General features: G+C 39.9%; 3 protein-coding genes across 4 annotated transcripts in view; 2 read left to right on the top strand and 1 right to left on the bottom strand.

Annotated features, from left to right (window-relative positions):
- Positions 1-16,677, top strand: part of LOC143025578 (uncharacterized) — a 71,140-nt gene extending 54,463 nt beyond the window's left edge. Inside the window, exons 4-7 of the mRNA XM_076185467.1 lie at positions 2,005-2,079; positions 10,780-10,848; positions 11,541-11,690; positions 14,007-16,677. Coding sequence (XP_076041582.1) covers positions 2,005-2,079; positions 10,780-10,848; positions 11,541-11,690; positions 14,007-14,207 — 495 coding nt within the window. The 3' untranslated portion in view covers positions 14,208-16,677. The remainder of the gene's footprint in view (positions 1-2,004; positions 2,080-10,779; positions 10,849-11,540; positions 11,691-14,006) is intronic.
- A 7,711-nt stretch (positions 16,678-24,388) lies between these two features.
- Upf1 (Upf1 RNA helicase) lies at positions 24,389-54,844 on the top strand. Of its 2 annotated transcripts, XM_076185465.1 has the most exons (20): positions 24,389-24,684; positions 33,417-33,524; positions 33,799-33,948; positions 34,493-34,665; positions 34,821-35,033; positions 40,093-40,265; positions 41,364-41,571; positions 42,035-42,200; positions 44,311-44,505; positions 45,184-45,272; positions 45,454-45,556; positions 45,794-45,928; positions 46,065-46,299; positions 46,979-47,205; positions 48,527-48,760; positions 49,094-49,382; positions 50,681-51,006; positions 51,536-51,724; positions 52,404-52,459; positions 53,290-54,844. In XM_076185465.1, exons 1-19 carry the CDS (start codon positions 24,508-24,510, stop codon positions 52,413-52,415), a joined length of 3,402 nt encoding a protein of 1,133 aa, XP_076041580.1. In that variant the 5' UTR covers positions 24,389-24,507; the 3' UTR covers positions 52,416-52,459; positions 53,290-54,844. The 2 variants fall into 2 exon arrangements, with proteins under 2 accessions (XP_076041580.1, XP_076041581.1); XM_076185466.1 differs by lacking the exon at positions 52,404-52,459.
- Positions 54,845-68,647: 13,803 nt separating this feature from the next.
- The window catches only part of LOC143025575 (bleomycin hydrolase), a 24,956-nt gene continuing 21,514 nt past the window's right edge, over positions 68,648-72,089 (bottom strand). The window contains exon 10 of the mRNA XM_076185462.1: positions 68,648-72,089. This exon is cut by the window's right edge and continues 2,203 nt beyond it. The gene's annotated coding sequence lies outside the window, so the exon portion shown is untranslated.

The following is a 72,089-nucleotide window of genomic DNA, read 5'->3' as shown; positions in this document are numbered from 1 at the left end:
CCCTTGCAGAAGACCCACATATACAACCTCCACACAAAGATCCTTTGTCCTTCCTTGTGTCTAGACATAACCTCCAGATGCTGTGACGCAGATTCATTTATAGACATCACACAAAGTACCCCGAAGGTGATGGATGTGGTCGCAGCTAAATAAACGTCTGTTGTCATAATTTCATCACTTTCTTTCATACCGCAAAGTTAGATAGTTTTTTTTTTTTTTTACGAGCAGGTCGCTCTCCCCGACTTTGGATTATTTCCTTCCTCCTGTGTTAGGTTTGACTACGTTAGGTTAGTTCGTGGTGAGTTAAGTAAGGTCAGATTATATTGTGGCAGGTTAGGTTTGATTAGGTTGCGTTTTGTTACGTAGGTGCAGATTCCGGGGAAGGGACCCGTGGTCATTGAAGAAGTGAATCGCTGGGAAAGAATTCTACTCTTGATTTTACACCCGGAAGTACATATGTATAGGGAGGAAACACACATCCGCCTCGTTTGGGTCATGTACGTCCCGGTCATCCAGTGATTATCTCCATACTCATCCAGTCCTCATCCTTGTCACTGGTAGCCCATGGATGACCATATCATATCCTCCGTGAAACTGCCCATGTTCATTAGCCACTAGGGCAGTGTTTCCCAACCTTTTCCGACCATAGCACCCCCTGTTGTCATGTCTAAGCAGTCCAGGACCTCTATCTTGTTATTAGAAGGATAAAAGAACGTGAAGTGTCCTGCTTGATGATTTATTATCTTGATTCCTTAGCACTGAAACAAATTGACAATATTGTTTGTAGAAGAAATAAGAACACCCTAGAAAAATAAAATAGCATGGAAAAAGTCAAACATGCACAACTAGGTAATCAATGATATATATATCAATGTGATTTTTGTGTGCATCATTTCCCAGCACCCCCTATAATTGATTTCAGCACCCCAGGTTTGGAAACGCTGCACTAGGGTCACGTCGACGATTTCGTAAACCGGTACAGCACTTCACCGTTGTATATGCAGTATCAGAGTTTTCACAACCAGGTCCTCAGCACAACGTTCAAAGCGTACATCAGTAAAGCGTTTTTGTTTATTCTATATTTTTTATTTCTTGTTTTATCATATTTAATTTTCTTAATTCTAATTGATTTGATTTTGCTAGTTATGGACCGAGAGGTCTCTTATTGGCTTACTTCCATATCGGAACACATTATAATCCTCCATTCGCTATGATGTTTTGAACCCCACTTCATCTTAAACTCACCTCTCAGCTGAACAAAACAAACCTGGAATAACCAAAAAACAAAAATCTAAAAAGTACGGCACCATTGCGAAAAGAGAGTAACACTGACAACTCCCTCCCCTACTCCCACCACTCCCCACCCCCAGGCCACGGGGGGGGAGGGGGGGTTGACCACATCCGCCTGCAAACTGGCGATGGCAGCTTGCAACCAGGTAGGACAGCTTCTGCACTGAGCTGTATGCATTGCAGGGAGCAGAGGTGAAGACACAAATGTAAACGATTATATGAAAACATGCGTAGAGGACGTATGACCATAAAGTATGGAATATATATGTGTGTGTAGTTTTATGGATATTCGTTTCATATTAGCCTATCACACAATATTTCCAAGTATACCAGTTATGTAACCATATAGTTTAAATGAATTTACTTTAGTGAATGCAGCGTTTATATTTTTGTTTCGGGAAGGAGGTACATACGGGGAAGATTCAACTAACTTTGTACTACAACATTTCATTGTTGTTGGTTACACCCTCTTGGTAGGAAAGGTATTTGATGTAAGTGTATGCACATAATTTTGTGTAATTTTTAATTTATTTTCACTTTATCGTAGGTTCAATTACACCTACTAAATTGTGAATTAATTGTTTGTCCATTATAAGACATTTTTTCAGAGATGTGCATGATGACTATAATGCATAGTCCATACCTGATTTTAATATTTTTCACACAGTATTATGAACCAAAATATGATTTATAAGACAATTTTCTCCATTACAGTACCTGACCTTACTCGTCTTCTCCATAGCATTCGAAATTGGAGGGATAATAGCTCTAAACATCTTAGATACCAAGGTATGTACTTAATATTAAAGCTACCCCTGAGGATTGAAACTTGTTTACATTCTCTTTGTTACAAGTGTTTTGTGCTTTCTTATATCTTTTAGGAGTGTCTATTATTTTAATCATTAATTGTTTTATTCAGATATAAACAGGTATTATTATACCTATCGAACTTTAGATATTTATAATACAAATAAATTAAATATGATAGATTTGAGTATATGTAGATATTTACTTCAAACATACATCCCAAAAAGATGCATTTCCACTGGGAACCTTTCCACGGAATTGGTGCTTGTGTGTGACAGTCACAATGGTGGGCAGGGTAAATCTCACAAAGTGCATTCGACGCAGTCGTGAGATTAATCTCGTCCGCCCGTACCCAGAAGGACTGTGAGGGGCGTTCTTTGTGATAAGAGAATCGGGGAGCTTTACCCATGTAATGTGATTTAACCCAGTGTTAATATGCGTGCACGTGTACATGCATGTGTATGTATACATACACACGTATATATACGTGTATGTAAACATGCTGAGTATCTGTAGGCTGACAGTCTTCCTTGCCATCTAACTTTTCCCATGCTGGTAGTCTGGTACAAAACCAGAAATCGGTTAGTATTTTATCTGAGCTAGTATTTTTGTTTACTTTCAAAAATTTTACCGTGTGAAGTGGTATGTAGTGGCGTATAATATAAAACCAACTGCAACTTTGCCTTTTTCACGATTAACATCGATAAAATACACTACATTATGTTACCTAATGGAGATCTCGGTTGAAACACGCCTCAGCTACATAAGCTCCAGCTGTTGCCTCCAATGAAGTTGTATACGATGTACCAGCTTGTTGTAGTGGGGCCACATCCAGCCGTCTTTTGAATACTTCTACTGTGTAGGATGTGGTGTTCTTCAGGTAATTGGGAGAAACTGCTGAAGAGCTAGGAGCCTTCAAATCCCTTAAATGCCTAAGTACCGTCCCAGGGCAAAGTTCTCAGTGACGCCTCTCTCTCTCTCTCTCTCTTTTTTTTTTTTTTTTTTTTTTTTTTTTTTTTTAGTGAAGTATCACTCCCAAACAAAGCCCGTGGGAGTGATACTTCACTCCCCTCCCCCCAAAAAAATCTCCCCCCCTTCCCCCATCACCACTTCCCATCTCCACCATTTCTTACTGCCTATTATGTCTATTGGCTTGCGAAATAATGAAACAGATTTTAAAAATGTCATTTAAGGTCCCTATTGCAGTAAGGACGAGGGAAAATATTTCATAGATTGTTGATTCTAACGCAAAATTCGTATATTACGGTAAAGTATTCAGGACTCCTCTGACCTTTTTTTATTGTAATTATTTTGTCAGCCTTGTGGGGGGTATGTCCAGGCTAGAATTACTGCCCCCCCCCCAAATGTGCCGCCCCCGGGGATATACCTCCCCCCTCCCCCCCCATGTGAGGGCCCTGGGGGCCTCTCTGGTGAAGGAGTTTGCTCGGAGAGATAGAGTACTCCTTGTACTGACGATTCCTTCAACGTAGCAAGACCTCCCTCTCGTCCTTTCTTGGCTGAGTGTCACTCCAATGCTGGGGACATGACCCTCCAGCACTCTCCACTTGTAAACGATCTGCTACCGTTCTCTGTGCCTGTCTCAGTAGTTCGTGCCTTTTACACGCTCAGTCTTCCTGGTAGAGGTTCTTTGGACTCACAGGTTTCCTTGTACTGTCTGGGTTCCACAGTTGGCAACAGTATTCAAGTTTATGCAGTGCCAGGGTTAATCACATTGTAATCATGCAATCTTTGTCTCTTGATGTAAATGTTCCGAGAATCCATCCTGATCATTTTCTGGCACCGTCAACGCCGTTGTCAATGTGCTTGGTAAATTTGCCATCTCGACTCAGCATTATTCCCAAGTCTCTTACATTCGCCTCGTTCATGATCTCTCCGTGAGTTGTGGTGTAGGGTTGGATGTTATTTGTGAGGGTTTTGTCATACTTCGTTAGTTCGAATTTGGTTTCGCTGAATGTCATGTTGTCAACAGCACGGGTTTTCAAAGTCCCTCTGGAAGAGGTTGAAGTCTTCAGTCTCTCTCACTCTCTCTCTCTCTCTCTGTTTTTTTTTTTTTTTTTTTTTTTTTTTTTTTTTTTTTTTTTTTTTTTTTTTCTTTTGGGTTTTGTTGGTTACCTTTTTTTTTTTTTTTTTTTTTTTTTTTTTTTTTTTTTTTTTTTTATATAACTCTGGTGATGTGAGGCTATATATGATTGTCCTACGTGAGGGCCGTCCGAGAGGATCATATCCCGACCACTCGTCCCTAAAGAGTGAAATAAGAATGTGATGAGTGTCAAATCTAGACAGTAAAAGGGCGCCCTTGTTCCAACACAAATTTCTGAAGCAATATCCGAGAAATTGAGTATGATCAGCACGTTTTCGAGATAAAAGATAACACAGTTATCTAAGAGGACAACTTAGGCGAAAATTCAAGCAAATAAAAATGTGATTATCTGTGTGGCGACGCCGTCATGCGTTTGAAGATCGCTTCATGTGACCTTGACTGTCCTCACTAGGCAGGGTGCGTCAGAGACCAATGACAAAGTACGTTAACCCATTAAACTCCGATGACAAGATGTCTTGTCATTTGGTCAAATAAAACAAAAAATCATAAAACACCAAAATGTTTGATCAAACACCAGAAAAGTATGACGTCAGTCCTCGCTTCGCTTGCGAGCGAAGCGAGGACGGACGTCATACTTTTCTGGTGTTTGATCAAACATTTTGGTGTTTTATGATTTTTTGTTTTATTTGACCAAATGACAAGACATCTTGTCATCGGAGTTTAATGGGTTAATCGAGGTACAGTTATAATTCTATTTTTTTTTTTTTTTTTATCGGAGGTAGGGCTGGGTCATAGTCACAGCGGGACGGAATATTTGTGATTGCATTGTTACTGTTTGACAAGAGTGTAATGGATTCTTTCTAGTCTTAGGGGACAGCAGAGGATAACTACTCAGGTAAAAAACTGTTTGCATTCAGTTAAAAAGTGATTAGATCAGCATTTCCTAACCTTTTCCGACCATAGCACCCCTTGTTGTCATGTCTAAGCAGTCCAGCACCCCTATCTTCTTATTAGAAGGATAAAAGAAAGTGAAGTGTACTGCTTGATGATTTATTTTCTTGATTCCTTAGCACTGAAACAAATTGACAATATTGTTTGTAGAAGAAACAAGAACACCCTAGAAAAATAAAATAGCATGGAAAAAGTCAAATATGCACAACTGGGTAATCAATGATACATATATCAATGTGATTTTTGTGTGCATCACTTCCCTGTACCCCCTATATTCTATTTCAGCACCCCCAGGTTGGGAAACGCTGGATTAAATTAATTTATACTCATGGGCACATGTTACGTATACTCATCTGAAGTTACTGAACTGCCGAGGACCGTACACCATGAGTCGCTTATTGGCTGAAGCCATCACCTTTGCTTTGTATGCTCGTTCAGCCGGTTAAGTAGCAGTTACGGCGGCCGTTGGGAATCGTTCCAGGGTTCGCGATGTAAGAACATAAGAGACTGCAAGAGACCATATGACTTACACTAGGCAGTTCCATGTCCTTTATAACCTTTAACCTTCTCTTAAAACAACCAATTGTTTCGGAGCTCACTACATGGGTCATTAAATCTATTTAATTCGTTAACCACTTTATTGGTAAACCAGTTCATGCCTATTTCCTTCTTAAACTTGTCAAGTTTAAACCCGTTACTACGAGTCCTGCCATGTTGTCTTAATATGATGACCTTGTCTGCATCACCCTTGTTAAAACTCTTGACCCATTTGGATACCTCTATTAGATCACCCCGCACTCTTTGTCTTTCCAGAGAGTGTAAGTTAAGGTACATAAACCTGTATTCGCATGGTAAATATGTGGGGGGAGGGGGGAGGGGGGGCAGTAATCAGAAGCGGCACACAAGCGACGAACAGGTTCCTGTCTCAGACTCGACACGACGTGTCAGCGAGATGGACACTCGACGAAAAACGGCGCGGGGTTGTCCACAAGGACAGAAGCGCTGGTGAATGTCGATAACAACAACAACCAGACGAACAAGTTCTAGCCAAGACTTGGTTCACAAGACACACACACACACACACACACACACACACACACACTGCGACACTATGGACATCCAGTACTAAAAAGATTATAAAGAAATTAGAAAGAATCCAAAGAGCAACGACAAAGATGGTACCAACGCTCTCCAAACTGACATACGAACAAAAATTGTCCAAACTCGAACTACCAACTCTGGAACAAAGAAGAGAAAGGTGAGATCTATTGAACATCTACAGAATTATGAAAGAGATGGAAGTCCTCGGTAGAGATGATTTACTATAGTGGGATAAACGAAGAACAAGAGGACACGGAAAGAAACTTAAAAATGATAGTTATAGAAGAGATCCGAAAAAAGAATAGTTTCCCACACAGAGTGGTGGATATCTGGAATAAATTGGATGAGGAAACAGTGAGTGCAAAAACTATACAAGAATTTAAGAACAAACTTGATGCTGAAAGATACAAAGACGGGTCACTACGAACATAGCTCTCTTCCCGTAAAATACAACTAGGTAAACACACACACACACACACACACACACACACACACACACACACACACACACACACACACACACACACACACACACACACACACACACACACCATCACAACTACACAGACCACCTTCTTCCTTTCTTCCCCATCTCTGGCCACTTGAACAAGCCTGACCAATACTTCCAACATCACTCACCTATCTATAACTTTAAATATCTGCTTTTTTCTCACCTTTCTGTCTTGTCAGAACTTCACACCACTTCTCATATCAAGAATGGCCCAGACACTGTCTTATTTAGTCTTACAAAGATACAAAAAACAAACCCATGATATCACCATTTGCCAATTAAAATCACGCCATCCATTTTGATATAACCTAGTTATTTATGATAATGTTATTGAACACTGGTGCGCTATTTTGTGAAAATGGGGAGGACGAAAATATAAAAAAAGACAAGTAATACATTGACTCGTTGAGGGTTGAGAGCTGGTCGAGCGATGGGAGACTTAGCGTTTATGACGTCACTGTATTCATCCTCAAACGGTCTGGCAAACCTGTTTGTTTTTAGGTGAGCTCTGTAAACGAAACACAAGAGAGTTCACTAAAGTAGACCCCGCCGCTGCCACCTTACGTCATTCATGAAACACCCCCTCTAGCCATCCCACACACGATGAAACCCATAATCTACAGACTTCTCAATTATGGCAAAACATACAGACACGACATCAACATGGCTGGCGATGTGGATTTCTGATTAGGTCCTGAGAGGGAGATAGGTTTCCTCAGTAACACCAATAACATTACCCAGTGACGTTGTGTGATAACCAGCAAAACGACAACAACAATTACGATATCAACAACAAGTAAAACTAGAACTAGTCATCTCCTTTCATCGTACAGCTGTCATTCTCAGAATGTCGACGCTTTTCACTCTGAGAGTTTGTGTGGTTCCTCTCTCTCCAACTCTTTCCTTAACCTTGTCTGCTGGGGACTTTCTCTCGGTTACATAAAATCACCTGGCGACAGCCAGAATGAAATTTATATGTCAGCCATGGAAGTCAAAGCGTTGAGTCTAGAGTGACTGAAAAATTAACGTGAGACTCCTTTTCACACGGGTCGACTTTTCGTCGTGCGCCGTACACGACACGACGTCGTGTTCTCAAATAATCATGGGTGTCTATGGACGCTTTCACACGTGGTCATGTTCATGTGAAAGCATCCATAGACACCCATGGTTACTTGAGAACCCGACGTCGTGTCGTGGACGGTGTACGGCGAAAAGTCGATACGTATGAAATGAGCCTGAGAGTTCAGTCTCGAGGAACCATTGCAGGACCTCCGGCCTATTCCTCAGGCGGGACGATACAACCTCTGAACCCTCACCACAGTGGCTTAATTATGGTCTGAGAAATTCAGTATTCCACCTCTTACCATACAACATTGTAACAATCGTTATTTATGTCATTCTCTTGTAGTTCTTTTTTCAGTGCACATTTTCTAAATATAAAACATGTTTGATCATGTCTTCTCTCTTCGTGAGTCCAAATACGTGTGTGTGTGTGTGTGTGCGTGTGTGTGTGTGTACGTGGGAGTGAGATTTGAAGACTAAGTACCTATGTATGCCTGTACATGGATTTGGTGCCTGTGAGGCTACAGGAACGCGACAAAGACTATCTCTTCTTCGCCTTTGAAGTCCCGAATGTCCCAAACTCATCTTGCTGGAGCGAAAGCACATTTCGAGTTTGCGTTTGTTTGTGTTTACCGTGGGGGGTGCACACATGTACACATTTGTACGTTTCTGTGTATGTACACCCAGAGCACTTGGCGAATTCAGTACAAAGAGAATGTTGTTTGAATTAAGCGGAGGGGAAGGAAACTGGTTATTGCTAGACTGGCCTGATCCTGCTGCAATCGAGGAAGTATATATGACTGGTTCAGTACACATATATACACATACACACACATGCATACACGCACACACACATGCATACACGCACACACAAACAAACAAACACTGACTTGCTAGAGCAGTGGTACGACGCTCGACCGGTAATTCAGCGGTCAGAGTTCGATTCCCGCCCAGCACCGCAACCTGGCAACCCCTGCTCTGACGTCATAGTTGTACTAAGAGCTCTCGTTCGGAAGGGTAATAGTTATCGATCACCAGACCAACACTTGATCCAGGACATTGATAAAACTTTCTCCTTCTCTTTGTAGGTCTCTCCATCGTACGTATACGTGCACACACGTGTACACACACACACGTGTACACACACATACACACACACACACACACACACACACATACACACACATGGTATATCAGTGATAAGATAGATAGCTATGCAAAAATATTTGCAGATGGTGCCAAAATAAGGAAAAGAGTGAAATGTAAAGATGAATTTAAATACAACAGCAACTCTTAGATAAGATTTATTTTATTGAACCCAGGAATGGAAGACGAAATTCAATGAAAAAGAAATGCAACATTTTGGAAAGCCGTCGAGGAGATTAAATCAATCCCAAAAGCGAAGGAGGAAAAGGATTTAGGAATTTTAATCAGAGATTATCTGTCGGAGGGAGATCGTATCAACAGAATAAAGGAAGAGACTCGAAAATTGGTAGTGAGCATAAAAGTGGTATTGCGTTACAAGGATTAGGACATGATGACAAAAAATAAAAGTCCGATTGGTCCAGGACCATAAAAATTAATAAATGGGTGAATAGATAAATAAATATATAAATGAGCAAGTAAACAAATAAGATTAGAAAATAAAGAAAAGAAAGAATACAGGTACAAAAAGCAGGAACCAAAACGATTCCAGGGCTGAACAATAAGACATGTGAAGAGAGACCCGAAAAAATAGGTTTTCCAACTTTGGAAAGGCTGGAAGAGGGACGACATGAAAACAATTTGGATCAGAAAAGGAATAAAATAGAAAAAGAATGTATGTATGTATATATATATATATATATATATATATATATATATATATATACATATATATACATATATATATATATATAGATAGTTAGATAGATAGATAAAGAGAGAGAGAGAGAGAGAGAGAGAGAAAGCGAGAAGATCTGAAATGGGACGAAATATCAACAAAAAGTCATAATGAAAAATTATGATTCCTTGGAATATGTTTTAAAGATGCACAACTATGTTCACGTAGATATGTCAATTGTTGGAATAAGTTTGGAAAATGTATAACTCAGGCCAACACCATAAATTGATAAGAGGCATGAAAAAGGCAAAGTTTGGTCAATGGAGATATTAGAAAAGGCTCCCCACGAGCACAGATTTAACCTCGTATAGTGGAAGTATGGAAATACAACTAGGCACACACACACACACACACACACACACACACACACACACACACACACACACACACACACACACACACACACACACTCTCTCTCCCTCTCTCTCTCTCTCGGTGGCGCAGTTGGTAGAGCACTGAACTGCCAAAATAGTGGCCCGCAGTTCTCGGTTCGAATCCTGCGCTGCGTTTCGGGTCGTTACTCTGACTCTTGTGGGCGGGGAGTTGGGTGTGTGTGTGTGTGCAAGGTCATAGCATTACCCATAGATCGGACCTACGAGCTCTGAGCTCTCTTCCAGGAGGGAAATAGCTGTCGATCACGAGTCCAACACGTGATCCAAAGACCAAGTGAATACACACACACACACACACATACTCAAATATACATACACATGCATGTATACGTAAGCATACACATACACACGGCCATACATGTATACGTAAGAATGCACGTACACACGCCCATGCTCACATACACACATTCATATGTACTTATGTATGCACGTATATACATACATATGTGCTTATATATGCACGTACATACATATGTACTTACATATGCTCGTACATACATACATATGTACTTACATATGCACGTACATACATATATATATATATACTTAAATATGCACGTATGTAAACACACATTTGCAACCGTGCACAATCTAACATTCCTGGTCTTGTCTGCGTGATTTCTCAAAGGTCAGAAGGTCGTGAGCTCTCCAAGTATCTACTTCAGCTAATAATTGCGAATAAGCATAACTGAGCATGATTTCTTTTTTTCCCCCTGGCCAGCTGGATGACATTCTAATGCACGGTTGGGCAGAGGTGAACCAAGGAACTCGGAACATCGTACAACGGAGCGTGAGTACTTTTTGAATCTCTGCCTTTGTGCCCTTCTTTCTTGGAAAGGAGGAGCAGTTTCCTGTTCTGAAACGTAGTCACCGACCGATCTAATGTTTTATTCATTTGATTTATCTGTCTGTTCATTAACTTATATTATTGTCATCATTGGTTTAGTTATATTTTTCGAGAGTGTTATATCTGCTTTGGTACGGTTTAGTTGTGATATTTAAATCTTTCTCGTAATGTCGACAGTTTGATTCTAGTCTGAGACGCAGTCGATGACCGAATTTATGAAACTTATTTGATATATATATATATATATATATATATATATATATATATATATATATATATATATATATATATATATACACTTGATAACGCGATGGGCTAAGTCACTGTCACTTGTTACGTGTCAGTGGGGGTTCGAGTCCTTCGCTTGACCACATCAATTTCTGCATGTATGCCTCCATCCAGTTCCTCGACGTTGATGCCTTAGAATTAAAGTGAATTGTGGTTGATAAATTATATATATATATATATATATATATATATATATATATATATATATATATATATATATATATATATATATATATATATAATGTGTGTTAGTGTTAGTCGTACAATCAGTTTATTTATGATGATATCACGACAGTTTTACCACGATTTTCATCATGATGCTTGACCCTTTCTCGTATTGTCGACAGTTTGACTGCTGCGGATTCTACGGTCCGAAAGAATTCGCCTACACCAATTACCCCATCGACGACTCTTGTTACAACGGCGAAGGCGCCTACGTCGATAACCTCGCTTCCATTCCCTCTGCCGACTTCGATACAGCTCAGCAGCTCAAACAGGTGGGTTGAGGTGGAGGGGGGAGGGGGGAGGTGCAACAGATGTGGCTGTGTGTGTGTGTGTATTCACCTCGGATCTGCTGCAGTCTCTGTCGAGACAGCCAGACACCACCCTACGGCAGTGTGTGTGTGTGTGTGTGTGTGTGTGTGTGTGTGTGTGTGTTTGTTTCCTGGTCGTCTGTTACCACGTATGTGTTGGGAGCGGTGACGTGTTGGGTAGATGTTTGCTCCAGCTTTGCCAACTGTTCTCATTCAGCTGGGAAACACAGTCTGTCTCACCCTTTCTCCTACACCGGTTTTTATTTTATTTTGTTTTCTTATCCTTCTTCTTGTTATCCTGTTCCTTCTTATTCATATTGTTATCATCATTATTATTATTATTATTATTATTATTATTATTATTATTATTACTATTATCATCATCATTATCACCACCACCATCATCATCATCATCATCATCATCATCACCATCACCATCACCATGATCATAATCATCATCATCATCATCATCATCATCATCACCATGATCATAATCATCATCATCATCATCATCATCATTATCAACATCATAATCATCATCATCATAATCGTCATCATCACCATCATCAGCATTCTCCTTCTTGTTCCCCTCATTCTTCTTATTCTTATTCTTATTATCATTACTATCATTATCATTCTTCTTTTCTTTTCTTTTATTTTCCTTGTAGTCCTAACTTGTAATGTACTCCTTTGGCCCTGTTCTACCATTTACATTTACTCTAGAATGCCTATAATCTGCAGATGAATTACATAAAGTTAAAAGTGCCATTAAAAATAATAATAATTTTATAGCACCTTCCCGAACAACCCCACTCACCTCATACTGCCCACTCGAAAAATAACAAATAGATAATATATAATAAATGAATAAGTAGAGAAATAAATAGATGAAAGAATGAATAAATACATGACCCCCTACTGGACCTAAAGATCACTGCTTGTCTCTCGCCTCGGGAAGGTCTGTGTCGTCGACCCTAAGGGCCTTGCAAACAGTCCAGATCATGAGTCACTTGTTTATTGCTCTACCTTGAGTGCTCACGACTGCATTTATTTGTTTGTTCAATTTTTCAATCTATCCATTTGTTTATACATTCGTTTTTATTTATTCGTAAATTTCTTTATTGGTTTGTTTGTTTATTATACGTTTATAGATTTATTTGTGTATCTATGTATTTATTTACTTATTTATACATAGATTTGTTCACTATTTTTATTTTGCATCTGTTGACTTATCTGTAGTGTTCACGTCTACAGTCACTCCAATTTCTATTCACTAATTAATCTGTTTATCTTTGTGCATGTTTATTAAGTTATTTATTTGTCTATTTGTTCATTTGTATGTTTATTGTAATTTCCATATTGAGTCAAGAACTCCAATGAAACCTTGGGGTCCATACGAGAGTTAGCCACGTGATCAGCAAAAAAGAGAGCATCTCTGCGGGGTGATGACCTTGAAAATGACCTTGAAAATGACCTTGAAAAGTGGAGATGCCTTTATTCCGACCTTACTTGAATATTTCCTGTGATCGGATTCCAGATATTACCCAGATTTTCACTCCGATATTTATTCTGACCTTAATACTGAACTTTAACTCCCTGACCTTTACCCTGGTACGTACCGTTAATGTTGCCCTGTCCTTTGTCCTGTCCTTTGCCCTGACAACGACTACCACTTTTGTCCTGAACTCTCCTGCCCTGACTTTTGTCCTTATTTCTTTCTGTTCATTAATCTGACCTTTACCGTGACAAGTGTCCAGACTTCTATATTCACATTTTCGCGCTAACCTTTATCTTTGCCCTTCCTCTGACCTTAATATTGAGATTCATCTTCACTTTCCCCTGGACCTTTTCACTGGTACCTCTCCATTTCTTCTGTTTACGGCACAGGAAGACTGACCAAATCAAGGCCAAGGCGAAAATCGCCTCAGGCGTCTTCAGTCGGATACTCATCCGAAGATTGCAGAGAAGGTCACAAGGGGGAGAGAAGATGGGAGGGGGAGGTGGCACAAATATTAGAAGAGGATTAAAACTTGTTTTGCCTTTTTGTTAGAGATAGGTGGGGAAGAGAAAAAACACTGACGAAGATAGAAATCCGTTATACCTTTTTATTGCCTTAAAAGAGAGTGATAGAACCAACACTGGCAAAAAATATAAACCTGTTTTACTTCTTTCGTTGCATTACAAGAGTGAGTGGGGGGAGGGAGGAAGAGGGGGGTGAACAAGCACCAACAAAGCCGGAAACCTGTTTGACTTTTTTCTTCTTCTTTCTCTCCGGCACAGGTGGGTTGTGGCGGAAGGTTGAAGCTTTGGTTCGAGGAGAATCGGGCCATTTGGTGCTCGGTTCTGGCAGTGCTGGGCGGCCTGCAACTCATGTGCGTCATCCTTTGCGCCCACATCATCAACAAACTTCGAGACAAGAGCGAAGCGTCGAGGTGGTCCTCGAGGAGAAGACTCCACGACAAGAATGGGTATTCTCTGTAGATGACCCTCGAGCGAGGTTCCTGGGCTGATCGGCACCAAGGTGTATAAAGACCCTCTTGCGACCTTGATCAAGTCCTTCCATGGAGACCGTGATCAGCATGTCTTCCCCACAAGATTAGTCGCCTTAATACCAACTCATTGTTAGAATATGTAGTATTGTTTTCTTTCTGGCGATCAGGCCAGATTATCTTTTTGTAGTCATTTGTTATCATAGCTGAATCAGTTATCTTATATGTGTAGGTATAGCGCCTGATGAAGGAGAATACAGGAGACTCGTTTAGCCATAGGAAGAAAGTGAAGGACCCTGTTGTCTTCGATGGACTTCGAGAGAAAGAAGTGAAGATCGAACTCGACACCCAATGTCGTCTGGCACCTAATCACCTTCAACACAGTGACGTCATTTCCCGCTGTCGTCAGACGATTTTAATCATATGAAGGGACGAACTCGGAGTGGATTTCGATCGATTAAGTCTCCGTTCTTTCTCGAGCCCTTCCTCTCAGCTGAATAAAATCGCCTGGCGGCAGCTGGTAAAAGAAGGATATTACTGTTAAAAGGACAGGGTCAGTGATGCAATGGTATATTTTGATATGCAGGAGAAAAATATTACTCAATTGTTTTTGGTGCCTCCTGCGGATTATTGTGAGACGTAATCTAGAATAATATGTCTCCTGGACTGCTTCCTTGATCACACGTCGATCAGAAGTCGATCACACATCGATCGGAGGTCGATCACACATCGATCAGAGGTCGATCACACATCGATCAGAGGTCTATCACACATCGATCTGAGGTCGATCACATATCGATCAGAGGTCGATCATACATCGATCAGAGGTCGATCACACATCGATCAGAGGTCGATCACACATCGATCAGAGGTCGATCACACATGTTAGGGTGCCCAATTAGCGATGGCCATCGAAAATGCTCTGTGTGTGGTAGAAAGACTTCAGGATTCAAACAAGAATTGGGATTTAGATGTAAAATTGCGGACAGTCGCACCTGGTCCATTGTACATTATAACTACATTGATGTAATTCCCGTTGTTGTTTTAATCATCTAGTTGAAAAAAACGTGTATTATAAGAGGAACGATGTATATAGAAGCATACCAAACACAACAACGAGACATATATTTGTGTTCTTATGATAAATCATGGGGCAGGATCGACTGTCCGTAGAAAAACAAATTAATCATTAGTCAAGAAAAGAAAATGAAAGTATAAATAGATATGATGCTTCTGTCTATCTACAATGTATCATGCAAAAGAAATTAGAAGTCATTAGTATAGACAATTCCTTTCTCGTATCTCTCTATCTCTCTCAGATCTCTCTCTCTCTCTCACCTCTAGATTTTGAACTTTCCAGTCCGAATATTTGATATTTCACTAAATTAGAAATTCATAATAAAGAAAACTATCTATAGACAAAAAAATCTGACCTCAACGAAATTAGTCGGGGAAAAAATTCCCTGTTATTGCAATTCATTTAAGAAAAAAATCAAAGAAATTAGATGACAATGTCTCCTGCCTTGGCAGAGGGTAATGTTCCTTAAGATTAATTAAATGATTTACGCTCTAAGAACGCACCCATGTCGAATTGATTATACCAAATATATTTTCCAACCCTGTCGTTGTTGTGACGTCAGTAGAGCTGAATAAAATCGCCTGGCGCAAGCCATGGGGAGTACCTAACAGTAGCGAAGGGTTTGTTTATGACAATGTATGGAATTCCGGCTTCAACTGAGACGTCTGGGATTAGCCAGAACAAAATATGTAAAGTGCCTCGTCGTAGTTGTGTTACGTCAGTGGTTCTTAAACGATTTTACCCCCCTTCCCCTCCCCCCCATTGGCTCCTGGCCACCACCACCCCCACTTACACCCTCCTCCTCCACCTCTCCCTCCCTCCTTACCTTCACACGCACACACAATTACACACTTCTTTTGTTGATACTACGTCTACTGTAATTTAAAACAAATAATCTGACTATAACAAACATATTTGACGATTAAAACATAGTAAATCCGTTTATTTTGGCTGTTGTGGTTATGAGAGAATGAAGCTGATATGGATGCATTCGTGGTTTGTATTTGGTAAATACAGATGCTTGGCTCTATTTCCCTCCGTCTTCCCCCTCCCCCTCACCCCCGTCCTCATCGCCCATAATACCCTGCATCAAATTTACTGTTTTTTTTCTTGTTTTTTTTTCGTTTGCGACTGTAGCGAAGGGATTAAAAATATATCGGTTAATATCCTTTAACACGAAGACATCATCATTTGCATATTATATTTCAGCCAACACCAAAATATTATACTCAGCGAGCGATGTCGTCAAGGGTCATACGACTCATATGTTGTTTACACTCAACTGTGACGCTGTTCACAGTTTTTCTTTTCTTTTCGACATTCTGACGTCAAGAAAACTATTTTATATTTTTGTACTTTTATGCCAATAAATTTTTTTACATTTTTTGTAATTTCATTTCGTACCTAATACACACCATGGCGAACTCATTCACGGTATTATTGTACATCTAATTGTACTCTATGCTTGTCACTTGTTTCTCAAGTAATATTTCATATGTCTGTAATCAGTTGAAATTAAAAGTTTCACAAAAATATACTTTATTTTATATTGTATCGAATGCACATCAAGGTAAGTAATCTTTCTCGCTTTTCTGTTTATATTTCGACTTTCTACTTCCTTACGAATGACGAAGGAAAAGTTGGTACAGTACAACAACAGGGTAGAGAATAAATGCGAATGATGATTTTGCTTCACAACTCAACACACACGAATCGGTGAGTGTAGTTTTTAGGAATTTTATAAATAATGGATCTCACTTAATTCTTTATTGGTTTTAACTCGCGTTATGATTTATGAATCCAGTGCTTGTAAGGCGTCGGTCAAAAAATTTGGAGGGACAGTCGATTTGCAATTCAATGCACTAGCCTGTCTTTAGGAAATGCGTCATGATGTAATGAAAGGATTAATCTGTCGCAGTTTACAAATAATCGGTAGTGATACTTGTTGAATTAGTTTCGTGTATAACTTTTCGACTCGGTCATGTGATCGGATTCAAACTGCTAACTTCCCATTTCGCCAAAATGCACTTCGTCAAAACACGTATAGCTAAATTGACATTTCACAAAAGTAATTGGTTTTTCGCTAAAATTACTTAGGTTAATTTATTTTCAGTTAGTATGGCAAACGGGGAATTCTGCAAAACACAATTTGGCGAAATGGGAATTACTCAAGTCGACATGTTTCCTTTCCAGGTCAAACATGGTAAATGCTTATGATATGATCGCTTCCGTTTGGCATCAACAAATATAATACAATATTTACAATATTTATCAACCAATGTGTTATCACCATATTAACTAGTAGTACTTCGAATAGATAAACTAGTTACTTGTCGAAATTCATTTACCTCTCAAAGACAAAGAATCCTTCTCAGGAGGTGGTCCACATAAATATATTTCAACCTAAAAATATCACTGTCCTTATGTCGTAGTTCATATGCACGACTTATAATTAATCTAGCAGTTGTCAAACAGGAATAGTCTTTCCAAAGACCGATTCATTGTTGGAACCATCTTCTATATATGGGACCCTATGTTATCTATTATGTCGACGTCATCATAGACATTAACAGAAAATGGTGATTTTCTCTCCACAATGCCGCGCCGCTATGAAAGCGAAGGAGGCAGGAAATTCCCAGTGTTGGATACCTACCTACTGTTTACATGTTTTCCCACATGAGAGGATAATGCATGCATGCATGCATACACACATACGTACGTAGGTGTACACACACACACACATACACTCGAATCCCTCCCAGGGCTGAAATAATTTCAGTATCGTTGCGCTGCGAGCCGTTACTCCAACCCTCGTGGGCGGGGAGTTGTGTGTGTGTGTGAGGTCACAGCATTACCCATAGATCGGTCATACATGACCTCTGAGCTCTCATCCGGGAGAGTAGTAGCTGTCGATAATGAGTCCAACACGTGATCCAAGAGACCATGGTGAATCACACACACACACACACACACACACACACACACACGGGTCACTACGTGCATAGCTATCTTCCCGTAAAATACAACTAGGTAAATACATATATGTGACACACACACACACATACCTTGCATATGTATACATATATATATATATTATATATATATATATATATATGTATGTGTATATATATATGTATATACATATATATATATATATATATATGTGTGTGTGTGTGTGTTGTGTGTGTGCGTGTGTGCATAAGTGCATGTGTACACACACACACCTACCTACTTACATTCCAATCTGCATAGCTCACCCAAGCGATGGCCCAATAGGGAAGATCGTGGTCCACCGTAACCTTGTTCAAGGAAGGGGCCACATTGGGGGTCACGATCCACAGTGACTCCGTTCACGGGGGGTCACGGTCTATATTGATCTCGTTCAAAGAGGGGTCTGCAAGGGACATGGTGATGTCCGTGAGGGTCACGGTCCATAACGACCCCGTTCAAAAGAGCGGCCACGATGAGGCTCTGTCATTGAGAGATGTACTGGTTGTCTTGGGAACGAGGGAACTCGTGCTGGGCTTGTGATCGGCAGGGATTACTCCTCCTCGGCAAAGAGCTCAGAGCTCGTAAAGCACTATTCTGATACGATTTTATTTAGACGAGCGAAAACCTCTGTGCTCTCCAAACTGTTAATAGACACAAGTTCATTTAACTATATATAATACATTACTGGGTCATTAGTAAATTACATGGATGTTCGACCACTACGAAAAAAAATGCAAGAATACTTTCATTTTTTCTAAAGAATATACTGCATTTATATAGCAATTATCTCATTTGTTTATCTTGATCAACTTTCATTTATCTATTCATATACTCATCTATTTGCCTGTTTATTTTATTCTCTATTTTCTAATTTTGTTTTGTCTCTTTTGCGACATGATACCTCAGGTCTGTCACAAAGTTCAGAGAAAAAAAGAATAGTCTGGCCATGCGCATCTCGCGCGTCGCTTGTTGACCTGGAGGTTGGTGACGTCACACACCCTCGCTTGATCGAGGTCACAGCTGGAGAACCACCTGTCACGGTCACTCTTACCTGATAAGCTTACCATTTCTAACTTACAATATTTTTATTGCAACTCTCGTTAGATATCAATACCTTTCGTAGTATTTCTAATTTTGTTCTGGCTGTCGTTTGGTGATTTGATTTACCCCTGGTGTTCCCCCAGCGAAAGGGGAGGGGGGTAATTACACTTCATCTCGGTTAATCTCTTTTGTATCACGCGACACTTTTTCTTTTGTTTGGGCTGGCGCCAGTCGATCTTATTCATCTCCGTGCCACCCTGACGATGTTGCTAGGGATTCACAATATTTACATTTTGTTTAGGGTGACCCCAGACGAATTTATCCGCTTAAGGGCAGGACTTCATCCTAAAGGTATTAAAAGATACTGACAAACCATTTAAATATATTATTTTTTTTTATAAATTGAGTATAATAAGTTGCTGTGTACTAATGTTCCATGGCTATGACACGAGCTCGAAAGACAGCGTCGTGAGCATTCCATACTGGTGAGGTGATGGAACCGAGTAGGAGGTTGCCAGGTGCACACCTAAGCACCGAGGACGCTTATTGTTTTGCACCGAAGACATTGTAAGTAAATTAAGGCGTGCCGCCGTACAAGTCTCATCTGGGATGTTGTTACAATGAACAACTTTGCCTTCCATTGGAAGGAAGTTTTGGAAGACTCCCTGAAAGCGGTGGCAGGTCTTAGCTCCTACATTTCACACTCAGTAATCTGCGTCAGATGGTATAAGCAAACCTGGAATAATGTGTTGGACAATTGTCCTCCTTTTCACTTTCCTGTTGAGCAACTGTCCTCGGAGTAATTGTCTGTTGATCAACTATCCCACATCTGTATAATTTGGTCTTTATTTCGAGACCCTCTTCAGCAAACCATTCCTCTGGTGCCAATGATTATCTGAGTCAACTAAATGTAGCACATTCTTTCCAATAATTTCGGACAGTTCCTCTCAACAAGTGAGAGGTGGAATCCACTTGTGACAGAATGTGACGGACTTGCGAGAGACATTTGGGATTTCATCCACAACCCCAGGACGTTTGGCCCACTGTGGGCTACATTTGGGACACAAAATATGATCTTGTTGTTAACGACATATTAAGAAACATGTTGTTTTAAAATGTCCCCATGTTTCTATATGTTGTAGTTTATTGTCATTTTGTTTAAAATTTAATGTTTCATTTGCCAACGTTTTTGAATTCCTCCTGTTTAAATTGTATAGTTTATTGCGGCGTTTCATAAGCTGAGGTGCTGAGATCAATTATAGAGGGTGCTGGGAAGCGAAGCTACATACACTTTCCCATATCCTTCTAATAATTCAATATCAGGAACTTGTGACAAAACCTCAATCTACATAGCAGACAAAAACCCCAATAGGAAAGTCGGGGGTTGAGAGGACATAACCTACCGATTGGGGTTTTGTCCGTTGGGGTATTGTCCGTTCACCCAATATTAGTTTGGGATGCTGGATTGTTTAGATCTGACTACAGGTTATGCTAGGGTCGGAAAAGATTTGAAGCGCTGTTTTATTGTCATATATTCTAATGACATATTTGATAATTACCAAATATCAATGTTGTAATTAATGTCTTCCTGTTTATATTATTGTTATTTTTTATATTTCATATTTATTTATCTGGTATCCCATAGTGTTCTTGCTTGCATTTTGTAGTTTGTTGTTTTATTTCATACCCCTACCTATGAACTAACATGTGTTAAACTCTATCAAGTGTTACGTCACACTACAGCCTGCAATCGATTTTCTTTACACGGTTTTAGCATACACACCACCTATTGTCTAACATTGTATATTAAACTACAATACGTGATAGAATATACATGAGTTTTCATTACCATTTCTCCCGAATCCCGAACATCCCTGCGTTGCACCAGTTTACTCCTTACTGACCGCACATACATTCGAACCCGCCTACAAGTACTCGGAGGCGCGGTTGGTAGAGTCCCTGACCAACATTACGGCGGTATGGGTTCGAATCCTGTCCAGAGCTGAAATAATTTCCGTATCGCTGTGCTTCGAGTTGTTACTCCAACTTCGGGTGTGTGTGTGTGCGTGTGTAGGGTCACTGGATTACCCATAGATCGGTCTTACGAGCTCTGAGCTCTCTTCCGGGAGGGTAATAACTGTAGATCACGAGTCCAACTCGTTATCCAAGACCATGGTGAATCACATACAATTTTCTACTAAAATACACTCCCTTTCCGATTTTTTCTCTCACACTACGTCTCATTTCAGTTTATCTTTCACTAAAATAATTTAATTCTTTTTCGCTGTCCCAACTTTCGAGCGGATAATGATGGGCTTCACACGAGGTGACCGAAAAACAGCAGACTGGCCCAGCAATGCTACAGAAATATGAATGTTCGCATAATAAAACGACAGCTAGACAGAATACGCGACACCCGGCGGATAATTACAAGAGAGACATCTTTGGAATGTGTATATGTGTCTATGATATAAATAAATATAAGAAGATACTGTCGCAGTTATGCACTGGGAAATTAAACAGTCACAAAAACAATAAATTAAAAGGGCTCTGGGAGTATATGGACGGAAGATACTTTTTATTTACGAAAAATAAATAGCATATCATCACACAAACGAAACAAATCTTACAATCCCAGTCATGCAGTAGTAGTGTGGTCTTTGCATGTAATGAAAGATGCTAGAATAGATATGGAATACAAAGGACGTTAACCAAAATGGTCTCCATCCCAGCTGACAGATCGAACATGTTTGAGACTCGAGAAACTAAGATTACCAACATTGGAAGAAAGAGAAGAGCTATGAAAGGTGTGGGCAAGATTGATAAAAACGATGAATTGATGTGGGATGGAATTATCAAGAAAACAGAAACGTGATAGAACCAGAAGGTTTGAAGGATATATATATATATATATATATATATATATATATATATATATTATATATATATATATATATATATATATATTACAAATGTATTTGTAGAAGAAACAGCCCAGACCGAATTCATAAAAAATCTATACAGTTTGGCCGTAACGCTGGTCAGTGACAATGGACCATAATTTGGCGGTTCTTCCTTGGTAAATTTGGATCACATTTGCCTATTTTTCCAAATCATGGCACCATTTTGCCCTTTTCTAGTAAAAGTACAGTCAGTCATCCACCAATTGTTCTCTACATTCTTTGGGTATCCCTTTGGAAATCCCATCTGGTAAATTACACTCTATATGAGTCTATCCCCTCTAGCACTTCTGCTTTCACGTAATTTAACACATACTGCATATCATTCCCCCACCCTCCGCAGCCAGATTTCTTAGTAAATACCGATCAAGACATTTTGTTCGTTATGTCAACCTGACATTTTTGCTTCTTGCACTGTTCCTTCTATTTTCAGCTTCGGGATTCCTTCTACGTGCCCCATTGCGTCATATACAAATTTATGCTTACGCTAATTCTACCTTTATATATGTCTTAGGACATTAGGAGAGTAAAACATCTTGCGAGTTCTTTATATAATATATTAATGACGACTATATAAGATACCAGCATGTCTTAGCTGGCCGGCGTCTTCGATAAAGATTATTATGAAAAATGTGTGTGTATATATATATATATATATATATATATATATATATATATATATATATATATATATATATATATATATGCATTTATACTTCACATATCAACACCAGGAACTTAACATATATTTCAGCAGTCCAGGCGTGATAATATGAACTTTTGGCGATAATAATAGCAATAATGTGTCGGTACTGCATTCCTGCTTCTGTCCTTCACTTGTCATGCCACTTAGTCATGCCCAAGGATTCATCCGTGCCACTCAACCGAGTTAGCAACTGGCAACGGCCTTTATGATTAATCTCTACCTATGTTTTACCTACAATTCCTTTTCTGTCCACATTCTGTTTAGGACATCTACCTTTATCCTTGCTCATGATAGTTTCTGTATCCTTATTTTTTCATCTATGCATCTTCGCCCACAGCCTGTCTGCCCTTGGCCTCCTATCTCTCAACCTTGCTCCACGACCGACACCATGATCTACGTCTTTACTTCGAAACCGTCCAAACATTTTGTACTTTTACACCAGCCTAGGCCTTACCGTTGATCCACTACTTTCAACATCTGGCGGCTTTCGTTCATTGTTTTCCTGAATTTAGTGGCATGATTTTGTAGGAGAAAAAATAATGTTAGATTCACAAGCTTGATAATTAGATATTCATATATCTAGAAACTTATAAAAACAATGACTGTTGTACATAACTTCCTTTCTAATGGTAAATAACACATGTATTTTTTATGTACTGAATGACACTGAAGGATTTCTCGATTCCCTTGCGCACCTGTAACGTTGGCATGGCAACTTAGGTGATGACCATATATGTTTGCGCAGAAATAAGGGCATGTGCTCTGAACTTACTCTGAAAATGTAATAAATATGAATTTCAATCATGTGTTTGAGTACACTTGACTAAAGTTAAGAATAAGATTAACTGAATTGTCGTACATCTCACAACACAAACATGTGTACGGAATTTGTGTAAGTGTATACACAACATTATTCTTTTGGTCTTCACTCTAATATGTAAGTTAAATTGGATACCCATTTTGAAATATAATTTACTGCATCACTTACATATTATGGCGTAATTTCTTATCAATATGTTCATTAGGAATGTCCTCTCGAAGAATATATTATTAAGTTATCAAGCTACAAATGGCCTCCTGGTGTTTAGTAAATGTACCAACGAGGTATATATAAAGGTCGTACAATTAAAAAGGATGTTCTTAAATTACCATATGCTTAAGATCTGACATTAAAACTATTAGGTTGTGAAAGTATATTAAATACATCACTCCTGTTGTCACCTACACTAAAATGACGTGGTGTCAGATACCGAGTAAATAAGAGACTAGATGTATATAACAAAATGTTGCAATAATTTGCAACAATGCTCTATATAAGATTGGATAGTATATATAGATGACTTGACTCGTTCACCACGATTGTCTTTTGTTTACTTGTACCTGTGTTTGCGGTCTTGCTGTTTCCCTATTGCCTAACATGGTAGCCGACATGATAGTGTGTTGGGGAACGTTTGAGCGGAAAAAGGGTTGACTAAACTTTTGCAAAGGCTAGTTGAAAGCCTTTAGTTGTTTCAAAATGAGTGTTGATGCCTATGGCCCAAGTTCGCAGAGTTTAACCTTTTATGACACCGAGGAGAATGACCTGCTGGGGGCTGACACCCAAGGTTCGGAATACGAGTTCAACCTGACTCTGGGCAGCCAAACGCAGACCCAGGCTGATCCAATAGATAAAACACAACCAACACAGAGTCAGGTGAGTAATAATGATCCATGATATATTAAGACGAACTAGTGGTACAATTTGCAGTGAAATTAACAAAAGGTCATGCTCTTATTTGTTGCATTACCAGTGTTGCGCGTTTTCTTGTGTGTGTACCATGTGATGTACAATGTTGGAAGCAGTTCGCAGTGAGCATATCTTTATGATCCTATTGTAGATAATGTTCACCTTGAAGATTGCTGGGCTGGGCACAAAATACATAACGATTTATTACATTTAGTGGGTTTATTAATGATAGGGGCTGTACTTTTTCGTGGTTTCTATTAAACTCGTTACAGGTTAGATTTCTCAAGTTTGGGATTATATTAAGGCCAGAGATTACTTCCAAAGGTAATGATAATGAAGTACAAGTGTTCTGGGTTGGATTTAGAAAGGTTGAAATATATTGCTATCTAGGGTGTATGTCTTGTTTCATTATGTTTAGTATGACAGCTGTTTTTTAATTTTTGTAGTGTTACAAAATACAAGCTGTATTTAAAGAAACGATAATAAAAATTTTGTTGATTGAGTTAGTTTTGAGTATTGGAATTATTGTTATAGGGTCCCGGACAGTAATCAAGTTTCGATGTTTCTCCAATTTGCTCGAGATTTTAAGGAATTTTTTTTCAATAAGTAGTAATAGGAAATGATAATAGTGTTATTTAATTTTGGAATATGTAAAATAGGTTTGTGACAACTTAAGCTTATGCAAAATTTTGTCATTGTATAGGATTCAGGATAATTGTTGGTCCAGCATACCTAACCTAACATAACCTAACTTGATATAAGGGTTCTACACCAGTATCACGCAAGGTTATTTTAGGTCAAGTTAGGAGCTATTGGGCGAGTTTTATGTTAGATATCCATGTTTGGATAATTCTCGAATTATAGCAGTATAGTATTATAGAAATAGCGTTCATGTGCTATTATTTCTTTTTTTTCCTCAGTCTGTGTAAGGGATCTAAGCAGATGAGTTCAAGTTGGATGGGAGGGGGGCCATTTGGTACAGGTGCTTGTTTGTGATCTTGATTTTGTAATTTAAGAATTTAATAGCGCCATTTCTTTTTTTATATAAATTTTCTTAGGAAATTGGTTAGTGTCTGAAAAATATCAAATGATGTATCAATTGTATTATTTTGAAAATTCAATAACTTCTATTAATAGTTTAATTAATTTTTCTTATTTTCCATGAAGAAAACAAACACCTCTGAAAAACTGTGTACTATTAGGGAACAAATGGGCGGGAAATTCATCAAAGATGAATTTAACTTGTAGGAAATATCAAGGCAAAGGATGATGATCGTCATTGCATCAATTGAAAAGCGGTATATGATCAAGGGGACACATTAATAGATATAAGGATAAAGTAATAATATTTTTTAATGTTTTAGATGTTAGGTTTTTGCAAGAAAGATGTATTACCACTAGATTATGGCACATGTCTTCTAGATCCATCCTTTCAAAGTGTCAGTGTTATAACATTTGTCTCAAGGTGCGTGCAACGAATAGGCATGGCATCACATTCCTCAGAGAAAACGGGGCAAAATCAGTCAGGAATGAACTTGAACCAAGATCTTTGTCTTGTTTATCCAACTTTCTTGGTAGAATCTGTAGATGATTTGGACAGGAATTGCATTCGCTTCCTGAAGGGCATCAGTATACAACTTTAACACGTACTAGCAATAATAATTATAACGATTGTTGCCATACGTTCCACTGACACGAAACCTGCAACCCTACGCTCACTGGCACCCCATTTCAGAGAGGGGGAGGTTTTTTACTAACAGGTATTATTTTTGTTAGGAGAATTTTTATGGATAGAATTGCTACAAGCTGGTGATAAGTGATATTCAGTTTATATTTGTAGAATGTCACATGCCTTTCACCATACTATTAATTTGTATTTCTTTGCCAACAATTAAGTGCATCTACATGTGAGGACAATATAACACTGATGTGTAGTGTTTTAAATACAATACCACCAGCCACAAAATAGTGATTGATCAATGTTGATACTTTTTTTTTTGCAAGTGTGACCTTGTACTTCATTCATATCGGCATGTGTATCACTTTTGATACTGCCTTAAACTTTGCAAGTTTTTCCAACGTTTTGGCAAGTATGACCTTGTAGCCTATTCCATGCCTGGGCCTTTTGGGTGACTCAAAATTGTCCTTTATATTTTGCCTTGAGCAGTGGAGTTTTTACTCAGATTACAGCAATTTTTTCATAGATTACTTTAGTAAGAAAAGTATCTTTTAAGAGGAAAAAAAGTGAGGCTCCTTGCATAGAAAGAATAATACCTTGTATGGAAGTCCTCTGTAAAGATTTTAAGTGCATTGGTGGTGTAATAATGGGGAGTGTGCATGTCTCACATTAGCTTAGTTGTGGGGTTCAAATCCCCTACTGCTCGCCAAATCTCGGCAGTGACTGTCACCTACCCCAGCAGTCTAAGCACACAGGGCAGAGGCAACAGATTTGGCTGTTGCTACACTCCTCCTTGCGTAAGCTCCTCAACTTCTTTGTTGTAAAACTTCTAAGACCAAAAGCACTGGTTATATGCTGGATGTCATTTGCCGGTTGATAAACAAGCTATTAAATTGTGCAGTCGGTCAGTTCACTGCCCCAGTCGAAGCTTGCCCTTATATTTTCCCCATTATCTTAGCTGTTTGTGGATGAATTTAAGACCAAGTATTCTGGTACCTTTGACAACTTTCAACATGTAAAATGGGTAATTCAGAAAAGAATTCGTGTGGAATCATAGAATGTGTAGAAATGAGGATACAATAGATTAAGTTTAATGTCATGAACTCCTATCAGGAGGGCTTTATAGCATGGAAATAAAGATAGAATTGCTCAATTAAGAATTTTAAAGTATACCTTTTCTTGCTCTCTTTTGATTGATTATAATTTCAGTAAATATCATAATGTTTGGAATATAAACTGGCCTCATGCGTATGTTGAAAATACTTTAATGGAAAATGAGCACATTTGTGTCCAGAAGGTATAATCATGAACCTTTTCAGTACATTTGATTGCTGGCAAATTCTGATAATTCTTATTAGACAAAAGAGTAGACTTTGTGTCGAGCAGTCTTGATTTAGTTCACTTCAATCTAATGCCACAGATTTTGTGCAAGAAACCTGTGACCCTCATAAATCTGGTTATGGCCACCAGATTGGTAGTTCATTCAGGAAGATTTCATCTGTATTGGGTGGATGTTGGACATGTTCAATTTCATTTGTGTGGAAAGTGCTTCAGGGGTATGTTATACATGTTGATTGTGATCCCGTTCCTGATACCTATTTTCCAGAAGAACATTAAAATGATGCTTTTGCTGAAGGGATTTAGCTTCTCTATGGTCATATCTCATCTGAGAAAAATAACCTGGTGTTAAAGTAAAGTTTATGAAAGTTATCTTTGATTGAAATATGTAGTTTGTCACCAAGCATAAGGAGTTGATAATGCAAAATGACAACTTCAATCAGACCCATTCCAATCCGATTGTTCACAGGAATTGTCTATTTTTCTTCTTTTCTATAAAGCACCATTACTAATCTCCCATACTCTTCGGAAATTACATATACCAAAGGCTTTTTCCCCCTTATAACGGAGGTAACCAAAAAACAAAGGCATAAAAACCACTCCCACCCATTCCATCCCTAACATTCTCCACTCCCCTCCACCCTCATCCCTCCCTCATATCTTGGCACCCCCTGGATGATGGGTCATCCCTGCATCTCACCCACTGCCCTTGGTCAGAAGCAGTGTTGCAAAATGGCACATCCACAGCGAGTCCACCTCATTAAATTGGCGACCCCCCCCCCCTCTCCGTGTTGGATGGTATCTCAACATATGAGTTGTGGTAGTACGTGGTCGTAGTTGAGCGGTGTTCGGAGGCTTAGAATAAAATGCAGAGGAGCAGCGTAGCTCTGTCTCTCTGTGGTCTTTCTCTGTTTATTTGGTGACAGGAGGTGTTTATATACATGGCTCGTGGCTAGGTTGCCGACGAGATAATATTTATTTACAAGATGCAGTTTTAGCAAATATTAGAGATCAGGATAGGTTTTAACTACCTTATACTTTGCATATACATATACAATGAAATACAGTTGTCCGAGGTTGGACAGGATGGACATATCCCGTAGGAAAAAACAATTTGTATCAAATGGTAATTGCTTGGCTTGGTGGCAATCCTTTGGGTTGGTGAGGCGTTGATATTTGGCCACCAGCTGCGGGTGAGGTGTCCTCCTGGACAATAGCGACCTGACCCGGAGCGACCAGGTGCGTGAAGACGTCAGGTCGACTACCAGGCTACTGCTGTATGCACCGAAAGCATATGTGCAGTGCTGATAGTATAAGAAGAGGTGGTAGATTACGTCTTCTAGGAGGTCTAGATGCTAACATCCGTCCCCACATGCAGAAAAGGAGAAGACTGGGAGAAATCCCTTCAGGCCGAGTCAATTTATTTCTCACGCATACTCCCTCGACCCCCATCCCCCACCCTCTCCCCTTCATGCATCACAGCATCATCTATACATAACCTTTGTCCATTCACCCCTATCTTCTGTTCCCTCCTGTCCTTCCTTAAACGATGTCCCCCCTATCCCAATGCCCCTTTTACCCCATCCATGCATCTCATCCTAGGTCGCCTCCTCATGTTCACTCCTTCCACACCTCTTTTACTAATCTTTCTTCACTTATTCTTTCCATGTGTCCAAACCATCCCAATACTCTTTCATCAACCCTATCTCCCAATTCCCTTTCCAACTCTGTTCTCCTCCTGACCTCATTCCTCACTCAGTCTAGCCTAGTAACCTGTATCATACTTCTTAGGCACCTCATCTCAAACACGTTCAAACTCCTCTCTTACTCTCTGTTCCATGTTTCTGCCCCTTACAGTGCTGTCAGCACAATCATTCCTTCATACAATCTCCTTAGCCTCCATTCCCAAATGTCTATTTCTCATTACACTTTTTAATCCCCCAAGGCATTTACTCACTTCTCAATCTACATTGTACCTCCACCTCCACTCCTCCCTTTCCCATCACATTCGCACCCATGTATCTAAAACTATCCACTTCCTCCAGTCTCTCCCCCTTAATACTCTCTTCCAGTCTGTTGCCACTTTCTCCCCTTGTACATCTCATAACCTTACTTTTACCCACATTTATTTTCAACTTCCTTCTTTCGCACACCTTCCCAAACTGTCACTAACTTCCTCAATCCCTTCTCTGATCCTGCTACAAGCAGTGTTATCAGTAAACAGTTGGCTATCTCCCACTTTTCTCCATATTTTTTAACCATCTCCAATCCCTGACCCACAACCTTTGTATTTACCTCTCGCACCACCCCATCCATGTATAAATTGAACAGCCAGGGTGACAATACATCTCTGATGAAGCCCCACCTTTACCCCAAACCACTCACTCTCTCCATTTCTAATCCTGATGCATGCTCTACTATTCTTCTAAAAACTACACAACCCCACCTGTCCTAAACCCACACTGTTCCTCACCAATTACTCCCTCTCTTCCTCTCCTAATCCTCTCAATCAGGAGTCTTCCATAAGCCTTCCCAATTACACTTAAGCAGATCCCTCTGAAACTACTACACTCACACTTGTCCCCTTTTTCCTTGTAAAGGGGAACTATACAGGCACTCCTCCAGTCCTCTGGCACTATACTCTCTCTTTAGAAATTAACTTTTTCTTAGGGTATAGCCATAGATAGTTTTATGCTTCAAGTCTCCTATTTTTTGTGTTGTATCAAGATTTTTGTCGACATTCCCTATTGTCTATATCTTCAATGTATCCGTAGCTTTCTTTACTATGTTCTTCATTGGATTTGATGGGTTTATCCAGATATTATTGTCAGTAGATGAACAAGGATAGATATTTGGAGAATATATTTGGGAAGGCATAATAATACCAGATGTTATATGTTATGGAGTTCTGTTTTCTCTTGAATTACATGGACAGGGTGGCATGAGTGATCTTCCTGTGTGTGTGTGGGTATGTTAGACCTCTTATCTTTAGTGACCTATCCTTATCTTGTCAGACTCCACGCTGCTGGGAACTAGAAGACAAATGAACATGTGGTTTCTCAAAGAAAGTTAGAAATGATAATTTATATCAGTAGAAATTGTTTTGTAATAGGGCATTTATATTTTTAAAGTATTTTGACATTTTGATGATCATTTCTGAAAAATTAGGCCTTTGTGTAACAGAAGATGGAGTATATTATCTTACTGTCCAAAATTCACTCTAGACAGCCAACTCATAAGATATTTTCGTTGAGTGCCTATGAATTGAACTGGTGGCTATGACTGGTTCTTGGAATCTACAGGTCTCCTGTAACTACTCGTAAGGGTTGATTAATTATTTCAAGGTATTATTTTGTGCAGTGCTGCACCAAAAATACTGTATATAGTATGGTACAGTTGTGACCAAAAATGTGTGTTATAGCAGACATACATCATTGATGTGGAAAGAGGTTTTGTAAGGGAGCATGAAAAATTGCGCAGTGGCACAGATAACATTTCAGATAGCTAACTCGTAAGAGTGCCCATGAACTAAACTGGTGGCCATGACTGTTTTCTTGCAGTCTACAGGTCTCCTGTAAGACAAAGACAATAGAATGATTGGTACTATGTAACTACTCATGAGGGTTGATTAATTATATAATTTCAAGGGATTTCTTTTTGCACAGCTGCACAAAGTATAGTACAGATGTGACTTCAAAATGAATGTTGTGACAGACGTGTAATATTGATGTAGAAAGGTTTTGTTAGGGAGGGGAAAATTGTGCCGTGGTTGTTGAGATAACATTTCAGGAAATGAAAAAAAAAAGTTTATTCAATTTTGTTTGAGGTCATTGGATATCTGCTTTTTTTCTGTATTAAGCAACTGTACTCTGATATTCATTTATGGCTTAGTATAGTGTTGAATAGGTTAATCATTCTCGTGGGCTTTGAAAGTGTGTGAGGCAACAGCAAAGACAACCATTTTATGGTGGTGTTGGATTTGTGTGATGTGATTATGTTCACAGAATATGAAAGCAGTGTACAGAACAAATTTTGATTATTCATGTTTGTCAGAAAGATGTTAATGAAAGACTTAGTCACTGAAGTTATTACTATTTCTATGATAGGATGTGCTTTTTGTGGATATAACAGATTACCATTGTTTCACACTGAGTCACGGGCTGGTGATAAAAGATTGCCAAGTTGTACTGTAGTGGTAACTATTGTACCTTATCTTGTACTCCTTGCCAACCACCTCTGTGCTGCCACTCTTGGGCACAACTCTTTGTAATGTATATTTGTCATTGGTCTGGGCCTCTGTCTCATCTCTTTTCTTTAATTTAAATTTCCCATGGAAGTTAGAAAATCTGTCACTTATTAGTTATGAAAGAGAACTTAGGGGATGTAGTTATTGGACAAGTATATTATAGTTTTTATGGATCACATGAAGAATCGTCACCCCAGACTTTGACAGGGTGACAAATTTCATGTGGGCTGTCCTGGGGTGACAATTCTTCATGTGGGCCATCCTGGGTTTACGATTCTTCGTTTAAGTTGATGACAATAATCATAAACTTCATTTAACCTAATCTAAGCTAATCTAACCTAACCTAACCTAACCTAACCTAATCTTTATTCCACTGTTGATATTCGGCATATGGTGTGACAGTTCTTCAGGTGGGATCTCATGGGGTGATGATTCTTCATGTTGGCATTCTGGAGTGACAATTCTTCATGTGCTCCGTTTTTATTACGGGACCAGTGACAAATCCCCACTTGTAGTGATTCTGCAATATGGATGGCAAAGGTGCCCATTTTCAAAACCCATGAACCTCCTCTCCTCTGAGAGGCTGACACTTGATCTCTGGACTGGGCTCGGGATCTCTTTATTAACTTCAACTGTATTTCATACACTTTTTTCACTTGAGACCTGACTACCATTGACTGTTCCTCTCCCCCAACCACCCACCTGTTGACATAAAGTCACTCACTAATGCGACATTGAAAATAATCCAAAATTTCCCATAAATATATGTGGGAGAGCCTGGGGATTATTGCCAGTCACTGTAAAACTGTGGGTTTTACATGGTGGAACAGGAAGCAGCGATTGATTAATTGATTTTTATTTATTTATTTTTCCCGTTTATTTTCATTATCGTCATATATGATTTACTTATTTTTGTCTCTCTATTATGCTGTGATGCATGGAAGGGAGTGGGTGGGGATGGGGGGTTGGGGAGTGTGTGTGAAAGATATTGACATAGCCTGAAGGGATTTCTTCCTGTTTTCTCTTCTGCATGAAGGGATGGAGAAGGGGAGTTGCCAATTAAATGAAACAGCCTTGCTGTGGATGTGCTGTATCCTGCTGCATTGCTTCTGACCCAGGGTGGTGAGCGAGGTGCAGGGATGACCCTTCATCCAGGAGGACCCAAGAAAAGAGGGAGGGAGGGGTGGTGAATGGGAGTGAAGTATGTGGGGAAGAAATGGGTGGGAGCGGATTTATGCCTTTTGAATTTGGCGGCCCCCCTTATAAAGGGGGGAAAAGCCCGTAGTATATATGTACTGGGCTCGGGATCTTATTTTTTTATTTATTTATTTTTTTTTTTCTCTCTCTCTCTCTCTTGGTGATCTTGAATTTGCTGTGGATGAGTATCAATATACTTATGATCCTGATTTATATATTGACATTTTGACCTCTTCTTAGGTGACTGTGAATGGAGAGGATGTTGATGTTGAAGTGGAGAAAGCAACAGAGACATTGGCGGAGCTGCAGTTTGAAGAGGAGGAGGAAGAAAATGCTTTCTATGCCAAGGTAACAAGTAACAACATTAATTTTTGTCTTACCCTAATACTGTAGTGTGTCCACTATATTTCAAGGCAACAGTAAATAAAAGTAAAGATACAGAAGTTGTATGATTATTAGTTTTATGTTGAGAGGGCTCGAATCTTGGTAGTACCAGCCCTGCTGCTACTGTTACATCTATTATCAAATGTTGGAAAGTTTTGCAGGTGCCAATTCATTTTGGAATTAAGCTATAGACAGCTTATTTTTTGTAACACTTATTCCTGTATTTTATCCATTGTAGGAACTGCCGGAGTGGGCTTGCAGATACTGTGGCATTCATGACCCTTCCTCAGTGGTTATGTGCAATGTGTGCCACAAATGGTTTTGCAATGGCAGGGGCAACACATCAGGCTCCCACATAATCAACCATCTTGTCAGGGCAAAACACAAGGTAGGTACATTCATGAATATGAACTGTAGGATTTTATTGAATGAAGCGACCTTGCTGGGGATGTGCAACTAAGCACTGACCAAGGCAGTAGGTGAGATGCAGGGGTGACCCATCATCCAGGATCCAAGATAGAGCAAGGGAGGGGGCTGAATGGGAGTGGAGTATGTGGGGATGGAATGGGTGGGAGTGGATTTTATGACTTTGTTTTTTGGCTACCTCCCTTGTAAGGGGGGAAAAAGCTGTTTGTATGTATGTATTTAATCATACTATGGAAGAGTTCTTGTGCCTTCCAGTGGATGGCAAGAATGTGTGATATTAATATAGGAAGAACTCAAACATTGGAATATTTATATCATTTAAGAGCTAGCACCATACCATTGTGCTCTGTAGATGAGGCTGAACTTCAGCCTGAATTAGATTACTCTTGAGGCTCCTCTGTTGTGCTCAATAGCCAATTAACATTATTTGGAATTTGCTTCAAGTTAGTCTTAGTATTGAATGAATTAACTTGTTTTTCTAATGACACTTTGTCTAATGATTATAGGAGGTGAGTCTACACAAGGATGGATTGGTGAGGGACACTGTGCTGGAATGCTATTCTTGTGCTGTCAAGAATGTCTTTGTGTTAGGATTCATCCCAGCAAAGGCAGAGTCTGTGGTAGTTCTACTGTGCCGACAACCTTGTGCTGCACAGAGTTCTCTGAGAGACATGAATTGGTTAGTATGGTCAAAGGCTGCATAAAACTGACATGTTTAGGGAACTTAACCTGAATGTAAGGACAGAATATGTGTACAGTTGTCTCAATTTCTCAATTTAAAGAGTGACCCTTACCCTATCTCTTAATTGGTTTTCCAAATAATGACAACTTTAGGGATCCAGAGCAGTGGAAGCCCCTCATCAATGACAGAGCTCTTCTTCCATGGCTGGTGCGAGTTCCTTCAGAGGCTGAGCAACTAAGAGCACGACAAATAACGGCTCAACAGATCAACAAGTTAGAAGAATTGTGGAAAGAGAATGCATCGGCAACCTTTGATGATTTGGAAAGACCTGGCATAGATGAAGAACCTCAGCAAGTTTGCCTTAGGTGAGCCAAGTTGATCCTGTATTTGATATAGTTATAATTGTTATTGCCACCCTGTAGTACACACACCAAAAAGCCTGGTCTCCCAGGCAGGTGGCAGAGTTGAAGCATATGGCCTAGCACTCGTCCCTTACACATCTAAAAACCCATTCGTTGCCCCTCCTACATAAGCACTCCATAGGTGCTTGGGTCAAAGATGCATCACCTCATCATATAGGAACCCCAGTGTCTCCTCCATTCAAGAAATGCAAAGCAGATTTTTCTGTAAATTTCTCTGTACTTTTGCCCAGATTTAATTATAATTTTCTTGTCTTGCGCACCCTCCCAAACACTCCCAACAACTGTTTTAATCAGAGCAAATGACATTACACGCACACACACACACACACACACACACACACACACACACATACATGGTAAATACGAATATACAGAAGAACTGTAAATGGCTGAAATTATGAACAACCACTTCAAATCAGTATTCACAATAGAAAACTCACCTAACTGTAAGGAAATAGATATCCCCCTCAATGAAAGAAATACAGGTACACCTCACCTTACGTCGTTAAGTGGTTCCAGGAGACACGACGTAAGTCGAAAAACGACGTAATTCGAATTTGCTTACAAGTAGGCTAGGTAGGCCTGGTGTAGCCTAGGCTAAACTGCCAATAGCCATTTTTCAGTACTTTTACTTTTGATTGCATTTTTTATTAAACAAGGTTAATAAAAATCTATTTTAAGTTTCCAAACAGAACATTTATTTATCATTTTGTAATAAAGTATAAAAAAGTACCTGTACTTATTCATCAATACGTACAATTTGCTGTACTTTATGAATGCATTGTCAATTACATACGGTGAAACAAAACAAAAAACTAGTTTAAGCTTACAATAATTTTGTAATAAGTGAAAAATTGAATAAAGTATTTTTAATTTACCAATGCAGTACATAAATTATGTCAATGGTTACGCGTTGCTATTTCGCGGTGCTGTACTCTATGAATGCATTGTCAATAACATACGGTAAAACAAAACAAAAAACAAAGAAATAAAAACTATTTCAAGCTTACATATAATCATATTGTAATAAGTGAAAAACTTTAATGTATTTTCAGTTTACCAAAACAGTAGATACAATATGTTGATGTTTACGTTGTAGACGTAGATGGCTGGGGATTGTCGACATCAACATCAGCTGATTCTCGTCGTTCGACGCGTAAAAACTGGTCAAGAGTGCCTTGAACCGTCTTCTTGTTCTTTTCTTCAAGGATTAGATTATAAGGAGCAAAAGCTTCATAACAAGCCCCCATTATCTTGGAAAAGCGTTGAGCATTTGGATCCATATCCTCAAACATAGCAAGACCTTTTTCGATGTGTGCAAATGCTTCCTCCATTTTCTTAATGGTGAAGTGGCGTGGCTCAGATTCATCATCCTCTTCTTCTTCTTTCTTTTGTTGCTCCTGAAGTTCCATCAAATCCTTGTTCGTCAGTAACTCCTTGTCTTTTTCAAATAAATCTGTGAAATCCTCTTCCTCCAAATTCATATCCAGCTCTTTGCTCATTGTAACCAAATCTTTGTTGACAACAACAGTATCGAAGCCCTTAAACTCGTGCACAAATTGCGGGCATAGCTTTTTCCATACACCATTCATAGCAGTGCTCTGAACATCATTCCATGCTGCTGCTACATTCTGTAAAGCTTTGTAGATGTCATATCCCTTCCAAAAGTCGCGAAGTGTGATAAACTCATCCATTTCAATTGCAGCTATTGTTTGCCGTAGCGTACGCTTCATATAATAACGTTTGAATATAGCAATTATCCCCTGATCCATTGGCTGGAGAATAGACGTAGTGTTTGGGGGGAGGTATATGACGGTAATGTTGGGGTGAAAATCTGCGATGTTTTGTGGGTGGCCAGGAGCATTATCTAAGATAAGTAAAACCTTAAAAGGAATCCCCTTCTCCTTACAATACTTCTCTGCTGCTGGGACAAAATTATTGAAAAACCAATCTTCGAAAATAACAACAGTGACCCAAGCTTTTGAGTTAGCCATCCATATAACAGGGAGAGATGCTTTGGGTATATTCTTCAGGGCACGGGGGTTGTGTGCATGATAAACAAACAGAGGCTTTAATTTAAAATCTCCTGCACAGTTACCTCCCAACATTATGGTCACACATTCTTTTGAGACCTTGTAACCTGGAATCGTTTTCTCTTCCTTGGAAACAAATGAACGATCTGGTAATTTCTTCCAATATAATCCTGTTTCGTCTACGTTGAAAATTTGCTCAGGAAGAAACCCGTTTTCTTCGATGATTTTCTTCAGTGTAGCAGGAAATTCCGCTGCTGCTTGTTCATCAGCTGATGCGATTTCACCTTGTCTTTTAAGGAAGTGATAATTTCTCCTGTTTTTATATCTCATAAACCATCCAGGACTTGCTTTGAAATCTACATCTTTCTCATCTGGATATTTTTCCTTTAGGTCCTCAAACAAAGACAACGCTTTTTCCTGAATGAGCTCTTGACTAAGATTCGCATTCTGACGATTCCTCCTATCAACCCAAATCGAAAGAAGATTTTCCATTTCTTCAAATATCTTACCTCTTTTCTTGTTGATGATCGTGTTCTTCATCAATGGGGCTTCAGATGTGACATGTGTTAAAATCTTGTCTTTATTATGCACAATCGTTGATACAGTTGTCCGACTTACTCCAAAACATCGTGCAATCGATACAACTTTTTCACCATTACAATGACGTTTTATCATAGCCATTTTCTCCCGCGAAATAGCATGACGCTTAGCACTTTCACTAGAACTTTTCTTAGGAGGCATGGGGGCAAATATTACAGTTACAAGTGAATGTTAATGAGAAAATTTACAAAACTTCAGTAAACAGATAATAATCCAAAAGAATTGCGGGAGTCGAGACGCCGCTTACGGTAAATACGTATTGGAAGTACCGTTGCGATTTCATGTTCTAGTGGACTAGGCCATACTACTTTATGGTATATATTTTAGCAGTTACTGAATCTTTATATAATTTTACATGCTTTTATTCTTATTTATTGTAACATGAATTGCTTGAAACGCTTGAAACGTTTTTTGGTGTTTATGCGATTCCATTATTGGCTGACCGACGTAAAGTCAAGTAAAACGACAACTTGAATTTTTTTCCATATTATTTTTGAAAACCGACGTATCTTCGAAAACGACGTAAGTCGAAACGACGTAAGTCGAAACGACGTAAGTCGAGGTGTGCCTGTAATTGTAACACGGAAGGAAATCAGTGACCAAATCAAAACCCTTGATGTCAGAAAATCACATGGTCCAGACGAAATTGCAAACTGGATACTGAAAGAATGCATGGAAGAATTAACATAAAATATACAATATTATTAAATTCTCACTTAAAGAAGGAAAAGTGCCACAGGACTGGAAGAATGTAAACATTGTACCGATTTATAAGGGAGGAAACTTGGAAGATCCATCAAATTACAGACCGGTCTCCCTGACAAGCACAGTAGCAAAAATTTGCAAAAAAGTAATCAAAAATAGATGGGTTAAATATTTGGAAGAAAAAACTATAGTGAATCCAAATCAATTTGGATTCAGACAAGATCATGTACAACAATCTTGATCTGCTTCTAATCGAGATTAATAAATATAATACAAGAGAGAAATGGTTGGGCAGACTGCCTTTCTGGACCTTCAAAAGGCATTTGATAAGGTACCACATGAAACTAATAAGGAAAATAGTCAATAGGTGGCATCAGAGGAAAATTTATTGGAATGGATGAAAGACTTCTGACAAGGAGGAAAATGAGAGTAGTAATTAGTACTGCCCCTGTTCATGTTTGTCATATACATAAATGACACGGATGAAGGAGTAGTGCTATATGAATTTTTTTGCAGATGCAAAAATACTAAAGAGTAAGAACGGAGGAGGATTGCAACTCGTTACAACAAGACTTGGACAGGATCTGGAAATGAACTAAAAAATGGGAAGTAAAATGTAGTATAATGGAATTTGGAAAAAGTAAAAACAGAATATCAAGAGATTATAAAATTGGTGAAGAGGTCAAAAAAGTAAACTGAAAAAGACCTTGGAGTGATGATCAGCAAAGACATACTGGACAAGCATACTAATAAAATAGTCGGAGAAACCTACAATTTATTGAGATCAATAAAAGTGGCATTTGTCTATATGGACGAGGAAATGATAAAAAAAATACAACTACACAAATAAGACCAAAACTCAAGTACGCAGCAACACTATGGACACCCAGTACCAAAAAGAATATAAAAGAATTAGAATACAAAGAGCAAGAACAAAACTGTCATCAACTCTTTCCAAAATGACATATGAACAAAGACTGTCCAAATTAGAATTACCAACTCTGGAACAAAGAAGGGAAAGAGGAAACCTACTAACTATCCATAGAATTATGAAAGGAATGGAAATCTTAGATAAGAATGATTTATTGAAATGGGACAATGGAAAAACGAATATATGGAAAGAAACTCAAAAATAATTACAGAAGCGATCTGAAAATAGCTTCCCACACAGAGTGATAGATACTTTGGAACAAATTAGACAAAGAAGCAGTGTGTGCAAACACTATTCAAGATTTTAAGAAGAAACTTGATGCTGAAAGATACAAAGATGGGTCACCATGAGCATAGCTCCCTTCCTGTATAATGCAACTAGGTAAACACACACAAATAGAGGGAGTGGTTAGTTACCAGCCGTCACTACAGCAGTCCAGGTTTGAATCCCGCCCAGGGCTGAAATAATTTCAGTATCGGTGTGCTGTGAGTCATTACTCCAATTCACATAGGCGGGGAGTTGGGGATGTGTGTGTGTGTGTGTCAGGTCACAGCAATATCCATAGATCGGTCATATACGAGCTCTGAGCTCTCTTTGGGAGGTAAATAGCTGTCGATCACAAGTCCAACATGTGATCCAAGTCCATGGTGAATCACACACACACATTTACATATTTATACATTCAGGATATCTTATTGATGCCTTTGTTCACATGGTATTTTAAATTTTGCAGATATGAAGATGGATTTCAGTATCAGAACATCTTTGGCCCCTTGGTGAAGCTGGAGGCTGATTATGACAAAAAACTGAAGGAAGCACAGACCCAAGACAAGATCGAAGTGCGGTGGGATGTGGGTCTCAACAAGAAGATCTGTGCTTATTTTACACTTGCCAAGACTGATGGAGGTAAGGAAATGTATATCACCCATATAGATTAAGTATGGAGGTTCCTTGAATATGTATGTTTTGAAGTGACTTGTAGATAAACATAACACAATGGATTACAATTACAAATTTGGTATCTAGACTATCAGTTACCCGGGTTCTGGTTGGAGTTCTCCTCCCACAAATTGTTATGTCTTGACCTTACATAGGAGAAAAATACAGAAAGGGAATCTGTAATTCCCCTCGCATCATCCCTTATAGTCTCCTATGACATTCCTGGGAACATGGTGGCAACACACACATCACCAACACCAACCACCACCACCACTTAGGGATCAGAAAAAGGTAGTTCTAAGTTCAAATAAACAGCATAAAGAAGGGATGGCAGTAATATATAACTTTACACTCGTGGGTTAATGATGCATCGCTCAGATCTATAGGGGCTCCCTGAACAGTCACGAAAGTATTGACTGTATGTTACCATGCAGTCAGTAACCTAATATGGGGGTGGAAAGAGAGCTGGCTGGTAGGATGGATTAGAGAATGCTGAGGTGGTTTGGAGTAAAGAAAGACTTGCAGCAAATGTGTGTAAGGCAGAGGTGGAATTAACTTTTCCCATCATGTAGAACTCGTCCATCCCATTAGAATGTCTTGTGGAACTCTGTTATGTATAGTTCTTCATGAAGTATCATGCTCAGTGCCACACTTGCTCTACTCTGTCCCTCCATGGAAAATTTATACTGACCCAGGGCGGTGGACAGGATGCAGGGAGGACCTGTCATCCAGGAGGTGCCAAGATTGGAGGGGAGTGGAATATATGGGAAATGAAATGGGTGGGAGTGATTTCTATGCCTTTTTCTTTTTGGCTACCCTCCGTGTAAGGGGGAAAAGCCTTTGGTATATGTATTTATTTAAGGCAAGTGAGTGGAAGGGTGGTGAGCTAAACACAGAACAGTTGTAGTTTTATTCACTGACGTTTTGTCCTTACCAGGACATTCTCAAAGTACATGTACTTTGAGGATGTCCTGGTAAGAACGAAACATCAATGAATAAAACTCCAACTGTTCAGTTTATGCCCACCACCCTTCAAAATTCATACTAATTAAATTCTCTCCCCAGATATGCGATTGATGCACGGTGATGAATTGCGTCTGCGATACCTGGGTGATTTGCACAAGCCATGGTCTGGTGTGGGCCATGTAATCAAAATCCCAGATAACTTTGGTGAGGAGGTGGGCATTGAGCTCAAGTCAAATGTCGGAGTGCCTACAGATTGCAGGGACAAGTTTGTGGTGGATTTTGTATGGAAGTCAACAAGTTTTGACAGGTTTGTAATATGCTTGCCCTTATGCCTCATCAAGTATTATGACAAATATTTAGTCGGATGAAATCTCAATGAAAATGGTAATTTCAGCTGGCCCATCGACAGCTGTAATAAAGTTGTTAGGCTCATTAGCAAAAAAGTGAGGTGACAAAAAGTCCCACAGTCATTTATTTACATCTTTTCTGGGTGTATTGTAATCATTAAGACATTTACCTCCCAAACCAAAATCTGGAAGGAAAAGTTTTCTTTGAAATCTTACATTATTGTTGAACTTTTTTCCATAGAATTATTTTCCTTGAAAGTATGAAAGTTTGCAAATATATGTGTGGTGTATTTATTGTGTTGATTTTCTTGGTAGTGCCCATCACCGAAAGTATAATGATAACTGTCAACATGGTAAGTTGAAATAAGAATTTAGGGTTTATGCCATGAGACATAAGTGAATTGGATATTTTTAAACTTTCAGAATGCAGGCTGCTCTGAAGAAATTTGCTGTGGATGACTCCTCAGTGTCACCATACATTTATCACCGCTTACTGGGGCATGTTGAAACGGATGATGTCATATTCCGCTACATACATTTGCCCAAGCAGCTCTCTGCTCCCAACCTGCCTCTCCTCAATAATTCTCAGGTACTAAACTAAGATATATTCATAGCTCTGCTCTCCTAATTTCTTAATTTCCTATAGGCTTGTTGATCTCAAATAGACTTACACATGCATACATTCTCACTCCTCTCTCTCTCTCACTCCTCTCTCTCTCTCTCTCTCTCTCTCTCTCTCTCTCTCTCTCTCTCTCTTCTCTCTCTCCCTCCCCTTCCCATCCCCCTCTCTCAATCCCCTTCCCATCCCCCTCTCCCCCTCCCCTTCCCATCCCCGTCTCTCCCTCCCCTTCCCATCCCCGTCTCTCCCTCCCCTTCCCATCCCCGTCTCTCCCTCCCCTTCCCATCCCCGTCTCTCCCTCCCCTTCCCATCCCCGTCTCTCCCTCCCCTTCCCATCCCCGTCTCTCCCTCCCCTTCCCATCCCCGTCTCTCCCTCCCCTTCCCATCCCCGTCTCTCCCTCCCCTTCCCATCCCCGTCTCTCCCTCCCCTTCCCATCCCCGTCTCTCCCTCCCCTTCCCATCCCCGTCTCTCCTTGCCCTTCCCTTCCCATCCCCGTCTCTCCCTCCCCTTCCCATCCCCGTCTCTCCCTCCCCTTCCCATCCCCGTCTCTCCCTCCCCTTCCCATCCCCGTCTCTCCCTCCCCTTCCCATCCCCGTCTCTCCCTCCCCTTCCCATCCCGTCTCTCCCTCCCCTTCCCATCCCCGTCTCTCCCTCCCCTTCCCCATCCCCGTCTCTCCCTCCCCTCCCCTTCCCCGTCTCTCCCTCTTCCAGTCCCTCCCCTTCCCATGACCCCCTATCACACCCCTTCCCATCCCCGTCTCTCCCTCCCCTTCCCATCCCCGTCTCTCCCTCCCCTTCCCATCCCCGTCTCTCCCTCCCCTTCCCATCCCCGTCTCCCTTCACAGCCGTCTCTACCCCTCCCATCCCCGTCTCTCCCTCCCCTTCCCATCCCCGTCTCTCCCTCCCCTTCCCATCCCCCTCTCTCCCTCCCCTTCCCATCCCCTTCCCATCCCCGTCTCTCCCTCCCCTTCCCATCCCATCCCCGTCTCTCCCTCCCCTTCCCATCCCCTTCATTCCGCCCCTTCCCATCCCCCGCTCTCCCTCCCCTTCCCATCCCCCTCTCTCACTCCCCTTCCCATCCCCCTCTCTCACTCCCCTTCCCATCCCCTCTCTCCCTCCCCTTCCCATCCCCGTCTCTCCCTCCCCTTCCCATCCCCGTCTCTCCCTCCCTCCCTTTCCCCTTCTCTCCCTCCCTTTCCCCGTCTCTCCCTCCCCTTCCCATCCCCGTCTCTCCCTCCCCTTCCCATCCCCCTCTCTCCCTCCCCTTCCCATCCCCCTCTCTCCCTCCCCTTCCCATCCCCCTCTCTCCCTCCCCTTCCCATCCCCCTCTCTCCCTCCCCTTCCCATCCCCCTCTCTCCCTCCCCTTCCCATCCCCCCCTCTCCCTCCCCTTCCCTCTCTTCCCATCCCCCTCTCTCTCCCTCCCCTTCTCTTCCCTCTCTCTCTCTCCCCTTCCCATCCCCTCTCTCTCTCGTTCTCTTCTCTCTCCTCTTTCTCTCTCTCCCCTTCCCATCCCCTCTCTCTCTTTCTCTCTCTCTCTCTCTTCCCTCTCTCTCTCTCTCTCTCTTCTCTCTCTCTTTCCCTCTCTCTCTCTCTCTCTCCTTCTCTTCTCTCTCTCTTTCTCTTCTCTCTCTCTTATTTTCTCTCTCTCTCTTATCTTCTCTCTCTCTCTCTTATCTTCTCTCTCTCTCTCTTATCTTCTCTCTCTCTCTTATCTTCTCTCTCTCTCTCTTATCTTCTCTCTCTGTCTGAGTACTAGTACATTTGAAAGTATGTATTCCATTAGGCTTTTGAGGATGTATATTATCTGGGATATATATCTTGTTGGTGTGTATACATATATAGAATGTAGGTATATCCATTTTTATATTTTTAGTGATTTTGTTTTGATTTTGGATGTCTGCTTGTGAATGCAATTTGAGTACTGCCTGGCAACAAAGAAATTTGTAGGAAGGGCATAATACTGTATTAAATTTCCTGCTTTAGAGTTCTCCATAAGGAAACACAATCCTACTCCCCTCAGAAAAGGGGCATTCATAACATTAAAGCAAATCATAAAATTACTTATATTTTGTTTCAGCAATATGCCCTGAAACATGCCCTCCAGCGCCCCCTGTCCCTAATTCAAGGTCCTCCAGGAACTGGCAAGACTGTTACTTCCGCCACAATAGTCTATCAGCTAGTCAAGCAAACTGGTGGAACAGTTCTTGTGTGTGCTCCGTCCAACACAGCTGTGGATCAGTTGACTGAAAAAATTCATCAGACAGGACTGAAGGTAAGAAAAGCGTGTTCAGAGGGAGTTATTGGATAGCAAATTCATCAAGGGTGATATAAAGCAATTCCACTTCTATTGTGCATGAATTTAATAATTTTGGATGTTAGTATCACACACACACAATTACCAAATCCCAATTCTCATTGCCATGTAGATAAAATAACGAATGCTTATCTATATGCCAAGGGCTTTTTCCCCCTAATGAAGGAGGTAGCCAAATCAAAAGGCACATACCTACTCCCATCCACCACCCTTTCCTCCCCCACATCACATCCACTGCCCAGGATCAGAAATAGTGTACTGTATTTTGTTACATTGTTTCTGACCCAGGGTAGTGGGTGGGATACATGGATGACCTGTCATCCAAGAGGAGCTATGGTGAGAGGGAGGAGAGGGTGGTGGATGGGAGTGGAATGGGTGGGAGGTATGTCCCTTTTGACTTGGATACCTGTCTTATAAAGAGGGATGGGGAACCCCTTGGTATATAGATATTCATCACCATATTTATATGCCAGTGAGAACTGTCCTCTTCTTTTATGAGGAAGGGCCTTTTGGTATATGTGTATATGAAAGAAGTTCAGATATGTTCTTTGAAGTTGTATATATTTTGACCTGGAAGCTCTGGGCCACCATTAGACCAGGAGCATTTGATTGATTGATTTAACTTTCATGTTTCAGGTTGTAAGGCTGTGTGCCAAATCTCGTGAAGCAATTGATTCACCGGTGTCTTTCCTAGCATTACACAACCAAATAAGAAATCTGGAAGAGTACGTGATGTATTTATTATTTGGTTATATGTGGGAACAAGTTTATTAAAAGTTTTTTTTTTTCAGTATTTTTGTGTTGTACAGACTGTAATAGGAAGTTGGATGTGTGTAGAATTACTTCTTTACATTAGAATGTTTAATTGCTTGCGTGTAATGTTTTTAAATTACCATTACATTGCAGTAATGGAGAGTTGCAAAAACTTCAACAACTGAAAGAAGAAACTGGTGAACTTTCCTCAGCTGATGAGAAAAGATATAGGATGCTGAAGAAGCAGTCTGAAAAGGTATGGAAGGAGTGAATGAATATTTCCCCGGTTTAGCCATTACCTGCAAAGTAAGATGACTAAGGATGGGAGGGAATTAGCTTACACTTCCATCACATGGGAAAGTTCTTTGTGGCATGAGTGTTGATACCATGTCTGGATTTATACTATGACATAATGTGGGCCTTATGAATTATGCTAGTATTGGACATATGATTTGTTAACCAGGTTTGATACATTTGCCACTCTCTTCTACAGACTCTTCTGGAGATGGCTGATGTGATTTGCTGTACCTGTGTTGGGGCTGGTGATCCTCGTTTGTCCAGACTTAAGTTTCACTCAATTCTCATCGACGAGTCTATGCAGGCAACAGAACCAGAATGTATGGTGCCGGTAATGTCATGATGAATTGTTTTCTTCATATTTTGTATGGCTCATATGCTGATTTTGTATGTATATAAATATATATATATATATTAAGAAATGGTATTGTACGTGTTTTTTACATGCAATTGTGTTCTTATCCCAGGTTGTGTTAGGAGCAAAACAACTCATCCTTGTTGGAGATCACTGCCAGTTGGGTCCAGTTGTTATGTGCAAGAAGGCCTCTAGAGCTGGCCTCTCACAGTCTCTCTTCGAGAGACTGGTAGTCCTAGGGATTAGGCCTTTTCGGCTCACAGTGCAGTACAGGATGCACCCCCAGTTGGCTCAGTTCCCTTCCAACTTCTTCTATGAGGGATCTTTGCAAAATGGGGTAGTAGATGGTGAGACCCTCGTCATCAACAAGTCCTTGCTGTAACAGTTGATACCCCTCATGCTCCTAGTTGTTTCAGAATCCCACCCGTCCAAGGATGAAGATAGTGATTTTATTTGTATGTTTTGCACTGGCTGGATGATTATTATTTATAAGATTAAGTACATGCATACATATACCAAGGGCTTTTTTCCCCCATTTACAAAGGAGGTAGCCTAAGTCAAAAGGTTTAAATCCACTCCCACCCATTTCATCCCCCCACATACTCCACTCCCATTCACCACCCCTCTCTTCCTCTTTTGTTGGATCCTCCTCCCAGCATCTTGCCCACTACCCTAGGTCAGAAGCAATATAGCAAGACTCAACACATCCAGAGCAAGACCATAAATAGAAATGGTGGGGGTAAACCAGCTCTGGTTGTTGGGCCAATGCTGTGGCGGTGCTTGTATTGTGTTCCATTGACTTTGACCTATGCAGTATAGCAGGGGAGAGGGATGACCTTTCATCCTCGAGTTGCTAATTTGAGAGGAACAAAGAATGGGTTTTCAGATGGATATAGGGCCAGTGTATGCTTTGACTTGGCCCCATAAAAGGGTGTAAAAGACCATTTGGTATATGTATTGTAGATGCATACAGCCACGTGGAATAGAAAAATATTGTTTAATAGATTCATTTATTAAATTTTGCAGCTGATAGAACCATGAAAGGAGTCAACTTCCCATGGCCTCAGCTTGACAAGCCTCAGTTCTTCTATGTGACTTCGGGACAAGAAGAAATTGCTGGATCTGGTACATCCTATCTCAACAGGACAGAAGCATCATGTGTTGAGAAGATTGTAACAAGATTCCTCAATTCAGGTGTCAAACCAGAACAGATTGGAGTCATCACTCCATATGAAGGACAGAGAGCTTATTTGGTTAGTATATTTTAAGTGTATATTCCTTACAGAAAGAGCATAGCTAAGCTGCAGGGTTAATTATCCCCCTCCACCATACCTCATAAACATTTCATTTCAAACTTGTATAAATTCCTTCTGTATGACACTTTTAAATTCCAGATCTATTCCATATAGTGTCATAGGCACAGTCACTCCTTCATATAGTCATCCATCTCGAAATACTTTTCTCATGACACTTCATTACCCCTAGACATATATTAGCTTCCCTTCCTCTACAATTTACCTCCACTATTCCTCCATTACCTGTTGCATGTGACCCTAAATACTCATCACATCCTCTAGACTCTGATTTACCTCTAATTTATCCCCAGATAAACTTGTTTGAGAAGACAAATACCATTGAGCTGTCAAAATATAATTCACACGTACTCCCTCACCCCCTATCCCCCACCCACTCCCATGCATCACAGCATCATCCATACACAACCATTTTCCACTCACCCCTATCTTCTGTCTTCTCCCTTCCTCAACAGACATTCCCTTCTTTCCCAATGACCCTTTTACCCCATCCATCCATCTCATCCTTGGTCACCCCTTCATGTTCACTTCCTCCACCTCTGCTTTCCACACCTCTTTTACTAATCTTTCTTCACTCATTCTTTCCATGTGTCCAAACCATCCCAGTACTCTTTCATCAACCCTATCTTTCAACTCCCTTTCCACCCCTGCTCTCCTCCTCATTTCTCAGTCTAACCTTAGTAACCCCTACCATACTTCTCAGGCATTTCATCTCAGACGTTTACTCTTCTTCTCTTATGTTCCATGTTTCTGGCCCATACAGTGCTGTCAGCACAATCACTCCTTCATACAATCTCCTCTTTGCATCCATTTCCAAATGTCTATTTCTCATTACACTTTTTAATCCCCCAAGAAATTTACTGGCTTCTTTCAATCTACATTATACCTCCACCTCCACTTTTCCCTTTCCTGCCACACTTGCACCAAACTATCTAAAGCTCTCTACTCCCTTAGTACTCACTCCCAATTTGCTGCCACATTCTCCCCTTGTACATATCATCACCTTACTTTTACCCACATTTATCTTCAACTTCCTTCTTTTGCACACCACCTAAACTCTCTCACTAACTTCCGTAATCCCTCCTCTGATCCTGCCACAAGTGCAGTGTTGTCAGCAAACAATAACTGGCTTATCTCCCTATTTCATCTCCACATACTGTCATCTCCCCTCCCTCCCTCTTTTCTTGGCTTCTCCTGCATGATGGGTACATATGTATTGTCATGTATCTATAGATTGACTAATATGTAATTTTCATTACAGGTACAGTATATGCAGTATCAAGGCCCCTTGAACCAGAAATTATATCAACGTCTTGAGGTGGCCAGTGTTGATGCTTTTCAAGGTCGAGAGAAGGACATTATCATCATGTCTTGTGTCCGATCTAATGAGCATCAGGGCATAGGTTTCTTGTCTGACCCAAGACGCCTCAATGTAGCCCTTACGCGATCGCGTTATGGAATCATCATAGTCGGCAATCCTAAAGTGTTGTCTAGGGTAGGTGAATTGTTGTAAATTGTGTACAAGTGTCTTAATTCCCCATAGAAGAGGTATATCTTTTTTGTAGAGTAATCACATAGCATTCTTTTATGAATGGTGATGCGTCTACTCAAAAAATAATGCTGATCACATTTAACTCCTAGTATCACAATTCTGTTACCCTCCTTTCTTTATTGTCTTAAGACTGCATATAGGATAGAAGCCCTGAATATTGTTGGCAGAAATAGTTCTCTTTCCCTTCCTCACTCCCACTCTCTTTGCAAAGGATATCTCTCTCTCTCTTCACCACTTGAAAGAAGTGATAATCCAAGATCTTTTATCTCCTTCTAGCAAGGACTGTGGAACCACTTGCTCCATCACTTCAAGGAGAAGAAGGTCTTGGTGGAGGGACCTTTGAATAATCTGAAAGAATCAATGATGCAGTTCAGCAAACCAAAACGTCTCATCAACCCAAGTAACCCGGGGTCGCACTTCATGACCACTGCCATGTATGATGCAAGAGAGGCCATGGTCCCCGGGTCCATGTATGACCGTTCAAGTCATCTGAATGGCAATCCAACCACCACAGCAGGAGCACATCCACCTCCTGGTCCACCACCGCCAACACATTACTTCCGTGGTAAGGCCATGTCATTGATGTTAGAAGTGGTCTGGGAAACAGGCTGGGTGGCCTACAAGCTTATTACTAGTGTGACGTACAAGATTTATTATACAACTTGTTCAATCTCACTTCTGTCCAGTACCCATTGAAAGAGCCAACAGATGGGTGGGTGTGCCTTGGCTAGACCACTTTCCTTTACTCGTAAAGGGGGGAAAGGATGTTTTGGTGTATATATGGAATGGGTGGGAGTGGATTTTATGCTTTTGTTTTTTGGCTACCTCCCTTATAAGGGGGAGAGAAGCCTTTGGTATATGCATGTATGTACGTATGTGTATTTGAAGTAATGATGGAATGCTTGCTGGCTGAGTGGTTAGGCTCCTCTACTTATGGCTGAGGTCAGGAGTGGAGGTGATTCAAACTGGCATTAAGAGAGTTTGGGGGAGTTTGTAACATTAAATTGAATTATTTCAAGTAGTTCTTGATACTCCAAGTAGGAGGTTAAGTGGGGAGTTGAAATATGCATTTGCTTTGAGTCTTCATAGGACATGCACACATACCAGTCAATCGATTGTTGCCTAGAGTTTCACTAAATTGAAACCCACAGCCCTTTAGTGGCTGGCAAAGTCCTCAGAAACTCCCACAGGTGTCTCCGGGAAGAAACCTTGGACTGTTGTCTGTGTTGTAGCCGTGGGGAACTGTTTTTATCTCTTTGGCTCAAAGTGTTGGGGAGAAGAGAGCAGTGGCTAATCATCAGCTCTCCATCTGTGAAAATATTACTCATGAGGGGACAAGGTGGGAGGATCAATGTAAATGAAGTGGGAGCTTCAGTTGTCAGGCTCTGCTGTGTAGGTGCTGTCTACTGCATAGCTACCCAGGCAAGGGGATGGCCTTTCATTCACAAGGAACGAATTTGGAAAGGAGACAAAGGAGTATTTATCATAATCATATGTGAAAAGAGGGAGGGCTGGTGAATGCGAATGGAGTATGTGGGGATGAAATGGGTGGGAGTGGATTTATGCCTTTGACTTTGACCACCTCCCTTGTAAGGGGGAAAAAGCTCTTGGTAAATATATCATTATGTAGATCTGTTTCAAAAGACCCAGGGCAGTGGACAGGGTGCAGGGATGACCCGTCATCTAGGAGGTGCTAAGATGGGAGGGTGGAGGGGTGTGGAGTGTTTTCGGGGATGGAATGGGTGGGAATGATTTTATGCCTTGTCCTTTTTGGCTACCTCCCTGGTAAGGGGGGAAAAGCCTTGGTATATGTATGTATGTATGTTTCAAAAGAAACTGAACAGTACATTTTTGTTCTTACAGCTCAGTACGATCCCTATGGACGTGCTCATGATTCCATGGAATACATCTCTTCTGAACAGTCTCAGCCAGGACTTAGTAATTTGCCAGTGCCCGTGGGGATGTTCATGAACATGGCACATGTTCCTCCACGATTCTATCAGCAGGCTGCCCTCTCACAGGCTCGAGGAGGTGGAAGAGGAGGTAACCGTGGAGGCAGAGGAGGGCTCAGCAAGAGATATGGCAAAAACACAGGTGCCATGGCATCCCAGCTCTCTCAACCCTTCTCACAAGATCCCACAACTCAAAATTATTCGCAGGCAGGACTCACCCAGAGTCATCTCTCACAGGTGGGTATCCAGTTACTTGTTAACTTTAACACCCCCTGTATGTCAGGGAAAAGGCCTTTGGTACAAATCTCCCTTGCTCAAATGAGTTATGTTCCTGAAAACACCATCTTAAAGTAATAGATCATATAGAAAGCTTATAAATTGGATAGAAAAATATAGAGGCAGTGATCATTTAAGCTTGCTTGGTCATAAAAGTAAAACTGGCCAAATGTGTAGTAATATAGAGTATGTGGGGATGGAATGGGTGGGGGTGGATTTTATGCCTTTGTATTTTTGGCCACCTCCCTTGCACGGGGAAAATAGCCATCGGTATATGCATGCATGTAATATAGAATATGTGAAATATTGTATGACGATACATACCGGTAGTATGGAAAATGTGTGAATTGAAGTTGGTATTTAAATAGACCTCCTAATACCACAGGTGACTAACTTGGTACTTGACATTCCTGATTCTTAGTATAGATTATTGATGTTATTCAAATACAAAAGATCTTTAATCAAATTTTAATTTGTATTCTTCCTACAGGGCATGTCTGGTGGGTTGAGTGGTCTCTCTCAAGGTGGAGGCTTGTCTCAGGCAGAACTCTCCCAAGATTCGTACATGGTGGACCACTTCCAGAGCCAGACTGACGGACTTCTGTCCCAGGACTCCACGTACCAAGGGGACCGAGCCTTCTTCACAATGCCAGCCTCTCAGACACATCACTTCTCTCAGGTCAGTCCAGTTTTCCAGTGGTCATTGGTAATCAAGATGTTCATACATATGCATGTTAAGAGATGTGTATTGAAAGGGAAATGATGATAGCTAATACAATGATTAAGAAGAAAAACAAATATTAGTTTACATGAGTCAGGGTGGTTGACTGGGGGGTGGGTAATTGAAAGTGCATTAAAGGATTATATGGTGGTGCCTAAAAAGAGGATTGGAAGAGTTCTGGATGTGAATGTGAGAGGAAGTGTAGTGGTGGAATGTCGGGTCATTCACTGGAAGAGAAGGTGAGGAGCCTATACCAGGGAGAGCATAGCTGCAGCCGAAATCATTATCACACTTCAGTTATTGGGGGCGAACAGTCACTGCTGGGAATCTGAGAGAGGTGTGCGATTCAGACATGTAACTAAACAAATTTAGTCTTCAGGAAGAAGAGTGATGCCCAAGTCAAAGCATACACCCATCCAAAAACCCATTCATTGTCCCTCCCTTCATAGTGTGCTAGGCAAGGGTTTGGAGATTGCTTTACCTTTTTCATCATCTATGGGTCATTCTCTTTAGGGATCATAGCTGTTGTGCTTTTGATGGGTCTGACCAATCTTTAATTACTTTTTTTTTTTTTTTTCCCACTCTGATCATATCTGATTGTATCTCGTCCATAATTTCCTTTCTGGCTTTTTCATAGGAGCCGTTGTAGATGGTCACTGCTCTTCCCCAAAATATCTCTCAGATCTCCCACAGGTTTGTTTTGATACCCACTTACTTTTTTTTCATAGTCACTTAATTCCAACTTGTCCTCTCCTCTTTCATGCTGATCTTGATAGGGTCGTAGTAGGATCTTTAAAATGCACCTGGTTAGTAACTGAGTGCATCTTATAACCTTTCTAACTGGGGCAAAGGTAGCCTTTTTTTTCAGCGTCTCAGAGATTTGGCTCATCCATTTTGACATAAAACAGTCCTCAGTGACACCCTCGTTAAATATTCTAATTTTGGAAACTTTACAACTGTATTGTGGTAACCCTTTTTCAGATTTTCTTGTTATGCTAAAGGGTAATTCATCAGAAGGGATGACATTATAGTGAAGGGGTTAGGAGTGAAGACCCCAATTAATCACTTGACATTGTAATGTTGCTAGAACCAGGTTGTTTGGTTTGTGTAGGGGGCCATATCGATATTGAAAAGTATACCATTCCTCAATATTTATATCCCACACGTGGGAGTGGGTGTGTGGTCACGACTTGGCTATCTTCCTTTTAAGGAAGAAGTCCATGGTATATAGATACATAGGTAGATGCTAAGAAACTTCGTTTACCTATGTATGTATACATGATAGGGTTTGGGATAGTCTTGCTAAATCTTTTGAAAAGGGATCTCAAAGTTTCTGTAACCTGAAGTGTTGCACCTGCTTTGTTGCTTTTGTTATATCTATTGCACACAAAAGATGGGAAAGTACTGCGAAAAGAAGCTTGTAATGAAGTAACCTTTAATACCCTCTTTCAAATGATCAACATGGGTCATTATTTATTACACCGAAAACTTGGGAGATTAACACAAATACTTTTCCTTTGCAGCCCTATTGAAGGAATGGCTGGTTTGAGCTCTTTGCGCAGACAGGCAATTGAAGCAGCAGCGCACCTGGACAACTGACGCAGCGGAAAACTCAGCAGGTGTGAAGGAAGAAGGAAGAAGCAGCAGCAGGCACAGCCACTGCCTGCTGGAGCAGAAAGCAGTCAGAGAAATACTTGCCAATGGGAAGGGGGAGGACTGGGACCAGGAAGGTGGCATCTGTCCAGATGAAAGAAGAGCTTACAACAAAGGAGGGAAGTGAGTGAAGCTCCCTGCTCTTGCCGGTTGAGCATCGGTTTCACCACACTTGAGGTATACACCAACACGGACAAAGCAAGGCAGAAGCAGGCCAGTGTTGGAGTTTTCAAGTAGAGGAAGGCAAGAATGCAGAGTGAAAGGTCCCATGTTCCCAAGCCTGACCTGACCTACAGGCACGACCTGACTGCAGAGCTGCAAGGTCTACCTGTGACCTGCTGCATGGCCATCTCAGCCACCTGCAGGTGTACCCACACATGGCATCTTACCTGGAATGTCCAGGGTAATGGTGGGACTCTACCTGCTTGCAATGGGCTGTCTCAAACTTTAAGTCTTATTTACAGGTTGAGTTTTATAGTATTTGCCTTTGTTTTTTTTTATTGTTATTTTTTATATATTATTTTTCTCTATCTCTTCAGTATGGGATTATTATTTAAAGGTGTGAGCACATTTTTTTTAATATATTGAAATCTATTACTGCCCAAAATTGGCCTATGAAAAGATGAAAGTACTTAATTTTTTGTACATATATATTTTACTGTACACGAGGATGAAGGTTGCATTAAAGCCCGAAAGTTGAGGTGCAACAAATGAGGAAACAAGTTTTTCTCGGTTATGTTGTTGAGTACCATCCAGGCAAATGCAGGTGTTTAGTTTGCCAGTGTGCCTTTATGAAATCAGTGCTTTTTCTTTGGTAGGTTCAAATTATTCGATCTTACTACCCCTATAAAAATGTCAGAACTGAAGGTCATGCCATTGGCTCAAGTGCAAGACCTTATCGCTTGAGCTGTTCCCATTGCTTCCACTAATCAACTTACCTTTATAGCCGAACTTAGGCTCTATCCATTTAATTTTTCTGTGGTCTTCATTGTCATAAGAAAAAGAGAAAAGCATAAAAAATCTCCTGCATTTGAAGAAGAAACTCGAGGCAAACAATGTTTTATTTGGTTATTGATTGAACTTGGTAACTATGTTCAATAGTACAGTCTTTGTTGAAAAATGATTTGTTTACAATAATAAAATTCACTTGTCCTATCAAAAACTATTTATATGTTAATGTTTCATTGTTCCTCCTATACGTAAATACATCGTTTCCTTCAAGCCTCTCAGTTTTGGCCACTAGGAGTCTCGAGCAGAGTGAAATACATTCAGAAAATCACTGGAAATATCTGATGTGTGCTGCAGAGGTAGGTGGAACATATTCTAACTATAGAAATAGCCTAGATACATAGTTGTAGGAACATCACCATAGTGACCAATGGTTGTGTGTGTCTGCTCTAGTGATGAGGATTCAAGTTTTCAGGTCTGCATGTAAAAAGGAAAAAATTATTGGTTCTCCAAATACTGGCCACTTGGTGATGTCCCTACAAAAATTGCACCCTTATGTTTTATTTTTTCATGGCAACTGCAGTTGTACTTAACATTCAAATAAGAGATATTTAATGGCAAATAATCAATACTCCCCTGGAGCTTTCACGGGCAAATGCAATTTGTATTAGAGTCTTCCTGGAGTGGGGGGGAATGTCAAGTGGTCCTCGCATCATCATTATAAGTTTAACATTGCCATGAATGTGCGAGGCCCACTATCCCCAAGTAAACAAGACAGTATTGAATGATCAACCATACTGAATGACAGCTGTACATATCCCATTCTGTCCTGCATTGAGCATCATTCAACCCTTTACAAAATTTTGCTGTTAAAAAAAGAAAAAAAAAATGAAGGTAAAAGTTTGATTGAGCAATAAATACAATATGACTATGCTATTAGAAACAAGTGCATCCCTACATACAGAGCATGACAACTACCTACACTACACCTGCAGCTGTTGTGGATTGGAGGGGTTGAGGGTCAAGGCATTTCTGGTCATGGACTGGTTGCTTTGTTTCAATTCAAAGCAGATGGCTTTCTGTAATTCATACTATATGAATACCACACATTAGCAAATACTGTTGTATTAACACCAAGAATAAAAGCATAATTCAATTCTCTCCTCTCCTCTTTCTTTTTCTCTAATGAAACTATCATCCAAATACTGTAGTAGGATTGGCAGAAATCAGACCATGAACATGCATTACACTGAAAACAACCAATGTACCTACACGGCCTTCTACAATATAACAAGGCATTAGTTTTCCCTGATGTTTTCTATCGAGTACACAAAGCAAAGGAAACTATCATGAAGTAATAAGAAAATTGCTATAGATTAAATGAAAATGTATGCAGTTCAATTTACTCATTCCATAATAGTTTCATGTATTGAGTTTAAATATCACTTCCTATCTGTATTAAGAAGTAACTACTTTTTCAATGAACCCTCTGAAGTTTGTGTACATAATTTACCTACACTCCAATCATTTTACATACATATACATATATCAACGTCTTTCTCCCCCTTACAAGGGAGGTAGCCAAAGTCAAAGGCATAAATCCATCCCCACATACACCACCCCTCCTGCACTCTTTTCTCGGCTCCTCCTGGTTGATGGGTCATCCCTGCATCTTGCCCACTGCCCTGGATCAGAAGTAATGTAGCAATACACAGCACCCACCCCCCTCTGTCCCCTCGTACAGAAAAAGAGATGGGGCTGCATCAAAATATCATTTAAACATACTCCCTATCCTCAACTCGCTCCCTTCCATGTATCACAGCATCATCCATGCACAACCATTCTCCACTCACCCCTATCTTCTGTCTTCTCCCCTCCTCAACAGACATGCCCCTCTTTTCCATTACCCCATCCATCCATCTCTTTGGTCAACCCCTCATGTTCACTCCCTCCACCTACAAATCTCTCTTCACTCATTCTTTCCACGTGTCCAAATCATCCCAATACTCTTTCATCAACCCTATCTCCCAACTCCCTTTCCACCTCCACTCTCCTCTTCCTTTCTCACTCTAACCTACCATACTTCTAAGGCATTTCATCTCAAAAACATTTAAACTTTCTTATGTTCCATGTTTCTGACCCATACAATGCTGTCGGCACAATCACCCCTTCATACAATCTCCAATCATTTTAATGGTATATTTTCTCTGCAAAGATTTGTAATCAATGAATTGCTTTCCTTCATTCCCATTCTTTTCTTCATTTCTGTTTCCCTTTTGCCACAACTGTTAGCCCATCAGCTACACGTGTATATTCAAACTTCAATGTTACACAAATCACTCTTAATAACATCTCAATCTTCCCCTCAGTTCTTTTCTAGCAATGATGTTTTATATTAGATATATGCTCTCTTGAGTACCCTTGTACTTTGTGGATTTTGTTCTGGTAGTGGGCAGACAATTTTATCCAAATGAAGGTGTGGTCTCGGATCTCGAGAGATTTGCTTGATCAAGACCTCTTAAGTTCAGTAATCCTACCCTAAGATGAACAAAGTTCCTATCCCTTTGTCTTAAAATATGTGACAAGAGGTGAACCACCTGGTTTATTGGAAGTTGCAGACAGGATATGAGTTTGAGGGCAAAGGAAATTGAAAGATGGAACTTCTAACTCCCTAACATTTCTTCATAAAAGCTCGTATATCCCGAGTCTCCTACACCATTAAATTCCAACTTGTCCTAATAAAAAGTTATATACATAGGTTACTTCAGTTCTGATCAAATGGACCTTCAATACCATACTTTGTGTATTTTAATTGAAAAATTGTTGCGAGGTTTACTTTACTGTAAAATCTGCAGCCTTATACTGGCTGGCAATGGTTCTCAAGCCCTCCTACTCTGGGAAGAAGCTTCGGACTGTTGTATTAGCCTAGGAGTGATAGGAGGAAGGAGATCACTTGCTGGTTGACTTGGCTCTATATGAGTTGGAAATAATGCTGAAGTTGATGGAGAGAAGCTGGGCCCTGTTTAGGGACCAAACATCAGCCCCTCAGGGCCACATGTGGTATCCAGCATTGGTCCCTTTCAATGAAAAGCTTTACAAGAACAAGTTACTCTTTATATAGCATCTTACCCTTAATTTAACTCCTGTAGCTTCAAATTTATACTTAGGGCTGTATTGCCTTTTACAGAGAGCCACATTTCCTTGCATCCTTTAGACACACTCCATTTGTTCTCATGATCTCTTGTCAATATAGTCCACCTCCTTTAGCAACTAGGATACTGTTGTTGTACCTTACATTATGTCATGAACATTGTTGTATACATGTTTGAATACTTTTGCCTATGTAGTGTGGCTATCCTTTCTTTTTTGTTCTTTCTTCCCCCTTTTCTTTTTATTTGGCATTACTCTATCACTTTCTTTTTAAAACCCTTTATGGCTTGAGCTTTTCTTCCGGTGATCAGTCATTTAATCTTTATTTATTTTTTACTTGGGTCTTGAAGTGCGAGCCTGTTCTTCACTATTTTTGCCAATGTCTTTACAAAGACTTTGGGGTTTCAACCTATGGCCTCAATTCTTCAACCAATTTCTCATCTTCATCTTTAAAATTGTTTTCCTTTGACAGGCATCGGAGCCTTGAGGTTGTATCTTCAGGTAGAGGACAGGGGAGTTGATTCATTATGAATGCTGGCTGGCTATCTGAATCCTCTTCTGGGATGGTAAGCCTTTGGGGAGCCATCTTCCATCCATTGTTTTGGGTCACCCGGTGAAGGTGTGAATCTTGCATGTCATGCCTAGTTTCTTAAGAGTGGCAAGTCTCCTACAAGAAAGAACTGAGGTAACAGATGGACTGATTCCCTTTAATTCCTATATTGGTCTTATATCTCATCATCCTTCTTTTGTATGTGTTGTTGCAGCCCAAGGACTCCTGTTGTGATGTCTTTCTGGACTTTATCTAGATGAAAATTCAATGTAAATACAGTGGCCTTGGAACTCACACTTAATACATTCCTGGAGCCTGCTGAAGTTCTGAAAGGCTCGAGTTCCAAAGGATTTTTTTCTTTGAATTTGAACATTGTAATTTTATTTAGATAAAACTAGAATTATTGATTTTTCAAATATTTCATATTTTAATACTAGATAATTTTTCAAGTCTCCTAGATACTATCTTTATCAAAGGATCCATGTAGAATGCAGTGCCATACTATACAGCCATATCTCTTTGTGATAAAGTAAAAAAAAATCTGGGGCAATCAAGTTCCAAGGTACCACTGTATACATACATACACCTATGGCTTTTCCCCCCCTTATAATGGAGAGAGCCAAAAACAAAGTTATAAAATCCACTCCCACCCATTTCATCCTCACATACTCCTCCCATTCACCCACCTCCCTCATATCTTGGCTCCTCCTGGATGGTCATCCCTGCATCTTGCCCACTGCCCTAGGTCAGAGGCAATGTAGCAAGACACAGCACATCCACAGCAAAGCAGAAAAAGAGAAGACAGGGATAAATCCCTTCAGGCTGTATCAAAATATCATTCACACATACTCCATCATCCCCCCACCCACTCCCATGCATTACAGCATCATCCATACACAATAATTCTCCACTCACCCCTATCTTCCGTCTTCTCCTGTCCTTCCTCAACAGACATTCCCCTCTTTCCCAATGACCCTTTTACCCCATCCATCAATCTCATCCTTGGTCGCCCCCTCATGTTCACTCCACCTCTGCTTTCTACACCTTTTACTAATCTTCACTCTATCCATGTGACCAAACAATCCCAATACTCTTTCATCCACCCTATCGCCCAACTCCCTTTCCACCCCTGCTCTCCCTCCTCACCTCATTTCTCACTCTATCCAGCCTATTAACCCCTACCATACTTCTCAAAAACATTTAAGCTCTTCTTGTCTTATGTAACATGGAGAGATGATGGTGTAATGTCTAGAGAGTTGATAGCAAATATAGTGTTTAGTAAGAAGGTCAAGCATAAGTACACATGGGAGAGGGTGGTGGATGGAGGGGAGGTAGATAAGGCTTCAGTGGACTATATGGTGGTAACCAAGGGAAGAGTTGGGGAATATCAGATAATTTTTTGGTGGAAGGCAAGTTGAGAGTGGAGGATATATGGAGAAAGGATATGGACAGAAGGTAGGGATGTGCTTAGAGTAAACTGCTTAAATGAGAAAGAAAAGATGTACAAGAAGAGGCTGAGGAGTGGGAGGAGCAAAGGATAGATTAGAACTAGGAGTGGAGAAGGAATGGAGATGGTTCAAGGAGGGAATCACAAGGTGGGCAAAAATGGTGTGTGGAACAAGGAGGATGGGAGGAAATAGAAGGAAGGGTACCGAGTGGTGGGATGATATAGCAAAGAAGGTTGTAGAAGAGAAGAAACAACCATTCACAGATTGGTTTCAAATTAGGATGAGAGAATCATACGAGAGGTACAAAAAGAAATGCTAAGAAAATGATAGTGATGAATGAGGAAAATGGAGGAGAAATTATTAAAATTATGACAGCAGGTAAGGCAGGGTTGGATAGGTGTCATATGGAGTGTCTAAAAAAGGGAGGTATAGTGATGGTACTGGCTGGTGGGTTGTTTATTGTTTGTCTAAAAGGGGAGAGTGCTGGAGGAGACTGTATAGTTCCACTTTACAAGGGTGTGTGTAATAGTTTCAGAGGGATCAGTTTGTCGAGTGTAGTTGGGAAGGCTTATGGGAGGGTTTTGAATGAGAGGATTAGAAGAGGAAGAGAGAAAGTAATTGGTGAGGAACAATTACTCCCTCTAGATCTGATTTTTGTGGTAAGGCAAATATGTGAGAAAGCTTGAGGAAAAGGTAAGGATGTTTTTTTTGGGACTTTATGGGTTTGGAAAAGTCTTACGATAGGGCAGACAGAAAGGTACTGTGGATATATGGGATAGGAGGAAAGCTGTTAAAAGTTTTTAGTAAAGCCTGTGTTAGAATTACAAATGGAGAGAGTGAGTGGTTTGAGGTAAAGGTTGGACTTCACCAGGGATGTATTATGTTGCATTGGCTATTCAATTTATACATGGATGGGGTGGTGTGAGAGGTAAACACAAAGGTAATGGGCCAGGGATTGGAGATGGTTAAAGAAAATGGAGAAAAATGGGAGATAAGCCAGTTGTTGTTTGCTAACGACACTGCACTTGTAGCAGGATCAGAGGAGGGATTAAGGAAGTTAGTGACAGAGTTTGGGAAGGTGTGCAAAAGAAGGAAGTTGAATATAAATGAGGGTAAATGTATGGTGATGAGAATATGGCATCAAATTGGAAGTGAGTATTAAGGAAGAGACAGGAGGAAGTGGATAACTTTAGATACTTGGGTGTGAATGTGGCAGGAAAAGGAGTGAAGATGGAGATAGAATGTAGATTGAGAGAAGGAAGTAAATGCCTTGTGGGATTCAAAAGTGTAGTGAGAGATAGATATTTGGGAATGGATGCTAAGAGGAGATTGTATGGAGTGATTGTGATGACAGCACTATATGGGACAGAAACATGGAACCACTGTATACACTTGAAAAAGATAAATGCATGTGGATTTACCAACTACACTTATCAAGTAGGCTTTACAGATATGAAGCAACTCATTGTGTCCTGTCCTAATTTACACTACTTGAAAACCTAACAACTACCATTCAAGGGTAGGGAACATTTGGTCAGGCCTACATGGCAAGCACAGGCTGAAAAATTTCATCAATCTAGATCCTAAGAACTTTTTTTTTCATAACAATAAAAATTGATGTAAACTTTGCATGAAGGGCAAGTTAAATACCTTAATATGGTTTAATGTCACAAGCTTCCCCCTACTGGAAGGCTAGGACTCTTAGGTAGGAAAAAGGTTTTCCACACCTGCTTTACTTCATCAAATGGACCTGTATGCACCAACACTTGTATCTTGTTCTTCTGGTTGAAAGGGTTGAGCAGTGACATGGGACCAAATTAGAATTCATGACAAAGATATAGAAACTACGTGGTCTTCAGAAACTAGGAAAAAGTGGCAGGATTGGTTTAAAAAATCATGGAAGTGATAGGTTATTGTCTGGATCTACAAATGTAGGATCGACTAAGGTAATCTGCACACATTTGTATGTTAAATTTCTGGTGCAGAGTACATCAACAGGTACATACTGGTGAGATGAATGTCAAGAGAGTTATTTTCTTAAACCCTCTTCAAAATCCATCAACATACCTGCATCTTGGCACTGTCTCTGGGATGGTCCCAATTCTCTCTCATCATCTATGATTAACTGGCCCTAACTTGTTCAGACAAGGTGAGCCAACAACTGACAAATGCTCCCTCCTGCTCTCCAGTGACAAAAACAAACCATAGATAACAATCCAAAGTTTCCTCCCAGAGAGATCTTTGAGAAGGCCCATGGACTCTCACAACTGTGGGATTCCAGATTTCCAGTCAGTGCAACTCAAGCAAATGATTCTTGTTATTTTTTCGGACGGTAAGAGAGGTTGGCCATAAAGTCTGGTAAAGGAAGACTATCTATGTCGCCAAATTAGTAAGTCTTCATTTTATCAATGATGATTCCCTATTCTTGATTAGATGTTTAAGTTGAACCCCAATCATACAGCTATTTGATCATACAACTAACTTGTTTGGCAAATCTCACACAGAATATTTAGCTCCACAAAATTTCTTCACTGAGCCTATGGCTGATTTCCCAGTGGTACACTGGCAATGACATTGGTGGGGAATATCTTGATTACTTTCACTGTTTGTTGAGAACTTGTTTGCTCTCCATTATTTTTCACTAGTCCTACCTTCCTTTCAATAATATATATATATATATATATATATATATATATATATATATACATATATATATATGTATATATACATATATATATATATACATACATATATATATATATACATATATATATATATATATACATATATATATATATACATATATATACCAAAGGCTTTTCCCCCTTACATGGGGGGTAGCCAAAAAAAAGGCATAGAAATCACTCCCACCCATTTCATTTCCCAATATTCCACTCCCCTCCCTCCCTCCCTCCTATCTTGGCACCTCCTGGATGACAGGTCATCCCTGCATCCTGTCCACTGCCCTGGGTCAGAAGCAGTGTCGCAAGACACAGCACATTCACAGCAAGGCCACTTCATAAATTCGGCGACCCCCCCCCCCCCCTCTTCATCCCCTCATGCAGTAAAGGAGATGGGGAGAAATCCCTTCGGGCTGCGTCAAATTTTATATATATACTGTATATGTATATATATATATATATATGCACACACACACATACATATAAACAATAGCTCCCCTTCCCGTAAAATACAACTAGGTAAATACATACACATATACAGTACCTAAAGACCTTTTCCCCTAACACAGAGAGTGGCAATGTCAAAGCACAGGCCCATCAAAAACCAATTAATTGTCTCTCCTATCTTGCAGATGAAGGGTCATACCTGTCCTCTACCACACTACTCATGTCAAACACAATGCAGCAGGACACAGCACTTCCACAGTAGGGCCTGACAGCATTTAATACCTCCATTTACCTTATTCTTGGTCTTCCCCTTAAGTTCCCTTTCTCTACTTCTTTTTGTTAGCCCTTCACTCATACTTTCCATATTCCCAAACCATAAATAACTTGTATGAAGTACACTTACATTATGGTATCCAACAACTAATAAAATAAAGACAGCCTACAAATAGCAAAAAAAGTACTAAGAATAATAATCTGTTGTACCAAATCATCAATAAAACATATACAATCAGAAATCAACAATTAAGAAAACATAGAAAGCCAACACACATAAAATAGCATTAAGAATAACTGGTAGTGCCAAAAAATACCAATAGAGCATCTACAGTCAGAAATCAAAGTTCTTCCCACTGATCAGAACATGAGAATGAGTGTCACAGTTCTACACAAGAGCTCTTGAACACACTCCTCACATCACATCATACAAACACAGCCAATCATACAGTATAAAACAAAACCCCCAACAGTCTACAATAACCTACCCTACAATATATCCATACTAACACAGACACACAAACAAAAAAAGCATTTGTTTAACGGAGAGCCAATTTCTATACCCCATCAAACTCCTCAGGAAATCAAACCAGCTTAAAAATAACTCCTAAGACAGGCCTGAGTTGCACTGACATGGCTAATCAGGTCATCATCATGCACTAAAAGAGTATCAAAACAGAAGTGGCCTGGTAGCAGATACCATTTGCCAAAATGCTACCACTACACGGAAGACACAGTGCCTAACACCACTGTCCTAAACTTATGCTCCATAGAGCAATACAAAATCTCTTCACTGAGTGACTTATGGGATGAACTGGTGGCCATGGCCAATTTCCTAGGAACCAGGAGTCTCCTGCAAGAGGCAACACATTGCATAATGGGTGTTTCACTTTTACAGGACTAAAATCAGAAGACTTTTTGCTTATGTCCTCAATCCTATTGATATGGAAGAGATGTCTGCCAAATTTTAGAAAAATTGAGTAATATTTAGAGGTTGCACACTTGAAAATTTACTCAAGAAGTTCATATTAAGTATGATACTAGTATCTATTAGGGGTAAGAAAACAACATTTCCAATTATTCTCTTTATCTTAAAAAAAAAAAAGTTTAATCAGACCTTAACATAGTCACATTAATCACATTAATTAAATTTATAATGCTATTGTGATAAAAGTGTGCAACCTGTAAATATCATTCAATTTGTCTGAACTTTTGCATACAGGTCATTTAGATAAATAGAACTAAGGTGATATCCAAAGTGACATGAAAATAGAAACTTTGGGAAACTGAAAGGTGTATGTATTTATGTATATGTGTGTATACATATGTATGGATGTGCTGTGTCTTGCTACATTGCCTCTGACTCAGGAGAATGGGAGAGATGCAGGGATGACCCATCATCCAGGAGCCAAGATAAGAGGGAGGGAGGGGGGTGAATGGGCGATGGAATGGGTGGGTGTAGATTTTATGCATTTGTTTTTTGGCTACCTCCCTTGTAAGGGGAAAAAGCCAGATATATATATATATATATATATATATCATTTGACAATTTTTGGATTCGATGAAATACATTACGTAGCATGTTCTGTCCGAGTGCCCTCGGCGGAACGACTGGACCGTGAACCAAGTCGTTTCGTTTTGAAGGGTCGAGATAGCATGGTCAGTAAGGTCTTTGCATTATAAGACGTAAGACGCCTAGGCAAGGGTTCGAATCCCAGTGGATGAGTCTATTTCCATATATATGTATATATATATATATATATATATATATATATGAATATATATATATATATGAATATATATATATATATAGTGGCAGTGAGGAAGTAAACATGAAGGTGTTGGTGAGTGAGAATGGAGGTAAGTGGGAGGAGAGTTGCTGTTTGTAGATGAAACTGCACTTATAGCCGTGTTGGGAGAGAGACTGAAGCAGTTGGTGGAAAAGTCTGGGAGGGCATGTGAGAGGAGAAAGTGTATAGTAAATGTGGGCATAAGTAAGATGATCAGATGTACATGAAGTGATGATAGTGGCAGGTTGTAGATGAGGAATGGGTTAGATGCTGGTAAAAAGCAGAGCTTTAAGTATTTGCAGTCACAAATGGTAAGGAGGTGGATGTGAATTAAAGTACAGGAAGTAGGTAAATATATAGGAAGAATGAAATGTATTACGGCAAACTGATATCGGAGTAAGGATAAATGCAAAATGAAGGCTGTGTGAAGGAGTGATTGTACACATGGCACTGCAAGGACCAGATTTGTAACATGAAGGAGGCAGAAAAGCCTTAAAGTATTTGACAAAGTGTTTAAGTAAAATGATGGGTGCACTGAGGAGTGACTGAGAAATGTGGTGGACTGAGAGCTGTTGGATAAGGTAGAAAGAGTGCAGAGATGGTTTGGGTATATGGAAAGAATAAATGAGGAAAGTAGTAAAAAGTGTGGAAAGTAGAAATGAATGGAATGATCCTGAGGGGAAGACCAAGAATGTGGAGGTTGGACCAGAAGGGGGCACCAGATGCAAGATCTGTTGAGCAAGAGAGTGTGATAGGCAGGTGTGAATATTGGCTGTAAGTGGATAAGGGAATGACAAGGCCCAAGGGGTTGTTCTTATCTGTTCCATAAACTTCTTGAGTGAATCCACAAGGTGATTGTCATAAATATGAAGTGGTAGAGGTAAATTAGCTCTAGCTGCTGGGCTGTGTGGTGGAAGAACTGTGCCTTGATGCATTGCCTCTGACCTACACAGTATAGTGGAGGATAAGGGTAACCCTTCATCCAAGAGGTGCTAAAATGGAAATGACTACAAATGGAATTTGAATTGGTGTTTGATGGATGGCCACATGCTTAGACTTGTCTATCTCTTTTATATGGGGAAAAAGGCCTTTTGGTGTATTTACCTAGTTGTATTTTATGGGAAGAGAGCTATGTTCATAGTGACCCGCTTTCAGCATCCAGTTTGATGTTAAATTCTTGTATAGTTTTGCATTCACTATTTCTTCATTCAGTTTGTTCCACTTTGTGTGGGAAGCTATTCTTTTTCAGATTCTGTAACTATCCTTCTTAAGTTTCTTTTTGTGTACTCTTTTTTTTTGTTTTTTTATCCCACTTTAATAAGTCATCTCTATCAAGGACTTCCATGTGTGTATGTGTGTATATATATATATATATATATATATATATATATATATATATATATATATATATATATATATATATATACACACACACAATCACACCAAGACCCATAGAAAATGTTTGGAAGCAGCAATCATACAATGAACCAACACAATTGAACTAAATAGGGACACATTCAATATCTCACCCCACCCAATTCCTGTAATATCCATTGCCAACAAAATTTTAAGCTATTTCTAGCTGCCCTCCAAAATCCCCCTTTTCCTCTCAAGCTTGTTGGCCATCATCAGTAGACAATTGCTCACCCTTCTTCCTTTTGTTCCTCAGTTGTGAGCTTGTCTCCTTTACACAGCCAATTGTTCCATCTTATCCTTAACTTTTCCTGTTCCCAGACATTTGGTCCACCTTCTCCTTAACTTTTCCTGTTCCCAGACATTTGGTCCACCTTCTCCTTAACTTTTCCTAGTATTCAGTGAACCCCCCTCCAATATCCCCTCCCTACCTCCCTTCTCCCATTCCTCTTATTCAATCTCAGTCATGTGTATTACGACTATGTACTTGAAAAAGCTATAACAAGTAAAATGTCGTACTAATAAAGGCTTCATCATTGCATGGTGTTTATATTGATATATATATATATCCATGCATATGTGTGCGTGTGTGTTTCTGTCCATATTTGTGTGTATGTATCCTGTATATAAAATCTTTCTTGTGGCAAGGATTTGAGAATACTCCCACTGTTCTTATGCATGTCATCAAAGGCAACTAAATGAGGTTTAAGCCAGGCAGCTAGACATTTCCTTTTGTGTATTTTTCTTTCATGACGAGTCAATCCATACTTTGAGTAAGCCACCCACTTTACAAAGGGAAAGAAGACATTGGTGTATATGTTCATATACATTAAACCTTGTTAACTCGTAATAACTGGGTTCCAACTCTCTAAGCTTAGAATTATTATGAGTTATCAGGTAGGTCCTCCTCGCCCCCGACTACCTAAAAAATGTATGGACTGCACCAGAACCTTAATCATACCACACCGTGATATACATATGGTACAGATATGAATGTAATAAACTAGTGAGATGACCTTTCATTATAATGGACCTTGTCCACTTTATAACAAAATTTGTCTGGATGCTTTAAACATACAGACATCAATTTTAAGTATCCTTGTCCACTGTATAATGAAAATTATGTAGATACTTAAAAGATTACTTACATCTTTCAGTTATAACAAATCTTTTCAAATTGTAACGCACCCTGTCTAGTGGTCCAGATGTCATTGGTATATACCATATATGTGAACAAGTCTGTTACTTCCAAATGTATCCATGTGGGGACAGCATAGATAAGTTTACCTCTATATGCACACTTTCAATTAGAAAACCTCTCACCATCTTTGATTTCATCTTTGCACTTATATTCACTAACACAGTAATTACTCTAATGTAATTAACATTTTAAAGTACTGTACTGCACTGCACTGTCTGGTGTTCATCATAATAAAATCTTTTGTGATATAATGAACTAGTAGTGATAACAGACAAGTGCTACCCCCAATTACTTCTTTATAACAAGATTCGAGTGTACATAAAAAAAAAAAGTACTAATAGAATCTTACTCATTTTGGCACGGCAGAAGACATGGTAACAGGTGTTTAAGCACAATAACAAAGTGAGTAATGTAATCTGATACACAAGCAAATGAACCAGCATGCATCACGAGCTAAAATTGGTGGAAAAGTGTCACAGAGGTGTGGGTACAAATTAGGTGTTTGTTTACACACCTAACTCGTATTTTTCCTGTGAATGATTGGGTTTTTACAACCTAATCTCTCCAAAACTTGTTACCATGTAGAGCCATTTTGCATCATCTGAATACAACTTTAACTTCCACATACGAATTATGAATTAAGAGTACAAGTTAACAAGGTTTAACTGATCATGTATCTGTGTATGAATACAACTTTAACTTCCACATACGAATTATGAATTAAGAGTACAAGTTAACAAGGTTTAACTGATCATGTATCTGTGTATATATACTAAAGATCCTTTCCATGGACATGACTGAGTCAAAGCATACATCCATGTGGTATGGTATTTGCTATTAAAAAAAAATATATATATATATATATATATATATATTTCTTATACATATAGAATTAATGAAAATAAATAAAAATCACCCTGTATCTAATACAGCCACATTACTGAATGAGAAGCTGGACACAGAATGCATGACAGCATACAACTATGGGGATCTGAGGTGATCTTTGTTGAGCAGTGGTCTATTGAGCACAAAAATGGTTACTAATATTAATATAAATAAAAAGTACTGAAAAAACAAGCTGTGCTTGTGCAGTGGTGTTATTAAACAAGATGGGTACAATTACTGACACTATGGTTGCACCTATAGCCTCCACTGCATTGTGATGACATTTTCTATGTACTGTATCTATGTGAATTCATTCAAATTTAATGCACTGTGTATACCTATATTTCTTTTAGGTACATGTACAAAATACTAAAATATGTTTTGTCCTACAAAACCCTATTTCAGTAACTTTCAATCAATTTATGATGAAACAATTTCTTTCTTGACAAAATACCAATCATTCTTTTTCTCTCCAAATCTTCTTATATAATAGTGGTGCATTTTATGTAGAGGTATGCTTTACATGTTGTCAAATATGATATAAACCAAAGGATCTTTCCCTTGTATGTGAAGATGGCTGAGTAAACCTTAAAAAAATAAATAAGTAAATAAAAATAAATAAAATAAAATACATACATACATACATATACCAAGGCTTTTTCCCCCTTACAAGGGAGGTAGCCAAAAAGGAAAAGGCATAAAATCATTCCCACCCATTCCATCCCTGAATACACTCCACACCCCTCCACCCTCCCCCTCATCTTAGCACCTCCTGGATGATGGGTCATCCCTGTACCTTGTCCACTGCCCTGGGTCAGAAACAGTGTCACAAGACACAGCACATCCACAGCAAGGCCGCTTCATTAAATCGACGACTCCCCCTCTCCGTCCCCCCATGCATAAAAGGAGAAGACGGGGAGAAATCCCTGCGGGCTGCGTCAAATTTTGCTCACACATACTACCTCACCCCCCCATCCCCTGCCCATTCCACCTCATGCATCACATCATCATCCATATACAACCATTCTCCATTCACCTCTGTCTTCTGTCCTCTTCCATCCTTCCTCAACAGACATTCCTCTCTTCCCCAAAGCCCCCTTCACCCCATCCATCCACCTCATCCTAGGACGTCCCCTCATGTTCACTCCCTCCACATCTGCCTTCCATACCTCTTTTACTAGTCTTTCTTCACTCATTCTTTCCATGTGTCCAATAAAATAAAATAAATAAATAGACATGAGCCAAACATCCCTTCAATCCATATCACCCTATCTTTTGCACTCTCTCTTCCCTGCTACACAAATATTCCTTGTGCATCCAAGGGCCACTTTACACAGACACATACACAGATTCTATGGGTAGCTGAGTGTATCAAGGCTTCATGCTCTGTCCATGGGCAGACACTGAGTCATTGATTCAAATCCCACCAATTTGAGGCTAGGTTATGCCCCCCTAGCTGAAAGAACATAAGTAGAATAATTTAATTATTTAGGGCTGTGAAAAATTGTCTACCCCACTTACGAGGGGGAAAGGGCCTTTTGGTATGTGCAAGTACATGTGTATGTGTGTGTGTATATATATATATGGATGTCAATGTTAGAGGAAGGAAGAATGATATATTACTACTATTTAGAATGATGATGGGAGTGGACATAATTGAGAAACATTACTTAGTTTGAGACAGAAGAAAAATCCAAAAGGACATGAAAAGAAACTGAAAGACAGTATTCGAAGGATATCAAAGAATACAGTTTTCTATACAGATACACCGATCCATGCCCACAAAACAAATAGTAGTCAGACAACACAGATGACAAAGACCCCATGAATAAAACTCTTATCCTGTATAATACAATTAGGGAAATACAATAGGGTTATACACATACTAAAGGGGCTCACCAAATCCAGCATCACTGGATCACTGGCCAGTCCATCCATTTACCAAATCAGGGCTGTATTATTCATAAGGCTGACTAAACAAAAGCCTAGGTGCCCCATAAACTTTTTTACAATAAAAATATATAAAAATTGTGAATAAAATTCTTCATGAAACCATCATAATGAACACAGGGCTATGTGCTGCGGTCTAATACCTACTGTATTATGGTCTTGCTCTCAGCTATATAGTGGGGTGAAAGACTGAATTGCCAGAGGGGTACCAACATACCCGAAACCTCTTCCATGAGCCCACCCACAGGTTTATACCCTACACCACTGTTAAAGAAAGAAGGAGGATGGAACTAATTTACTCAACTCTGATCAATAGATGAGAACTAATGAAGTAAGTTTGCATAAGGAAAATGGGAAGGAGGAACAAGGAAAATGGGAAGGAGGAACAAGGAAAATATGAAGGAGGAACAAGGAAAATGGGAAGGAGGAACTATTAAATTGAAAGTAAATTAGTAAATCTTCTACTACTTGCATAAACCTTATAAAGGCATTACCTCCCATACTTTCAAGGTAGCCCTACAGTCTAACCACACAGTCTTGTATAAAGATTTTGGGGTGGGTGGGCTGTAAACATGTAACAAAACTAGTCTGCCAGTGATGATTTGAGTACAGTACTACCTCTCATTAACGGACTAAAAGAGGGGTAACGGTGTCTGTTGATGTGAATAATCTGTTGATTTGGAGTGGTTTTTGAGTGGCATAGTGATTGCACAGCACTAAACAAAAACACCAAAAACACTGCAAACACAGCTAATTAACATCCGTTAATGAGAGGTAGTACTGTATTCCATTTACGGGGAAATTATAATAACCAACTTGCCTCAATCCTACTGACTGGACAGTCACAACCCCCACATTAGCTGTCAATGGCCTTTGGACCCCATTTCTCTCAGGGAAGAAACACTGGACTATTATCTGTTCTGTAATAGTGTGGATTTATTTCTATCACTGACTAATAAGAGGAAGAGGAGGAGGAGGAGGAGGAGGAGGAGGAAGAGGGGATGAGAACAGTCACTAGCATTTAGCATTCTTAATATAAACAATGGAAGGAAAACTTTTAATAAGACTAAAAGCTTGGTCCCAATCTAGAATGAGTGCCAGGTTCTCAGGGCATCATTTCTAGATAGAGGCAAGGGTACCGATAGGTTTTGAAAACACATGACAAACAGGATTCCCTCCAAATCACCATTAGCAGGTGCCAGGTGTCAGTTACTTCAAGGGGAAACCTGTTGAATTAACAGAAAGCAAAAAAGACAAAGAAAAGATAAAAAATATATATATATATACAATGGATTACCTGAAATACAGCATCATCAACCAAATCATTGAAGCAGATATGTTTACCCCTCAAAACCAAATACCAGGGGATGATGAAACAAGTTTCTTTGTCGTGTTAAAGGGAAAAATTAGACATTAGGAAAAAATTCTTTAGATGCTCCTCATCTTACATTTCTCCTTTAGAATTTCAATTGGACTTCCTCATTCTCACCCCTCTCCTTCATCCTTGTGTCTCTCATCCATTTGATCCTGTCACACATTAGTACATATGCTTCCTCTGCCAATATCATCTCTTTTCACTCCCTCACACTTAATATGTATATACAGTGAGTCCTCCTTATACGGTAATTCTTTATCCAGTAAATTCACAGTTATGGTATATGGTAATTACTACCCTCAATTCTATTTACGGTAAGAAAAATTCACAGATACAGTATCCGCTCGTTTTTTGTTTACACCGTACCTTAGCCCCACAACGCTGTGCGGCCACCACAACAATCAGTCTATTCAGTCTCTTCCCGCATTCGGTATATGGTAATTTCAATTTGCGGTAAGGTTTTCAGAAACACATATGTACCGTATAACGAGGATTTACTGTATTTGTAAAGTGAAGTGGCCCTGTTGTGGATGTACTGTGTTGCTGCACTGCTTCTGAC

Source organism: Oratosquilla oratoria, chromosome 5, assembly GCF_046742065.1.
Source record: "Oratosquilla oratoria isolate Oo_2021 chromosome 5, ASM4674206v1, whole genome shotgun sequence".
Lineage (NCBI taxonomy): Eukaryota > Metazoa > Arthropoda > Malacostraca > Stomatopoda > Squillidae > Oratosquilla > Oratosquilla oratoria.
This window is presented reverse-complemented; position numbering and strand designations above follow the sequence as displayed.

Bases quoted from the DNA above. Each gene is read 5' to 3' on its own strand.
- Upf1 (XM_076185465.1), top strand. From the start codon at position 24,508: ATGAGTGTTGATGCCTATGGCCCAAGTTCGCAGAGTTTAACCTTTTAT. The intron at 24,685-33,416 runs GTGAGTAATAAT...ACCTCTTCTTAG, and splicing joins CACAACCAACACAGAGTCAG to GTGACTGTGAATGGAGAGGA. The intron at 41,572-42,034 runs GTTTGTAATATG...TTAAACTTTCAG, and splicing joins AAGTCAACAAGTTTTGACAG to AATGCAGGCTGCTCTGAAGA.